The sequence below is a fragment of the Cryptomeria japonica genome, chromosome 1 (genome assembly GCF_030272615.1).
Source record: "Cryptomeria japonica chromosome 1, Sugi_1.0, whole genome shotgun sequence".
In the NCBI taxonomy this organism is placed as follows: Eukaryota; Viridiplantae; Streptophyta; class Pinopsida; order Cupressales; family Cupressaceae; genus Cryptomeria; species Cryptomeria japonica.
The window spans coordinates 208,580,341-208,641,288 of NC_081405.1; the positions used below are offsets into that span (position 1 = coordinate 208,580,341).

Sequence of the window (60,948 nt, forward strand, 5' to 3'; positions counted from 1 at the left end):
CATGAGCGGTTAAGAGCACGATTGCAGGGGGTGCTAAGCAATGGCGATTCCATGACGCCAGAAGAAAAGGCTGAGGGTAACGCGTATATGGATAGTCATGTCAAATTCGAAGATATGCTGAGAAGAGATCTAAAAGAATTAGATGATGAAAGACCCGTTGGAATGCCCTCTGTCTACAAGGAAGGAGAGGTAATAACCTTGGAGGATTTGCGAAAGGAGCTTGTCAGCGTCAAGGATTGGGCCTTGTCAGAAATTGATCGGAGTAAGGATATGGCCCCTACCGTCAACCAGATGATATTCAAGTACCTGACGCTAGGGGATGAATTAAAAAAGCAAACACTTCGAATCAAAACATTCAAAGATGATGATTACATTCATCATTTGGGACTTTTGAATCTCTTTTTGCTTAAGTTTAGAAACACTCGAGTTGATGACTAATATTTTGAAAAGACGTGTCTCTTCATGAAAAGCTTGCGTCCTCATATATATATGAGAATGTTTTTGTAATGTAAGGGAGAGACATTATTAGATAGGATTATGAGCGAAAAAACAACAGCCTGTAAGTCTTCGTGTATGAACTTCAATGGAATACAAATCTTGATCAATTGTTTCCCTGCATATGCGTTGTGGATTATTTCATTTTCTTTTGGCAATCATCTGTGATATTATCTGATAAAGATAGGGTTATTCATATTCTTAAGATCAAATCTATGCTTTATGTTATAATGTTGTAACAAAAGTTTTGCTTGCGGATTGTAATTGTTCCCTGCAAAGCTTAATTGACTGGTCCCTTAAGGGTAGGGTTAAATTCACTCAATCAGCACATAATGTAAGCATTCATTTGGTTTTGAAAGAAATAGTAACTGACAGGTTCATAAGGGATGAGTTAAAAAACTGTCTCACAGATTCGCACTATAAGCCCTGAAGAAAATTGTAATGACTCTGTAACCCATGCAATAAAGAAGGCACTGGCTTAAATCTCAAGTCATACTCATCGTTTATTTTCACAATTAGTTATTTTGATAGCTACAGGAGTAATTAAGAAACACAAAGCGAAATAACAACCTTGAACTCGTCTGCAATATCTCCATTCAAGGAATTCATGCCATTTCAAGATCAGGAGATATCAGAATAGGATAACATATCTGCTATAAAAAGCACTGTTTATTGGAGACATTCAGTGAATAGGTATACCCGCCTAGGTCCTGCAGAGCCTAAAGAGAGAGAGTTAGTAACTAATAGGTTCACTCTATAAGTTGGCCAAGTCAATTGGAGGGTTTGATCATAGGAGTTGGCATTGCCTTAGAACCCATCCAATCTGTTGATTTGAGACCCAACAGATTGGCGACTCTGCTGGGGAAATTGTAAGAACTCTGCTGTGGGAAAGAGCTCAGAAGAAATAAAAACAATTCATGTCCTCTAGACAAGAGGTGGCGACTCTAAAATAAGAATTTCAATGCACGGGACAAGATCGGTTGCGAAAGGACAATCTTTATCCCAATTAGATTTCCCTCAACGAAGGAACAAAAATAAAGAACCCATGAATGATTCCATGAGAGAAAGATACAACCAGTATAAACATGAAAGTAGCCAACACTCGCCCTCGAAGGAACAAGATAGAACAACAACTTCAAGCCCGATGAACGAAGATTTGGTTGCGGCATATAAAGCTCAAAAGGGGCGATGCCAAATTCCCCCTGGTTTTGAAAATCATGAAGCACAGTCCAGACAACATACACCACCTCCATCAAGATCAGGTATGGCAGATCCTGCAGATAGATTTACAGATTTAACCAGACAAATGATGGAGGCAGCTGCTGAAATGAGAGATTCAGGAAGGACGCAGGAATGTTTGGAACTGTGTGCCAAGTTGGGCATAAATGTTGGTGAGGATGACTTTAATAAAGATGTAAACAACTACAAGAAAACATATGCTCAGGGAGTGGGTAGAACAAAGAGCAATGATTTCAAAGCTTATGAGAACCCTCTGTTTGGTAACAAAAGGGATGATCATGTGCAATCAAGTGCACCACCAGTCCAGCAAAACTCACATGCAAGCTTTATCCCTCACAATCAGTATCCACCTCCTGGTCAATTTTATAACCAACATCCACCCCCTAATCAGTTTCAGTATCAACACCAGAATCAATACCCTCCTCCTTATCAAAACCAAATGCCCTTGTATGGTAATATGAACCAGAACTTCGTGAATCCTCATGGAGGGCATGGACTAATAAATATGGAACAAATGAGGCAGTTTGATTTTTCAGGAATGATGGTGTATCCATATCCCATCCCAAATGAGATCAGGACAGCAATACCAAGGTTCACAGGAAGTAATGCAGTTTCAGGTGAGGCTCATTGCAAAGCATTTGATGCAGTAATTGAGGATTTTGGTTTGCCATATGAGGATGTCAAAATCAGGTTGTTTATGCAGTCATTAATAGAAGATGCGAGAGACTGGTTTAGAACGTTGCCTGATGCGTCCATTAGAAATCTTGCAGAATTCAAAGAAATGTTCCTGGAACAATATGGAGACCATAATAGTCCTGAGTTTGCTTTACATGAAATCATCAGCATTAAGAAAGAGCAAAATGAATCAGTAATTGACTTTAACAAAAGATTCAATAGGGTTTTGAACAAAATCCCTAATAGGATGAAACCAGTACCTGAAGTGAGCATTCTGTACTATATCAATGCTTATGACAGCAAAACAAACTATGAGTTGAGAACCAGAAACCCAAGAGATCTCCGAGATGTTATGAAAGATGCCATTGTTATAGAGAACAATAGAAAGGCTGCTGGTAAGATTGGAAAAAGAGAGGATGCAAGATTGTACAATCCTAAAGCACCCAAGGCCAATAGGGAAGAAGATAAGCTTGACAAAGTTTTAAATGCCCTGAAAGATTTATCTGTAAGAGTAAACAAAACAGAGAAGCAGCAATACTACCGTCCTGAGAGACCTAGACTACATGACATGCCTTACAACACTACATGGAAGGATGGAAAACCGATAGAAAGGAACCATAGAGACAATCAACAAATTCCAGATCCTTTAAAAAGAGCAGTAAATTATACTCAAGACGATGACATGTGGTGCTATGCTTGCAATATGCCACACGCTTCCTCTTTGTGTGCAGTAGCAAAAGGGTTGCAAGAGGAGGAGGATAGCTATGAAAATCACGTGGATGATTCAACTATTAATATGATGTCATTTAGTCAGGAAGGAAGGTCGGACTCTATAAATATTGATCAGTACTCTGTTTTACCTGTGACCACCAGCAAAAATGAAAGTGTCAAACTCAGAGTCCCTACTGAAGAAGAGAAAAGAAAAATTACAGCTTATGCTGTTGCACAAGCAAAAAGGACTTATGACTTAAGAAACAGGATGGTGAACCCAGAACAAGGTAAACCTGCTAGTCTTTTCATGAAAGAAAACAATGAAGCATTTAAGCAAATGAATAAGGCAACTAAGACTAGGCAAGATGATAATCAGGGTCCTGATGTTCAAAGGAAAGAAACGGTAAAAACTCTTTCATCACAGCAATCTACCTCGTTTGATATCTCAGCTGCACTAACACAATTAAAAGTCTCTGTCCCATTGATGGAAATCATGAGGTTTCCTGAATATAGGGAAAAAACTTTGGAAATGATTTCAGGTGTCCAAGAAGGGAAGGTTAATGAAAAGAAACGAGAAGTCCCAACCGGTGGCAGTAATGAACAAATGGCTCCAATTATATACTTAGGGTCCACTATAACTAAAAATCCAACACAAGTAGACCCATTTTACCTCACTTTGGTGATAAACAACAAAAGGGTAAAAAATTGTATGATTGATTCAGGAGCAGCCATAAACGTCATGCCTGTTGGGGTGATGAAAGAATTAGGATTGGAAGTTGATACTACCTTTGGGAAATGCTATGCCATGGACAATAGATCAGTCCCAGTGGTTGGTATCATGAAGAATGTAGAGTTCAGATTAGCAGCCTGTCCAGAAGCATCGTATAAAACAGATATCACGGTGGTAGATGTTCCACCAAACTATGGAATGTTGTTGTCTAGACAATGGTCGAATATGATTGGTGGATATGTGCAGCTGGATTTATCTTATGCTACAATTCCAATAAATGGACAGGAAATAAAAATTGACAGGGAGCCTCGGTCCACATATATCATAGAAGACATGGAAGGAACAGTGAACCAAGTGTGTTTTTTACAAACTGACATGGACAACTTCCAGGTACAGTTGACAAAACCTAAATTTAAAGAGTGGATCCCCATTGAGTCATGTCTAACTGAAAATGATGGTCAAATATGGAAGATGTTCTTTGATGGGTCTTGTAGTAAAGAAGGGAGTGGGGCTGGAATCCTTTTTATTTCACCTACAGGAGAAACTTACAAGTATTCTTTCAAGTTGTTATTTGAATGTACAAACAACATTGCTGAATATGAAGCCCTACTCACTGGTCTTAACATAGCAGTCAAACATGGAATCAAGTTGATAAGTGTCTTTGGAGATTCAGAACTAATAGTCTCACAAGTAAAGGAGAGATATGCCTCGAAGCATTTAAGACTGAAACAATACAGAAATGCTGTATGGGATACCATGGAGCTTTTTGATGCTTTTCAGATAACCTGGATAGATAGATCAAAGAACATCATGGCAGATTTTCTAGCAAATGTTGCACTAAAAGGTAATGATATAACACTAACTGGGATATCTGAAGTGGAGATGAAAGTGAGACCATCTGTTCCTGACAACTTGTATAATTGGCAAGTGTTTCAAGATGATGCAGATCTGTTGAACTTCTTGCAGTGTGCTGATCATTATCAGGCTCAAGCTATAAATTTTAATGACTTTGTGGAACAAACTGAAGGTAAGGAGACCTTATTTGGACATGAAATTATACAACTGAAGACAAATAAATTACCAAGAGGCCTGGTAGCGTTAGAGAGAACTTTTAATGCTCAAGATGTAATTGAAACCAAAGGGTCAGCTGTTAAAGAAAGTGATGTTGAACAAATCAATCTAGGAAATGAAGAAGCCCCCAAGAATGTTTTTATTGGAAAAAAATTGACTCCTACTATGAGGCAACAACTGATAATCTTGTTAAAGAGATATAAACATGTGTTTGCATGGTCTTATGAGGATCTCAAAGCTTACAGGGAAGATCTCTTTCAACATGAGATACCACTTAAGCCAGAAGCTAAGCCATTTAGGCAAAAACAGAGACCAATTAATCCTACATTGCTACCAAAAATGAGAGAAGAAATTATAAAGATGAAAGATGCAGGAATAATAGAACCATGCAGATATTCCACTTGGGTTTCTAACTTGGTACCAGTCAGGAAGAAAAATGGGGATATTAGATTATGTGTAGATTTTAGGAATTTAAACATATCGTCTTTAAAGGATAACTATCCATTGCCAAACATGGATAATATGCTGCAGAAGGTAACAGGGTGTGAGTTGCTGTCCATGATGGATGGATTTTCGGGTTACAATCAGGTGAAAGTTAGAGAAACTGAAAAATATAAAACAGCCTTCACAACTCCATGGGGCACTTATGTCTATGCACGAATGCCATTTGGATTGACCAATGCTGGAGCTACTTTTCAAAGGGCAATGGATGTGGCTTTTTCAGAATTGATTGACATAATCATGGTAGTATACCAAGATGATCTAACTGCGTACTCAAAGAAAGCTGATGATCACTGTGAACACCTTGAGAAGATATTTAAAAGAGCCTTAGAATATGGAATTTCCTTGAATCCCAAGAAATGTCACTTTGGTGTTGAAGAGGGAAAACTACTTGGACACATAGTATCCAAGGAGGGGGTGAGAATTGACCCTGAAAGGGTAGCAGCTATTAACGAGGTTCCCATCCCCCGAACTATCAAAGCAATCCAGTCATTTTTGGGACAAATTAATTTTGTGAGAAGGTTCATTTTGAATTTCGCAGACATAGTGAAACCTATAGTAAGGATGTTGAAGAAAGAGGCAAAAATTGACTGGACTGAAGATGCAATTGATTCCTTTGTGGCTATTAAAAGAGCAATTTCTGAGGCACCAGTACTAATTTCCCCAGATTTTGGCAAACCATTTATGATATTTTCATTTGCCTCTTGTCATACTATAGCAGCAGTGTTGTTACAGAAAAATTCAGAGGGGTATGAGCAGCCCATTGCATACTTTAGCAAGTCTTTAAGCCCTTCAGAAGTAAAATATGAGATAAATGAAAAACAGGCCTATGCTCTGGTCAAAGCAGTAAAACAATTCAGGCCATACCTAGTAGGGGCCGAAGTTATTGCTTATGTTCCCAATGCAGCAGTAAAAGATATCTTCAGGCAAACTGAGGTCACGGGCAAAAGATGCAAATGGATCAATCAGATACAAGAATTTAACATTGAGCTTAAGATTTCACAGGTTATCAAAGGACAAGGACTGGCCAAACTCATGACAGGAACTGAAATTGAAGAGTCTGATGTGAATCAGGTTGGATGGGAAGAAGCTAATTTCAGTATTGAGAAAACATCATGGTACACTGATATCATGTATTACCTTAAGCACTTAAAGTGTCCAGATGCTATGACCGATAGTCAGAAGAGAGCTTTGAAGTTAAAATCAGCAAGGTATGTGATTATAAATGGGGACTTATACTGGAAAAATAGAGATGGGATATTGTTATTGTGTCTGGACAATTACCAGGCAGACAAGGTTCTTCATGAAATGCATGATGGGGTTTGTGGTGGCCATTTCTCAGCTAAGACTACAGCACATAAAATATTAAGAGCTGGATATTATTGGCCATGTGTCTTCAATGATTCCTATAGATATGTCAGAAAATGCGAAGCTTGTCAAAAGTTCTCAAGCAAAACAAAATATCAAGGATCACTCCCGTTGAGACCAATGGTGACTGAGGAACCATTCCAACAGTGGGGGATTGACTTTATAGGGGAAATATCAGAAAAATCTAGTGGAGGACACAGATGGATATTGGTTGCTACAGATTATTTTACCAAATGGGTGGAGGCAATACCTACCAGGCAGGCCACTAGCAAGGTGGTGATAAAATTCTTAATGGAGAACATTATTACTAGGTTTGGTGTTCCTGCAAGAATCATCTCGGATAATGGCATGTCTTTTAGATCAGAGGAATTCAACAATTTCTGTGATGAATATGGCATTAAGATATCACATTCTTCTCCTTATCACCCCCAGGGGAATGGGCAGGCCGAATCAAGCAACAAGAACATCCTGAAGATCATTAAAAAGATGCTGGGGCAGAACAAAAAAGCATGGGACTCAAAGTTGAATCTTGCATTATGGGCAGACAGGATAACTGTGAAAAGATCCACAGGAAAATCTCCATTTGAATTGGTTTATGGCAAAAGGGCCAGACTACCTTTGGATAATCTTCTACCTGTACATAGATTTATGATTCAAGAGGAAATAGATGTTGAAGATCCATCACAAGAAAGAATAATGCAGCTAGTAGAACTTGATGAAGTCAGGGCAGAAGCTCAAAGGCAAAATATCAGGATTCAGAATCAAATAAAGAGGTTGTATGACAAGAGGACATCTCACAGGAAATTTTGTGTAGGAGACTGGGTTTTAATGTGGAATGCCAGGAGTCAAGACAAAGGCAAGCATGGTAAATTTGAAGCCTTATGGATCGGCCCATATGTGATCATAGACAAAGGGGGGGAGGATTCTTATTTGCTCCAAAACGCGACAGGGGAGGTCCAGGAATTGCCAGTACATGGGCAGTTCTTAAAGAACTTCTTCTCCTGAAGCACTCTGCATCACCTGTACAGTAGGGTAGGATCCGTTTCCATTGTAAATACCATCATGTCTACGAAACCAGAGATTCTGGATTCTTGAAGGCATAGTTCAGAATGCCTCCATCCTCAGTCAGAGCCGCTGTTGAGCACTATTTTTTAAAAAAAGAAAAAAATATAATAAAAATAAAAAATAATACTATATGTTTCCATAAGCATGAAGACTAATGGATATTTCGGCCAGTAAGCTGTGTCGAGCACTGCAGGAGAGGTTTCATCGAAAGAGCGTTTTCATCGACACAGGGCATATAAAGCACTAAGCAAAGGTGTTTCGGTAAGAAGTTACCTTCGATGAACGCAAGAAACCGCTCATCGATACCCCATGTTTCATCGAAAAGGATAAAAGCAAAAAGACAAAAGGTGATTTCGAAGAAACATCGTTACCGAGGAAACTCAAGAGGCATTCATCGAAAAGCAAGTCTCATCGATGAACGTGGTGTCGAACAAAAGAAAGGTTGTTTCATCGATAAAAAGGGATATCGATGAAAAGGGGGATATCGATGAACACTCATAAGCCTTCATCGAAGAAAGAAACTCATCGAAAGTATGGCATCGATGAAACTCACGAGCAATTTGTCGAAAAGGGAGACCATCGATGAAAAAGTAATTTCGATGAGTCTTAAAAGCGGCTTCTCGACGTAAGTTTTTCACCGAAACAGTATTATCGAAGAAAGTGAGCTTTCGATGGAAGATTCGAACACTCGGCCGAAGGCAAGGGTTTCATCGATAATTCGAAACGCGCGCACTTTGAGCGGACTGTACTTCCCGCGAAGGAATTAAAAGCCCAGTTGAAAAGTGTCACATCTGCAATTAAATTTAAAACACTTGAGTAGCCGTTACAGATCCAGAACATTAACTATACGCAAGTTGCCCATTCAATTACAGTTAAGCTGAGTGAATTTTCGTAAGAATCAAATCGATGCCAAGAGATTGAAGGCTGTGAAGAACTTGCAGAGATTTGCAAACGATAACCAGAAGAGTTGAGCATTTTACCAAGTAAGTATTGTCTCTCTTATTTGCTGTAACTATGGAACCTTCGTCTTCTTCTTCTAAAAAGAGTAGGAAAGGAAAAGAGTTAAACCCTGAAGAGAAGCCCAAGAGACAGAAGAAAGAAGGGAGAGCTTTGACTCAGGACTTATTAGACCAGTGTCCATCGTCTAGTGTAAGGTCCAAAAAGATTAAAAGTGAAGAAGAAGGATTAGAGGATAAATTTGAAAATCTAGGAGACATCTGGACTGAGATACGAGGGCATGAGTTATTTTTGTTTGGTTACAAAAGAAGGGATGCACCCGAACCCATTAGTAATCTGTGGAAGAGGAACTTGGGCAAGTTAGCAGTTCCGAATGTATTTGTAGACGTAGAATTAATGAAAGCTCTGGTAAATTGCTACAACCCGAGAACTAAAACCATATGTGATTACAGAGGGAATACATTAGTAGTAATCAACAAGCAGACTATTGATATGGTCTTTGATCTAGACTGGGAAGTCGAGGAAAGCATTGATATGAAGAAACTCTCACAGGAATTCTTTAGTTTGGAGAATATCTACAGGACTTGGAGGCTACCTATTCATAGGCCAAAAGTGGGTGGGTCATTTGTTCAGTTTGGCAAAAGTGACAAAGTGCCATTTGATGTCAACCACTTCCATCCATATTTCAAATATACATATTACACTGCAGCCCAAGTACTAGGCATAGAGGCTCATCCACTCATGGATGTTGGGATTATGGTTCTGTGTGCTGATATTCAATCAAAAGACCCTAGGTCATTTGATTTTGCTACTTATGTTGCGGATACCTTGAATCATGGGCTGGAAAAGATGAAAGGAGACCTTGTGAATGTTCACTTTTCATTATACTCCATGTTAATGCATATTCTTCTTTATTGTGGACAAGAAATTAACTTCTGGCCAGATGAGTTCAGCATCAGGTCTTATGATAAGAATGGTCTAAAGAAGCCGGTTCAGCTGTGGGTATCAGCATGGGACCAGAGGTTTATAAACAACCAATATTGGCATTTTCAAGAATACTTTGTGAAACCTCTCAGTGCAGCTTTTGGACAACGCAGGGATTATACTTTGTCCCCTGAAATTAAGAAGTTCCTCAGGCCAAAGGATTTCTCTCCAGAATCACAGATTGAACACAATTGGGGTGATTGGTATTGCCATGATAATCACACGGAGATAAGGGTATTTGGATATGAAGGGCAACCACACATGCTTCCAATTACGGTGCCAGACAGAGTGGCTAGCTTGGAGATTATAAGGCAATTGTCTATTGCCAGTGCTAAACATTTAACTGATTTTGGTAAACAATCTATTGTTCCAGGTCTATTAGTTTTCTCTGATTTCATTATCAAAAGTTCAAAGAGTTATCATTTATTACAGAATAAATTAAATTACTATGGCATGACTCTGGGTGAGCCTAGGGAGAATTTTGATCCCGAAGGATATATAAAAACTGCCAGAGCCTCACAGAAACTCAAAGCTGGGATACATATGGCCAAAATGCCAGACGACTTAATTAAGAACCTTGAGCGAGAGGAGGCCAAAGTTTTGAAAGGAAAGAGTGAATTAGTCTGGGAGGCCTACAAATGGAAAAGGGCAAGGGGAATGATAGACGGAGACCTAATTGGAAATATCCAAGATCCTCTGGAGGTGGCTAAAAGGCTACTTCAACATGAGGCTGAAATTATGCACAGAGTTCCTTCACAATTCCTTCGCTTCATTAATACTGAAAGAGACAGTCAGCCCCTAGCTCACATGTCACCAAAATCAACCGCCAGTAGTATCCCACCTGATTCTCCTCGAGAGGATTATCCTCCAGGTTTCGAAACAGAAATGAACATGGACACAGGAGAAATCAACATCAAAGATGTTGTTGACATAAGGATGACTGAGCATGAGGACTTTATTGCTGATGATGGATTCGCCTCCTCTAGGGAATTTCTCTCATTTCTATATCAATACAAAGGGGCTCATGTCAAACGAAGCATGGCTGGAAAACCAGAGGAAGAACAGATGAAGAGATTACATGATGAAATTGATGTCCTCATGAAAGATATGACTCCTGAAAAGGGGAGGAAACTATTAAAAGAGGCCGGTGTGATCATCTTCTCTGGTTGGGATATCAATTCAGCACTCTTATTTGATGGTTTTTTGAAGAAGCAAGATTTGAATCAGCAGGTATTGCCCCAGGAGGTAGATAAACTGTTCCTAGGCTCTGGATATGATCCAGACAAGAAGGCTCTCCTACAGTGGGCACTATATCCAAAAGGGAAGAGGCCAATCATTGTGGATATAGAAGAAACCTTTGGGCACCTCATGGTTCATCAGGTTGGAAAGACCGACCCTAGGGTCACTGCGAAGCTCAATCTGGATGTTGCAAGATTGAACTTGGACCAGACAGAGTTTCTGGTCAGAGAAAACATTACATACAAGGGATTATATGAAAAGTCCAAGGAGGAAAACCAGAAGCTGCAAGCAAAGGTATTGCAATTAGAAACGGGGACTCCTATCAGCGAATACACCTCATACCCTGCAGGACGCAGCTTGGATGACGTCTCTGATGCCCTGTACTGGAAATATCAGGCGGAGAAGGCCAATAAACGCGCAGACAATATCCAGCAAAAAATGGACAAATTGGTCAATGACATCATAGGACATCGGTTTAACACCATGCTCTTACAGGTCGAACCATATTGGATAGTTTACAATGGAACCATGAAGGCGCTAACAGAGCATGAGCGGTTAAGAGCACGATTGCAGGGGGTGCTAAGCAATGGCGATTCCATGACGCCAGAAGAAAAGGCTGAGGGTAACGCGTATATGGATAGTCATGTCAAATTCGAAGATATGCTGAGAAGAGATCTAAAAGAATTAGATGATGAAAGACCCGTTGGAATGCCCTCTGTCTACAAGGAAGGAGAGGTAATAACCTTGGAGGATTTGCGAAAGGAGCTTGTCAGCGTCAAGGATTGGGCCTTGTCAGAAATTGATCGGAGTAAGGATATGGCCCCTACCGTCAACCAGATGATATTCAAGTACCTGACGCTAGGGGATGAATTAAAAAAGCAAACACTTCGAATCAAAACATTCAAAGATGATGATTACATTCATCATTTGGGACTTTTGAATCTCTTTTTGCTTAAGTTTAGAAACACTCGAGTTGATGACTAATATTTTGAAAAGACGTGTCTCTTCATGAAAAGCTTGCGTCCTCATATATATATGAGAATGTTTTTGTAATGTAAGGGAGAGACATTATTAGATAGGATTATGAGCGAAAAAACAACAGCCTGTAAGTCTTCGTGTATGAACTTCAATGGAATACAAATCTTGATCAATTGTTTCCCTGCATATGCGTTGTGGATTATTTCATTTTCTTTTGGCAATCATCTGTGATATTATCTGATAAAGATAGGGTTATTCATATTCTTAAGATCAAATCTATGCTTTATGTTATAATGTTGTAACAAAAGTTTTGCTTGCGGATTGTAATTGTTCCCTGCAAAGCTTAATTGACTGGTCCCTTAAGGGTAGGGTTAAATTCACTCAATCAGCACATAATGTAAGCATTCATTTGGTTTTGAAAGAAATAGTAACTGACAGGTTCATAAGGGATGAGTTAAAAAACTGTCTCACAGATTCGCACTATAAGCCCTGAAGAAAATTGTAATGACTCTGTAACCCATGCAATAAAGAAGGCACTGGCTTAAATCTCAAGTCATACTCATCGTTTATTTTCACAATTAGTTATTTTGATAGCTACAGGAGTAATTAAGAAACACAAAGCGAAATAACAACCTTGAACTCGTCTGCAATATCTCCATTCAAGGAATTCATGCCATTTCAAGATCAGGAGATATCAGAATAGGATAACATATCTGCTATAAAAAGCACTGTTTATTGGAGACATTCAGTGAATAGGTATACCCGCCTAGGTCCTGCAGAGCCTAAAGAGAGAGAGTTAGTAACTAATAGGTTCACTCTATAAGTTGGCCAAGTCAATTGGAGGGTTTGATCATAGGAGTTGGCATTGCCTTAGAACCCATCCAATCTGTTGATTTGAGACCCAACAGATTGGCGACTCTGCTGGGGAAATTGTAAGAACTCTGCTGTGGGAAAGAGCTCAGAAGAAATAAAAACAATTCATGTCCTCTAGACAAGAGGTGGCGACTCTAAAATAAGAATTTCAATGCACGGGACAAGATCGGTTGCGAAAGGACAATCTTTATCCCAATTAGATTTCCCTCAACGAAGGAACAAAAATAAAGAACCCATGAATGATTCCATGAGAGAAAGATACAACCAGTATAAACATGAAAGTAGCCAACACTCGCCCTCGAAGGAACAAGATAGAACAACAACTTCAAGCCCGATGAACGAAGATTTGGTTGCGGCATATAAAGCTCAAAAGGGGCGATGCCAAATTCCCCCTGGTTTTGAAAATCATGAAGCACAGTCCAGACAACATACACCACCTCCATCAAGATCAGGTATGGCAGATCCTGCAGATAGATTTACAGATTTAACCAGACAAATGATGGAGGCAGCTGCTGAAATGAGAGATTCAGGAAGGACGCAGGAATGTTTGGAACTGTGTGCCAAGTTGGGCATAAATGTTGGTGAGGATGACTTTAATAAAGATGTAAACAACTACAAGAAAACATATGCTCAGGGAGTGGGTAGAACAAAGAGCAATGATTTCAAAGCTTATGAGAACCCTCTGTTTGGTAACAAAAGGGATGATCATGTGCAATCAAGTGCACCACCAGTCCAGCAAAACTCACATGCAAGCTTTATCCCTCACAATCAGTATCCACCTCCTGGTCAATTTTATAACCAACATCCACCCCCTAATCAGTTTCAGTATCAACACCAGAATCAATACCCTCCTCCTTATCAAAACCAAATGCCCTTGTATGGTAATATGAACCAGAACTTCGTGAATCCTCATGGAGGGCATGGACTAATAAATATGGAACAAATGAGGCAGTTTGATTTTTCAGGAATGATGGTGTATCCATATCCCATCCCAAATGAGATCAGGACAGCAATACCAAGGTTCACAGGAAGTAATGCAGTTTCAGGTGAGGCTCATTGCAAAGCATTTGATGCAGTAATTGAGGATTTTGGTTTGCCATATGAGGATGTCAAAATCAGGTTGTTTATGCAGTCATTAATAGAAGATGCGAGAGACTGGTTTAGAACGTTGCCTGATGCGTCCATTAGAAATCTTGCAGAATTCAAAGAAATGTTCCTGGAACAATATGGAGACCATAATAGTCCTGAGTTTGCTTTACATGAAATCATCAGCATTAAGAAAGAGCAAAATGAATCAGTAATTGACTTTAACAAAAGATTCAATAGGGTTTTGAACAAAATCCCTAATAGGATGAAACCAGTACCTGAAGTGAGCATTCTGTACTATATCAATGCTTATGACAGCAAAACAAACTATGAGTTGAGAACCAGAAACCCAAGAGATCTCCGAGATGTTATGAAAGATGCCATTGTTATAGAGAACAATAGAAAGGCTGCTGGTAAGATTGGAAAAAGAGAGGATGCAAGATTGTACAATCCTAAAGCACCCAAGGCCAATAGGGAAGAAGATAAGCTTGACAAAGTTTTAAATGCCCTGAAAGATTTATCTGTAAGAGTAAACAAAACAGAGAAGCAGCAATACTACCGTCCTGAGAGACCTAGACTACATGACATGCCTTACAACACTACATGGAAGGATGGAAAACCGATAGAAAGGAACCATAGAGACAATCAACAAATTCCAGATCCTTTAAAAAGAGCAGTAAATTATACTCAAGACGATGACATGTGGTGCTATGCTTGCAATATGCCACACGCTTCCTCTTTGTGTGCAGTAGCAAAAGGGTTGCAAGAGGAGGAGGATAGCTATGAAAATCACGTGGATGATTCAACTATTAATATGATGTCATTTAGTCAGGAAGGAAGGTCGGACTCTATAAATATTGATCAGTACTCTGTTTTACCTGTGACCACCAGCAAAAATGAAAGTGTCAAACTCAGAGTCCCTACTGAAGAAGAGAAAAGAAAAATTACAGCTTATGCTGTTGCACAAGCAAAAAGGACTTATGACTTAAGAAACAGGATGGTGAACCCAGAACAAGGTAAACCTGCTAGTCTTTTCATGAAAGAAAACAATGAAGCATTTAAGCAAATGAATAAGGCAACTAAGACTAGGCAAGATGATAATCAGGGTCCTGATGTTCAAAGGAAAGAAACGGTAAAAACTCTTTCATCACAGCAATCTACCTCGTTTGATATCTCAGCTGCACTAACACAATTAAAAGTCTCTGTCCCATTGATGGAAATCATGAGGTTTCCTGAATATAGGGAAAAAACTTTGGAAATGATTTCAGGTGTCCAAGAAGGGAAGGTTAATGAAAAGAAACGAGAAGTCCCAACCGGTGGCAGTAATGAACAAATGGCTCCAATTATATACTTAGGGTCCACTATAACTAAAAATCCAACACAAGTAGACCCATTTTACCTCACTTTGGTGATAAACAACAAAAGGGTAAAAAATTGTATGATTGATTCAGGAGCAGCCATAAACGTCATGCCTGTTGGGGTGATGAAAGAATTAGGATTGGAAGTTGATACTACCTTTGGGAAATGCTATGCCATGGACAATAGATCAGTCCCAGTGGTTGGTATCATGAAGAATGTAGAGTTCAGATTAGCAGCCTGTCCAGAAGCATCGTATAAAACAGATATCACGGTGGTAGATGTTCCACCAAACTATGGAATGTTGTTGTCTAGACAATGGTCGAATATGATTGGTGGATATGTGCAGCTGGATTTATCTTATGCTACAATTCCAATAAATGGACAGGAAATAAAAATTGACAGGGAGCCTCGGTCCACATATATCATAGAAGACATGGAAGGAACAGTGAACCAAGTGTGTTTTTTACAAACTGACATGGACAACTTCCAGGTACAGTTGACAAAACCTAAATTTAAAGAGTGGATCCCCATTGAGTCATGTCTAACTGAAAATGATGGTCAAATATGGAAGATGTTCTTTGATGGGTCTTGTAGTAAAGAAGGGAGTGGGGCTGGAATCCTTTTTATTTCACCTACAGGAGAAACTTACAAGTATTCTTTCAAGTTGTTATTTGAATGTACAAACAACATTGCTGAATATGAAGCCCTACTCACTGGTCTTAACATAGCAGTCAAACATGGAATCAAGTTGATAAGTGTCTTTGGAGATTCAGAACTAATAGTCTCACAAGTAAAGGAGAGATATGCCTCGAAGCATTTAAGACTGAAACAATACAGAAATGCTGTATGGGATACCATGGAGCTTTTTGATGCTTTTCAGATAACCTGGATAGATAGATCAAAGAACATCATGGCAGATTTTCTAGCAAATGTTGCACTAAAAGGTAATGATATAACACTAACTGGGATATCTGAAGTGGAGATGAAAGTGAGACCATCTGTTCCTGACAACTTGTATAATTGGCAAGTGTTTCAAGATGATGCAGATCTGTTGAACTTCTTGCAGTGTGCTGATCATTATCAGGCTCAAGCTATAAATTTTAATGACTTTGTGGAACAAACTGAAGGTAAGGAGACCTTATTTGGACATGAAATTATACAACTGAAGACAAATAAATTACCAAGAGGCCTGGTAGCGTTAGAGAGAACTTTTAATGCTCAAGATGTAATTGAAACCAAAGGGTCAGCTGTTAAAGAAAGTGATGTTGAACAAATCAATCTAGGAAATGAAGAAGCCCCCAAGAATGTTTTTATTGGAAAAAAATTGACTCCTACTATGAGGCAACAACTGATAATCTTGTTAAAGAGATATAAACATGTGTTTGCATGGTCTTATGAGGATCTCAAAGCTTACAGGGAAGATCTCTTTCAACATGAGATACCACTTAAGCCAGAAGCTAAGCCATTTAGGCAAAAACAGAGACCAATTAATCCTACATTGCTACCAAAAATGAGAGAAGAAATTATAAAGATGAAAGATGCAGGAATAATAGAACCATGCAGATATTCCACTTGGGTTTCTAACTTGGTACCAGTCAGGAAGAAAAATGGGGATATTAGATTATGTGTAGATTTTAGGAATTTAAACATATCGTCTTTAAAGGATAACTATCCATTGCCAAACATGGATAATATGCTGCAGAAGGTAACAGGGTGTGAGTTGCTGTCCATGATGGATGGATTTTCGGGTTACAATCAGGTGAAAGTTAGAGAAACTGAAAAATATAAAACAGCCTTCACAACTCCATGGGGCACTTATGTCTATGCACGAATGCCATTTGGATTGACCAATGCTGGAGCTACTTTTCAAAGGGCAATGGATGTGGCTTTTTCAGAATTGATTGACATAATCATGGTAGTATACCAAGATGATCTAACTGCGTACTCAAAGAAAGCTGATGATCACTGTGAACACCTTGAGAAGATATTTAAAAGAGCCTTAGAATATGGAATTTCCTTGAATCCCAAGAAATGTCACTTTGGTGTTGAAGAGGGAAAACTACTTGGACACATAGTATCCAAGGAGGGGGTGAGAATTGACCCTGAAAGGGTAGCAGCTATTAACGAGGTTCCCATCCCCCGAACTATCAAAGCAATCCAGTCATTTTTGGGACAAATTAATTTTGTGAGAAGGTTCATTTTGAATTTCGCAGACATAGTGAAACCTATAGTAAGGATGTTGAAGAAAGAGGCAAAAATTGACTGGACTGAAGATGCAATTGATTCCTTTGTGGCTATTAAAAGAGCAATTTCTGAGGCACCAGTACTAATTTCCCCAGATTTTGGCAAACCATTTATGATATTTTCATTTGCCTCTTGTCATACTATAGCAGCAGTGTTGTTACAGAAAAATTCAGAGGGGTATGAGCAGCCCATTGCATACTTTAGCAAGTCTTTAAGCCCTTCAGAAGTAAAATATGAGATAAATGAAAAACAGGCCTATGCTCTGGTCAAAGCAGTAAAACAATTCAGGCCATACCTAGTAGGGGCCGAAGTTATTGCTTATGTTCCCAATGCAGCAGTAAAAGATATCTTCAGGCAAACTGAGGTCACGGGCAAAAGATTGCTTATGTCCTATTTTGAACTTGGGGGCTTGATTTCGGGGGTCAAAACATCTCGAAGTCACCTGTAACTTCGGGATTCTCTCTAAAATCATCATATCCGACGGCCCTGAAAATTTGGTGAAAATTTGTCGGGACCATGGCGCCCGGAGTGCACATGGTCCCAGACATTTTTCTCGAAATTTTAGGAGCGCGATCCAATCATAAAATAAAGCTTAACCCCAAGAAATTGGTGGGATATTCAATCTCTAGGTCGGCCAAAAGTTGGAATTAAGACCTAGGGTTTCATATATAAGAGCTCTCTTTCTTCATTTGAAAGGATCCAAATTTTGTTTTCAGGAACCTTCTATGCAACGAAAGAGCAGATCTTTGAGGACTTCAACAACATTCAACGTCCATCCATCAAGCATCCATCAATTTCATTCATCCATTTAGGGCTTTGAAAGCATTGAAGAGCAATAAGGGATCACCGACTGAAGATTGGCTTGTACCCCCCCCCTTGGGGTTGGGTATGATTTCATGTTGTTTTCATGTCTTTGCATAAGCTTCCTTACATCATTTGTATTCATGCTTTAGATCACTCTACATCTTGATTTGGAGCATTTACATTGTCATTTACAAGCAATTAGGGTTTACTTTCTAGGTTGCTCTAGTTTGCTTACTTGCATTTTAGATCTTGCACACACACAAGGTCTGCACACACACTACTTTTACAATACAACTTGGCTATTCATGGAGGTGGAAATCACTGAAGCAGGGGTTTGACTAAGGCAAAACCCTATATAGCTGCCCAAACACCTTTTCAGATATCAGTGCAGATTTCGGGATTCAGACGACGCCGCAAGTTGCAGATCTAAAAGAAGCAGACGGAGACTGAACCATACACCAAGTTTCAGAGAAGAAGACCACGACAGGGGCGTGGGGCGCCCTGGTCCCTGGGATAGGGGCGCTGGGCACCCTAGTCCTCCTGACAGACATCAATTTTTAGCATTTCCGACAGTTTTCCAGGTTGCAAAGTGGCAGTTTCAAGTGCAGTTTCAGGAACAGAATCAGGACAGTGGCGCCCACGCCCCCATCCCAAACATTCTCACTCAGGTTTTAACTCTGGGTACGCATCTGCATTCTTGTCTTGTCCTTGTGTTTGCAGCTTTCCATTGTTTAACTTCAATTCTGCAATCTTGTTATTAGTTGATACTTGCATTTTGGGGTTAGGAATTGAACTTGCATAATTTTACCTTTCAATTACAACAAAGGAATAGAAACCCTAATAGGTAGCCTGTGGCTCTCTCTTTCACCAAAAATAAGTAGCCAATTGTGTGATACCTCTAGGCTCTTTCGTATTCCGTAATGTGTGTCAAAAGGTAGGATTAGGACATGTTAGCCTAGTCTCGCTTTTTCCCCTACACATTTTGGTGAACTCGACGTGAATCAAATTATTTCTTTCTCTCACATTGCATTTTTTAGATCTAGATCTAGATTTAGTGTGTTTCATTTAAGTTTCATTTTCAAAAAAAAAAGAGTGTGTTTCTTTGTTTCTTTGCATTGTGTGTCTAAGTTTTATGCAACTTTTATTTCAAAATGTCGGATTTTTATTTGCAAGATGTTCATATTTATGATGATGTATGCAATTATGCCGATTATGAGTATAGCCAAGATGAATTAGATGAAGCTTTAGATGAGTTTTTGAATCCTAAAGAGGCCAAACCTTCATTTTACCAAAAACTCATAAACCTTGTTACTATGCCATTTCGTTGTGATGAGAAAGATAAGTTGAATGATTCCTCTCAAGGGTACATTCCTATCAACTCTTCCACTGAATCTAGTAACATGGTTGTTTTCAATAATCCCCTCTATGAGGAGATGTCTCCTTTTGAATCAAAAGATAAACCTTTTAATAGATATGATCATGCTTTGTTGGATGATGCTCTTGATGACTTTGTGGCTTTATCGAAATCTCTAAACAAGAACAAAACTTCTAAATTAGTTAACATGATAAACCTGAATGAGCATAATAGGCCTCTCTTTGAAGTCCAAGGTGCTTGTCCTTCTCCCACCTTTCAAGTTCCTAAATCACCTCTCCTTACTGTCCAAGGGGGGTATGATTCCTTTCTTACTCCAAATAAACCTATCATCACTGTGCAAGGAAGAAAGCCTATAAGTCCTTATAGTTATGCCAAGCAATTAACTAGAGAGAGTTATCATGCGGTTGCCCATACTTATCATACTAGAAATAATAGGCAGCCTAATCCTCCTCCTATTACTCCAGTTTCTCTTCCTAATCTTCAACCAATTCTTCCGCAAGCTCCACGTATTTCACAAGTTCTTAGTAAGGAATATGATCTCATAGAACAACTTAAAGCTACCCCTGCTAAGATATCCCTTTGGGATTTGATTCAAACTTCTTCTACTCATCACGGAATGTTACAAGATGCTTTGAAAGATTTGAATGTTCCTCCACTGAATACATCTAGTAATATAGTGTCTTTGGTTAACTCTGATAAATCCTAAAGCTCATATTGTGTTTACTCAAGATGAGTTGCCTACTAGTAAAATTCAACATCAATATGATCCCTTGATGATTGTGGTTATCATAAATGATACTGCTATAAGACGAACAGTAGTAGATAATGGCTCTGGTCTTAATGTGTGTAGCATTAATCTCTTGCATAAGATGAATGTGGATACATCCCTAATTGAGCCTGACTCTCGTCCTATTCGAGGCTTTGATAATGTGGCTAAAACTTCATTAGGTATTATCAACTTACCCATCACAGTGGGGCCTGTTACTTTGCCTACTCCTATCCATGTTATGTCGAGAAATCTAACATACAACTTGCTATTAGGGAGACCTTGGATTCATAGTATGCAAGCTGTCCCCTCTACATTGCATAGACAAGTTAAATTTATTTATAACAATAAGACATATACCTTGATAGGTGATACTAACTTCCAAGCTTGTTTACAAACATCTGCTTCCAAAGGGGGTTCTTCTAAGCCTTCCTCATCTAGTGATGACTCTTTAAACAAGATACCTATCGATGAATCCTCGCTCTCTGATGATCAAAATTCTTTGGATGAGTCTGGAGCTCCTGAAGAAGATTCTTCTCAACTTGAATCTACACATAAGAAGGATTTTGATCCTGAGAAGGTTCTCGCAGAAGACGATTGGGGATCTCTTGATTTTAATCCTACCTTTGTAGGTGAATATAAGGTTCCTTCTGGAGAGCTTAAAGTTGAAAAGAAGGAAGAAGCTAAAAATCAATCAACATTACCTGAGCCTATGAGCAATAACTTCATGGCCGCTTCTCAGACTTCTTCTCCTCACACTTCTAATTCTGAAGGGTTTGATTCTTTGTCTTATGAAAAACCACCTTCTCTTTCTGAAATGGCTGATCGTTATGGTCGTGGTTTTCGTATTCTAGCTAAGCATGGGTATAATGGAAATGGCTGTGGCGCTCACGAACAAGGATTAAAGGTTCCTCTAGAGAATAATCTTTATGATTATGCCTTTGGACTTGGTTATAATCCCTGCAAGTGCACTAAAGCTTCTAAAAGACCATGCATTAGTGTTAATGTTATTTCTACATCTCTACCAATGAGACACCCTGAGTATATTGATCCTTTGTGTGCCTGTGCTTTGGATGTTTTTCCTACAGATGATGCTTTAGCTGAGTTTTTAGGAGCATATGACACTCTTCCTCATTATCATCACAATAGGGGATTCCCTTATTGTTTGAACACTGAAGCCTATTTTGGAAAAGAGACTGATAACGATGAGATTGTGAAAGAATTTCCTCAGTTAAAGGATACTCCTCAACAAAGTAATCTTCTTATAAGCAACACCATTGATGTTAAGATGGATTCTGGCAATGAAGAAAAAGTTATTAAAATTGGAAAATGTCTGGACGAAGAGGAACAAAAACAATATGAAGATTTATTGTGTGAATTCCCTGAGATCTTTGCTTCGACATATTCTGACATGCTTGGTATAGATCCTAAGATTGTCACTCATAATATTGTCTTAGTTCCTGATGCTAAGCCTGTGAAACAAAAGATTCAAAAAATGAATCCTAAGGTAGCTTTGCTTGTTAAGGCTGAGATTGAAAAATTATTGGAGGCTGGATTTATCCGCCCTATTGATTATTCCCCATGGATTTCAAATATTGTCGCTGTGGCTAAATCAGATAATAAAATAAGAATGTGTACTGACTTTCGAGATTTAAATAAAGCTTCTTTGAAAGATGATTTTCCCCTCCCAAACATTGACATGATAGTTGATTCTACAGCAGGACATGCTTTGTTATCCTTCATGGATGGTTTTTCAGGATACAATCAAATTTTCATTAATCCTCAAGATCAATTCAAAACTACTTTCACCACTCCTTGGGGTACGTTTTGTTGGGTAATGATGCCTTTCGGACTTAAAAACGCCGGCGCAACTTATCAACGAGAGATGACCCTTATTTTTCATGATTACATGCATAAGATTTTAGAAGATTATGTTGATGATATTTTAGCCAAATCCATTCTCCGCATAGATCATATTAAGATCCTTCGTCAAATCTTTGAAAGGATTCGTAAATATCACATGCGCTTGAATCCCCGAAAATGTGTTTTTGGTGTGGATAGTGGAAAACTCTTAGGATTCATAGTTTCGAATCGTGGGATTGAGGTGGATACTAAGAAAATAGATGCTATTGTCAACATGCCACCTCCTAGAAATGTGTCTCAACTCAAAAGCTTACAAGGAAAGATTCAAGCTATTCGTAGGTTTGTATCTCAACTTGCGGATCGTACTTTTCCTTTTACTCAACTTCTCAAAAAGAATATCACCTTTCAATGGAACGAAGATTGTCAGCAAGCATTTGAAGATTTAAAAGTGTATTTGGCTAATCCTCCTATCCTTCAACCCACCGAACCTTCTAAACCCTTTCTTTTATATACAGCTGCTTCCTCTCATGCTCTCGCAGCATTATTGGCACAACATGATAAAGATGGTAAGGAGTGTCCAGTTTATTATATAAGTCGTACCTTACTCAATTATGAGACCCGATATTCTACAATAGAAAGACAATGCTTGGCCTTGGTGTTTGCGACTCAGAAATTGAGACATTATCTTTTAAATTCAGAAGTCCACGTCATGGTAAAGTTTGATCCGTTGAAGCATCTTTTCTCTAAAACTGATTTATCAGGACGCCTAGCTAAGTGGGTTATGATGTTAACTAAATTTGACCTTAAATTTGTTTCACAAAGAGCAATTAAAGGGCAAGCGTTGACCGATCACCTAGTTGAGGCCCCTTCACCTTTCTCCTTCCCTAACCCTGAGTCTTTTCCTGACAACTTCATTCTTTGTACAGAGAAAGATGAAACTTGGGAGTTATACTTTGATGGCTCTAAGTGTTGTACGGGATCGGGGGCAGGTGTTGTTCTGATTTCTCCTACAAAGAAGTCCATTCCCTTATCTTATCGTCTCAATTTCCTATGTACCAATAACATTGCTGAGTATGAGGCTCTTATAGCAGGTTTAAAGGCAGCCTTGGCTTTGAATGTAAAACACATACATATTTTTGGAGATTATCAACTGATTATAAGACAAGTAACAGGACTGTATCAAGCGATACAAGACAAATTATCACAATATAAAGACCTTGCTATCTCTTTGTTACAAAATTTGATTCTTACACCATGGAACCTGTTCCTCGAAAAGATAATCGACATGCAGACGCAATGGCATGTGTAGCTTCTCTGGTATCTTTAGAGGACCCTGTGGTTGATCTTAAATTTGTTATTCACAACCTTATTTCTCCAGCTATTGTAGATGATTCTAGCTTGGTGACATGTTGTGACTTTATAGACTCAGATGAATGGTATTCGCATATCGTAAGATACTTGACCGATGGTACCTTTCCTGATTCTGCCAATAGGAACACTAGGGCTAGAATTCGCAAGTTGTCCGCTAGATATATCATTCTTTCTAATGTTCTTTACCGAAGGGGTTATAACGGTCTTCTCCTTTGTTGTCTTAACAAATCGGAAATCCCTATTGCTCTTGAAGAGGCGCATTCAGGTGCCTGTGGGGGGCATTTTGGAGGCAAATCCTTGGTTCAAAGGTTGCTTCGTATGGGATATTATTGGCAAACTATGCAGCAGGATTCTTTTTCATTTGTTAAGAAATGTCATCAATGTCAACAACACAATAATTTGATTCATGCTCCTACCCAAGAACTTCGTTCTCATGTAGCTTCTTGGCCTTTCTCTGCATGGGGGATGGATCTTATCGGTAAAATCTCTCCTCCTTCATCTCAAGGACATACTTTCATTATAACCGCAACAAATTACTTTACAAAATGGGTAGAAGCTATTCCCCTTCGCTCTACTACTGCTGAAGTGATTTGTCGATTTCTTCTAGAAAACATTATTTCTCGATTTGGGATACCTTCCACTATAATCTCCGATAATGGGACATCATTTAAGAACAAGGACGTGAAGAAATTCCTCGAGAAGTATCATATCAAACATCGATTTTCTACACCATACTATCCTCAATCAAATGGTCAAGCCGAATCATCCAATAAGATAATTGAACAAATTCTTCGTAAAACTGTGAATAAGCATGGTAAGGATTGGAGTACTCAGCTAATCTATGCTCTTTGGGCCTATCGGATGAGTGTATGAATTGCTACAGGAACCACCCCTTATAATCTTGTTTATGGTGATGATGCTATTATGCCTTTAGAATTAGAGATTCCATCACTTAGAGTTTCTCTCAAAGGTATAGTAGATGATGACGCTTATAGAGAACAAAGACTTCAACAGCTTGAGATGCTTGATGAACAGCATATAAATGCTCTTGAGCATATTCAAGTGTATCACAAAACTCTACAACGAAGCTATAATGATAAGGTTATTCAACGTTCCTTCTCAGTGGGTGACTTAGTTCTCTATGAGAATCAGTGCAATGTGAATGCCTTACCTGAAGAAAAGGGAAAATTTAGTCCTAATTGGCTTGGACCGTATATCGTTATTGAAGATTATGGATCAGGTGCTTATAAAATAGCGGGTGTAGACGGTACGCCTCTTAAAGAACCTATAAATGCTATGCACTTGCGTAGATACTATGCTTAATTCCTCATTCCTTATCTTTTATTTCATGTATCTTCTTTGCACTTCTTCAAAATTGGATAATATGTTAGCATATCTGTGTTAGAGCAAATAGAATTAAATGATGTTTTGTTTAATCTATATTGCTTCGTTCCTGACAAGCATGTTTCTTTACTTTATGGTTTGTCTTGAATTCATTTATGTAAATTGCAAAAGATTTACATTTTCATTATGATGGCATATTATACAATGTCTTTATGTGTTAAGTAGAAATGTATCATGTTACTTATATGATTCTTAGGCTTAACACATATTTCTTCTCTATCATCAATGTACTACTTGATTAAATATTTTATTTTTATTAAGTCACACATGTATCAATTTAATCATGGAGCATTGAGAAATCAATCACATGGAAATTAAATTCAGAACATACATATACATCTACCAAATCTATTAACTTTAATCAAAATACACATTGTTTTAGGCATTAAAGATAACACGTTTGAGACAAAGAAGCATGTATATATATATATATATGTGGATCAATATATAAAGGTAGGTCACTATACATCCAAAATGTGAGCTACCCTACATCATAAGATCATCTCCTATCCCTAGGGCTGGTGGCTGGAGAGTGACGACTAGATGCTCCCTCCTGATCCAGTCGTGCAGGTGGACCCATAGGTGTATAGCGTGATATAGATCATGAGTGACTCCAAGAGGAACTCCTACAATCCATATCCATAAGGATCGCGCGATACGAGGTAGCCTCAGCCTGAACTACTACTAGATCACGCTGTGCCCGCTGAAGGTCCTCTGATAGAGCTCGCTCTCTCTCCCTCCATATCTCCACCTGTACTCGAAATGGGGAAAACAAGTCATCATGCTGACCCACGTTCCCTTGAGGTCTATAGGCAACCTGTGAAGAACTAGGGATCTATGCTGTCATGGAAATATCTGTCACTGCTTGCTAGATCAGAGAATGCCACTCCTACACATTAGCTGTAGTAGTAGAACAGATTGTGTATTAGTACCATTTTATATCATCAAAACATTAATCAATCAATATAAACCTACTATACCTGGATCTCCCTCATGCCAGTAGGGATCGTGATATGGTAGCATCTGTGACTGGGAACTACTAGGCTCCCCACGCTCGAATGATCTGTGCGCGATGGGTACAGGTCTCCGTATCACCTCGTGTTCCCCCTTTTGGGGAATAATGGGAGGATATAAGGCTATGGTATCATCTCCTGAATGATGGGGAGCTGCATCTGACTCCTCCTCATCATCTCTATCCTCCTCCTTGTCATCCTCGTCCTCATTCGCATCCTTATTCTCCTCATCATCATCTCTATCTGTGTCATCCTCCTCTCCTTCCTCCTCCTCGGCACTAGGCTGATCTCCTATGGGTGGATCAGGCCCTCCTGCCTCCTCATGACCCTCTCCCTCCTTTGGCTCCTCCGATCTAGATCCCTGATCCTCATCTCGGTCTCCCTATCTCCATAGACCTGGATGGCCTATCGGGTGATCTGGTGGAAAGATAGGCCCCGGATATGTCCTCACAAACCATGAGAGATACCTGCGCTGTGCCCCGGGATCTGTAGCATAATCAGTGAACACATCCTGGTCGGACCCCTCTATATCTGTGATCTTGATATCATCTATCGTAGGTCTCGCTACTGCTCTGGGTCTGGGAAGGACTCGTGAGTGTCGAGTGTAGATGGGTACATCGGCTGGAACACACTGCTCTAGCCCAAACTGCCTCCATACTCGATCAAAGTAGAATGGGACTATGATATGTGGATATCGTCCTCTCAGTAGGCGGTTCCTCTGTAAGCATGCTAACTGTCTCTCCATCCCATCCCATCTGTGCATCCGCAGATATGGTCTCCATACAGTCACCTCAGCTATCAATCTGTCAAATGTCACTCTCCAATACAGTAGATCCCCAAATCTCCACTCGCTAGTAAGTGGATAAGAAAATACCCTAGGTCGCTCGCTAGCTGCAATCATCGGATAGCCGACAGGCCTAGTGCATGTAAAGTGCTCAAATATCCACACCTGCAGAAGTGTGCATGTCATCAACCTGCAACCCTGTCCGAAAACATACTCCTCGAGGTCGTGATAGAGATGTGCAAGCATACGCCGACCCCAGGCGTATACTCTCCTATGTCTCTCCATAGCCCTGATGCACCATGTGAGACCCCCATGCATGTGTGTACCTCGCCCATTAGGGCAGACGGCTAGTGCAATGATGGCAATCATAAGACGTCTCATGAGGGGCACCTCTCCTGTAGGATGTAAGAGCCAGCTGACCATGATGCGACCTCTTGTCTCACTCGGCATGACTCTCCCTATGCAGTATACCTGCTCCCTCTGATGATCCTCTGCTGACCGATCGGTCACATATGTCACGGTAGCTCCTCTGATCGGTAGGCGAAGTATGCGGTACACATCCTCAAGTGTCACTGTCATCTCCCCTACTGGAAGCTGGAATGTACATGTGTCAGGATCCCATCACTCCATAAGAATCATATACCACAAACCTACTATAGATAATGTGTCTCTCTCTGCCTGAGTCAGCCAGGGAATCTGATCTCGCAAACTACGAAGAATCTGCCCCACCGTATGCTCTCTCATGTATGGGAGACCCTGCAATGCAGAAAACATCAGTGTAATCAGTAATCAATCATTACAATCATTTATGACAAAAGCAAAAATTGTCGAACATCGAAAGCTCACCCTCACCAAGTCCTGATTAGGACCATGGCACCCCGAGAGGACCATGGCGCCTTGAGGGGACCATGGCACCCTGAGAGGACCATGGCGCCCTTCAGGGACCATGGCGCCCCACAGGGACCATGGCGCCCTGAAAGGACCATGGCGCCCTGATGGGACCATGGCGCCCTGGGTGGGACCCAGGGTCAGATTCCAGGGCCCGCATTCGATCACAGAAAATCAGAGTCAATGGAAATGCAGAAAGTCAAAGTCAAAGTTCAGTCAACTCACCTCGTCCAGTGGCTCGTCGTCGATCACGGCCTATCGCATGATCTCAATCCTCGTGGGACGCTTCGGTCATCGTGAAGGCATGATGATGGCTATGTGGGCTCCGCTGCAATGAACAATACTCTGAATCAACAAAGTGACAAATGCAATAGTCACTTTCAAGGTATATACTTTCATTTCTTTACCTTTACTTTCAAAACCCTAATTTTTCCTCTATCACTCATTTCATCATAACTTGAGTTTGGCAGATGCGATTTTTGAACCGTTTGTTGCGTAGGAATCATATTTTCATTCCCTTACTCCCTTGATGTTCCAAAATGTGCTCTGATGAAGCCTTTGTAGTGAACATCTCATCAATAATCGCTCACACAATTTGTTGTAAGTAAACATGCTACCCTGTTTCACCTCCCTAATAAGCAAGCCGAAACAGGGGGGGGCATATAGCTACTCACAAATTTCATCACTTTCCTTAGTAAGCATTAGGTGATTTTGTGATCTAACGTGTGTTTTGTAGGGTGCGGTTCCTAACTATGTACTGCAGATACCGCTGGGGGCTTCGTTCGACGAACTTATGGATATATCCTTTTTCAAATAATGTTTACTTTCCTATACTTTAGCTTGCATATGCATGTAGTACTCATATGACCGCTAAAGTGGGGGCTAAATGTAGCGTCGTAAATTGTACGCACTTGCTAAAGCAGTATAATTTCACACCTAGTTTAGCACCCGCCTTGGCGCAGTTTGCATTTTGCATTGCATTTCTCCTTTAGCACTTAATTAATCAAATTAATTAGGTCTAAGGTCCTATTTCATCGTCCTCCACATCATAAAGGTGGGCCCTTTCATTAAAGTGTGCCCCTTTCATTTTATTCCTCCAATACATCATTTAATCAAAAACCCTAATTAGGTCCTATTTTGAACTTGGGGGCTTGATTTCAGGGGTCAAAACATCTCGAAATCACTTGTAACTTCGGGATTCTCTCTAAAATCATCATATCCGATGGCCTTGAAAATTTGGTGAAAAGTTGTCGGGACCATGGCGCCCGGAGTGCACACGGTCCCGGACATTTTTCCCAAAATTTTAGGAGCGCGATCCAATCATAAAATAAAGCTTAACCCCAAGAAATTGGTGGGATATTCAATCTCTAGGTTGGCCAAAAGTTGGAATTAAGACCTAGGGTTTCATATATAAGAGCTCTCTTTCTTCATTTGAAAGGATCCGAATTTTGTTTTCAGGAACCTTCTATGCAACGAAAGAGCAGATCTTTGAGGACTTCAACAACATTCAACATCCATCCATCAAGCATCCATCAATTTCATTCATCCATTTAGGGCTTTGAAGGCATTGAAGAGCAATAAGGGATCACCAACTGAAGATTGGCTTGTACCCCCCCCGTTGGGGTTGGGTATGATTTCATGTTGTTTTCATGTCTTTGCATAAGCTTCCTTACATCATTTGTATTCATGCTTTAGATCACTCTACATCTTGATTTGGAGCATTTACATTGTCATTTACAAGCAATTAGGGTTTACTTTCTAGGTTGCTCTAGTTTGCTTACTTGCATTTTAGATCTTGCACACACACAAGGTCTGCACACACACTACTTTTACAATACAACTTGGCTATTCGTGGAGGTGGAAATCACCGAAGCGGGGGTTTGACTAAGGCAAAACCCTATATAGCCGCCCAAACACCTTTTCAGATATCAGTGCAGATTTCGAGATTCAGACGATGCCGCAAGTTGCAGATCTGAAAGAAGTAGACGAAGACTGAACCATACACCAAGTTTCAGAGCAGAAGACCAGGACAGGGGTGTGGGGTGCCCTGGTCCTGCCAGGACAGGGGCGCTAGGCACCCTGGTCCCTGGGACAGGGGCGCTAGGCACCCTGGTCCCTGGGACAGGGGCGCTAGGCACCCTGGTCCCTGGGACAGGGGCGCTGGGCGCCCTGGTCCTCCTGACAGACAGCAGTTTTTAGCATTTTCGACAGTTTTCCAGGTTGCAAAGTGGCAGTTTCAGGTGCAGTTTCAGGAACAGAATTAGGACAGTGGTTCCCGTGCCCCCGTCCCGAACATTCTCACTTAGGTTTTAACTCCGGGTACGCATCTGCATTCTTGTCTTGTCCTTGTGTTTCCAGCTTTCCATTGTTTAACTTCAATTCTGCAATCTTGTTATTAGTTCATACTTGCATAATTTTACCTTTCAATTACAACAAAGGAATAGAAACCCTAATAAGTAGCCCATGGCTCTCTCTTTCACCAAAAAGAAGTAGCTAAGTGTGTGATACCTCTAGGCTCTTTCGTATTCCGTAATGTGTGTCAAAAGGTAGGATTAGGACATGTTAGCCTAGTCTCGCTTTTTCCCCTACACAAAGGGATCATATGGTGTTGTTAGGGGTCATATGGGGTCCTTAGGGGTCATACATGTGTGGCCCCTTAGGACCACATATGACCCCTAATGACACCATATGACCCGAACACATGTGCGGCCCCTTAGGACCCCATATGACCCCTTAGGACACCATATGACCCCATAGGATCATATAGTGTCCTAAGGGGTCATATGGGGTCCTTAGGAGCCACACATGTGTGACGCCTTAATACCCCATATGACCCCTTTTAAAGTATTAGTAGGTACAACATGGGTAAACGCACAAAGTTGGGTCGCAATCCCGAGGAAGTCCGCGAGTTGGGAAAAGAGCCCACTAGAAATGGGTGCCTGAGCCATTAAGAAACGGGCGCCTGTTTAGCAACAGGTGCCCGAAGCTAAACGGGTGCCCGTTTCTTTCAAATTGGGTGCCCGATTTGAAAAAAACAGTCGCCCATTTTTGAAATGTTTTTTTTTTTTTAAAACCATTTTCCATCATTTTCACTATTTGGAAAACGGGTAGACGTTTCTGAGGAGAACGGGTACCCGTTTTTTTCACCCCAGCTGACCCCCCAGACCATTTTTACCTCCTTCTAGGTATTTAGTTTTATTTTTTATATTTTGTTTTATTTATTTTATTATTTTTCATAAAAAAATGTTAATGTATTGTTATTTTTTAATTTTTATGTTTTAAAGTTTGAAAATCGTCTTTTATTTTATTTTATTTCATGTTTAAAATAGTTTTTAGTTTTTAAATATTGCAAAAAACATGAATAGTAAAAACCGTAGGAAAAAAATAAAAAACATGAATAGTATTTAAACCATAGGAAAAAAACAAAAAACAAAAATGTAAACGAACAATAAACATTAAACACAAAAAACAGAGAATAAACCCTGAACAGAAAAACGAACACTAAACCCTAAATAGAAAAAAATGAACAATAAACCATAGAAAATAAACAAACAACAACCTTAAAAAATTAACAAACAATAAACCCTAGATGAAAATCAACAATAAACCCCCCTTCTCTCACACACACACACGTACACGTTACCATCTTTGTCATTACGCTCTCTCTCTCTCTCAATCTCTCATCATCCCCTCTCTTTCTCACATACACAGATTACCCCCTCTCTCTCTCTCTCTCACACACACACACATTACCTCCCTCTCTTTCTTTCACATGTTACACTCTCTCTATCATTACCTACTCTCTATCTCTCAAATTATCTATTCTCTCTCTAACTCGTTGTATCTCAAATTACCTTCTCTCTCTCTCTCTCTCTCTCTCTCTCTCTCTCTCTCTCTCTCTCTCTCTCTCTCTCTCTCTCTCTCTCTCTCTCTCTCTATTTTAATCATGCATAAAAGTCTAAATGTTTAAATTTATATTTCTAAATGTTGTATTTAATTATAGGATTCTTTTGTAAAAGTTAGATGTCTAATTTATGTTTAAATTTAACTTTAAAATGATAATGAATATGAATATGTTTTTTTGTGTGTGTGAAAAATAGGGTTCTTGAATTTGATAATACTCTAACTATCACTATTAATCCTCACTACTTCCTAACTTAGCCCAATCATCAAAGAGGATATCAATATCCTCAAAATAATATTTACAATATGTAATTCTAAACTCCTCAAACAAGGATAATATATTCAAAAGATATGAATCCCAAGTGGTCATGTTTAGAAGGTGATTAATGCCATGTAGACTAAATCAATTGGTTTTATGGAATTGGTGATAATAATCTAAAATAATAAAAAACTTTTAAGATGGATATTAGGTCTTGATAGGATGAGTACTTGAAGAATGAGACAAGCCTCTAAATTGTCAAAACATGCAAGACCTATGATATAATAAATTTCCTCTTAAGTATCACCATCGAAGGGTATGTGATCTTCATCTACAAAGGGAATGAAACAATCTACAATAGGATCCTCTAGGAATGAAGAGATATGAAGGTCTCCATGGATCTCCTAAAGTCTATTCCAAAGTGTGTGGGGGAAATCAATATCCAATGCAATACACATAGAATCATGATCTTGATACTAGATCAAATCACTCCTACATGGTCAATGATGTTACACCAAGATTATATAATTTCTAGTGTTTCTAGTTTAGGTATGACTTCATACATAAAAGGAAAATGATTACACCACCTAAAACTTATCAAGATACCATTTTACAAAAGAATCATAGTTATCCCTTTCTAATTTTACCACAAAAGGATGAATAGAGAAACCTATGACACCTCCTCAAATAAAAACTTAAAAGATCAATAAAATCAATACATATCAAACATATCAAACAAATCCATCTCATGTAAGACGGTCATTTTGAAGTGCCAATATGTACAAGTAAATGACTAGAATGTGAAATCACAAAAAATAAAATATAAAATATGAGGGAATATTCTAGAAAATAATTGTGTGATCTATGTAGATTTATGAACCACCTTTTCAATGTCACATGAAGCATGAAAAAATATGCTCTCTATCAAAAGTTACGAGGCTTTAAATTTACATAGCTTGATTTAAGTTAAGAGGACAATAAATCACACTAGTGGCAGATTTAATAAAAATAAGAATCAAATATAGATCAATATTGGAATCACATTTTGTGGGTTGCGACTTTGAACAAGAAAATACCAATATAAAATTGAATATAAAAAAATACAGTTTTTTTGTTTTAACTCCTCCTAGAGTAGAGAACCTACTATTTATTCAAGCTTCAACTTAGTGTAGTACTACTAGTTGCGATCACTAAATCATCCAATGATTCTAGAAAAGAACACAACAAAGTAGTACATGTATTGACAAGTTCATAGATATAACTTATGACTTTAATGAATTTAGTTAATTTAACCAAAAGAGAGTAGTTGAATCAAATCCTATCAAGTTGAAAATATAAAATGGTAGCCTAATTGACGATAATGGTTAAATATTGCAAGGGTACTAAATTGTAATTCCATGGAAGTTACCTTCATTATCTAAATCAATGGAGTCATTTATTCTTTATCTATTCTCTCTCTCTCATGATTATTTTTATGATTTTGATGGAACTTATACTCATATTTAGATGTTAAAAAGTACTATTTGAGTTGCATGGGCATTATGATGTTTTATTTTGTAGAATATTTCTTATACTTTGATTTAAGTGGATAATATTTCTTAAATGATGCTTATTATTACCCACCTATTAATAATATTATAGATCTATGTGAGTTTCCTTTTTTTATATTTAAGTTGCTAAATTGTATTTAATTATAAGTTTTTTTGGAAGGTGAAATGTAAATTAAATAGTTTGTAACTGTAAATTTTCATGTTTGTATATATATGCAGATTATTTTCACATAATGGATGAGTTTGAGATAGATGAGCAATTAGGTCTAGCACCACCTCCACCTCCACCTCCACCTCCACCCGATTAGTTGAGATAGACAATTAGGATGAATATTGATTCTTTGATTAGAGATATTCATACTATTAGGCATGAGCCTCATCCACCTCCACAGTTGTTATGCCTTGCAAATAGTATGCAAGGAATTGTACAGTCTGTGCAGGCATTAGATAGCGAGCTAGATAGCTATCGTAGTTGATGTGAGGGATTGCGTGCATTTTACGCTGATGGCCTCACATACAAACAAGTTAATGAATTAAAAATAACAAAAATAGATTTGAAAAAATATTTTGTGAACCCTAAGACGGGTGAAGAGATAGATCCGAAGAAGCCACGAATCTCTATTCGATGGTGTAGGCACCTGGGCATTACTAGACACTTTTGGGAGTGGTGGTAGATGGTCAAGGGCATTACTAGACACTTTTGGGAGCGGTTTGACCATCCACCACACTCCAATCATGAGGTCTCAATGTATTTTTTGAAGTAATTCTGGGCTGAATTTGAATTGGGCAAAAAGTCCAATTACTTTGATATTAGATCATTTCAGGGGGTTGGGAGAGGCATGCCCCAGGATAGGCCAGGAGCAAAATTGAGCGACAGGGTTAGAAATCGTGTGCACAATGATCCATTGGTTCCTCTTCCATCACCAGTTGTTCTAGCACCTGCCCATCATCGAGCAATGGATTCTACTCTAGCTTCATTAAGTGCCTTGTCGGGCAATTTGGTACAGTAGTTGGGAGAGGTGAGGGCTGCCCCTAGCTTAGCCCATGTTTGCATGAGCTTTGGGGATGTATGTACGGGTCCACAGAGTGAGGTTTCCCCTGGAGGAGATGGTGATTTTGATGATGTTGATGCTGCCCATGGTGGTTATGATGATGTCGAGGAGGTTGCACATGCTGATGTCATCTCTTCATATGTTGATCTCCTGTGGGTAGACGATGATCAGCCTACAGAGGTACAAATTTATTTATATAATTTACAATGCAATAGTAAATTCCTTATATATACACATATGAACCATAACGTGAGTCATTTTTTTTTTAACAGAGGATGGATCATACCACGTCATTGAGGAACCGACATCATGTTACCTCAATACCTAGAGATGTTGGTGCCCCATTTACGGTATGCACTTTCATCTAGATACATTGTATTGATATGTACATTTAAAATAAACAATAAATTTTTTAATGTAATGATGTGTATGATATGTTTTTTCAATTTTGTAGGGTGCTTCATGTAGCACTAAGGTGGGTAGTTCTTCACATGACCCGTGGACCACTGAGGCTCAGCCTCATATACCACTAGTATGTTTTCCATCCATTAATTTGAAGTGTTTATATGCTTACTAATTTATGTACAACTTTGATTCATGTTCGTTATTTTTTGCAATTGTAGGCTTCTGGATTGTTTGATGGCACATCACATGTATGCTTTTCTATGATAATCTTGTACTATATATATATATATATATACTTTATAATTTGTGTATATATACAAGTTTGATTCATGGTTTATATATGTTGTTCAGGTCGATACCACTACCAGTATTGGTATGGCTATGGGATTGAGCTAGATGCAACCATCGACATTGTCATTTGAGGTGATGATTAGAAAAATAATTTCTAATTTGTTTATACTGTGTACCTTGCTTTTATAGGGATTAACAAAATTGATGTACAATGTTTTTTTTTGCAAGACTTGACTATGACCACTTTTCTTGTTCATGATAGTGGACCTCCACGTATCAATGAGGGCATTGTAGACCATGGTCGTATGGTAATTTATTTTAAATTTTTAGTATTTAATTACTTTATAAGTGAATTATGCAAGTAACTTCTTCTCATGTTAAATCTTCTTCTCATGTAAAATCTTTTAATAATGTACAAGAGGGTGTAGACACTGATACTGCACATGAGGGTGGAGTCACTGATACTGCACAGGAGGGTGGAGACACTGATACTGCACAGACACAGGATGGTGCATCTCAGGGCCACATGTAGCAGGATGATTCATCTCAGCCACCTTCACGTGGAGTGAAGAGGACTACAGATGAGATGCATGCGAGTTCTTAGATTGTATATTTTAGATCATGTCATGTTATTGTATTATGGAATTTTTATGATGACACTTGTTATGTTATCCTAGGACTTGTTATTATGTGATTATATATAAGACTTGTTGTTATGTGATTATATATAGTACTTTTTATTATGTCATTTCCTTGCTATTATGATATCAGGTTGTGTTATGTGATTTGGCGCACTCTAGTGCTTATATATGTGATACATTGTTTTGTTATTATGTTATTTAGACTTGTTTTAATGTCATTTCCTTATTATTATTTTTTCAAGACTTGCTATTATGTCATCAGGAATTTTTATGTGATTGTATATAGTCCAGTTTTTATTTATGACTTGTTATGTGATCTATTTATGACTTTATATTTTAACATTGTGATTGATCATCTTATAGTGCAACAGTTTATAATTCAATAAAATAATTATCCCAATTTACAATAACATCCTATTCTTAAAATAATAATAAAATCTTTTGAACTTACAATTAATCTATGAAGAGACTACAATAAAATAAATATATCATAAAAAAATAGAATTCAATTGTAACACAATTACAATGTGCACAAAATAACATTAAGAAGAAGATAACTAAAACAATGTTGTTTATGAAACCAAAATTGTATCAAATGTAGACAAATACAATGTTAAAGGGACAAAGAAAAACAATTATCATGATTAAATATAAAAGAGTTCACACAAGTAACATAAACTTACATGCATATAAATTTGATATGAAAATTATAAAAGGATTATTAATTATAAATTAATCTCATAGAGAAATCCAATAGATTGATGGAACTAGGGCTAACCAAATTATTAGGAAGGTTTGAAGAACATTATTCAGTGATTTGAAAGGAAGTAGACATAGATTCTTTCTTGTCAATTTCTTTTTGATATGCATAATTCTTTTGACATTTTGAAGGGTTGGAATAAGTAAAGGAAGCCTTGCTATATGGAATAATTACATTGACAGATGGTAGGTGAACATTGTGACCTCCTTTTCCATAATATAATTCATTTATATAGCTATAAAAAAGCCATTGGGCAAGGAGTGTGTAACAACCTCGAATGCAAAATGTGTAATAGAGTAAGAGCTACAAGCATAGTATCGACTTTCCTCTTAAGTTGACCACACTACTTTACTAGTGTATTGAAGGTTTATAAGTGTGGATAGTAGCGGTATGAAAATCATGGATAGAATGGTACTAAAATAAAAAAGCACACTATAAATATAGATTTGTCATACAATGATAAATATAGAGTTGTCATATTTAAGACATAATTCTATCTTTGAACTTACAATTAATCTATGAAGAGATTACGATAAATTAAATATATCATAAAAAATTAGAATTCAATTGTAACACAATTACAATGTGCACAAAATAACATTGCGAAGAAGATAAGTAATACAATGTTGTTTATGAAACCAAAATTGTATCAAATGTAGACAAATACAATGTTAAAGGGACAAAGAAAAACAATTATCATGATTAAATATAAAAGAGTTCACACAAGTAACACAAACTTACATGCATATAAATTTGATTCAACCTAATGTACCATCTACATCCTCTCTCTTCTGCAATGCGTCTATGATTGCCTCATGCTCTTCTACTAAAAGTATCCACAATAACTTATTAGTAGGTCTACCTTTGTATCTTTCTAATTTTATGTTTGTTGCCACCACCAAATGAGAATAGTGTATAATATTTTTTCTGATTGGTAGTCTTCATAAGCTGGTAAGCCATTCCTTCTTGTTAAGTATTTGTGTAGCCATGTACCAACTACCACAACAGACCCAACTGGATACTGAAAACCATCATCATCTACTTGATCACATATCAACTTTTTCTTAGGTTCTACACATCTAGCTAGTCAATACTCAACTTGCTCATCATTATCCTTAGGTGCAACAACAGCATACACATGTCCTACAAAACAAATTTAAGTACATGTAGAAATAAAACTTGATAGAACTTATAATTCAAATATGTAATCATAAATTATATGACAATACATAAAAATATATAATTTAAAGTTATAAACAATAAATTGAATTAAATTACCAGGTTGTATGAGGTCTGAAACACGATCATAATATTCTGATGCAAATGCATGATTGGGGTCTTCATTTCTTCTAACATCTTCACATTGTGTCTCAGTAGGTGTTAAGGATTTGTGTTGCCATTCTTCAACCCATTCCGTATTCTCGCATTCTTCACATTCACCTGCAACACAAAATTGACAAAAACATGCAAGCTCTCTAGTCCAAATAGTCCAAGTGTTAGAATTAGAACTCTTAAATGAATGCCATCTAGTTGAACCATTGATTGTATCACAATCATATCTTGGAAGGATATTCTCCTCTTTAACTAGCTAGAAGAAATGTCTAATTGTAGAGTTCGGACTTGATCCTGTGGATAAATTTGCACTACGCCAATCCACAATTGCACTTGCATTTTTAAATTTAGCCTTTTCCTCGAATTTGAGTTGCTCTCTGCAAAGGGCTCTCTTAACACATGCACTGGCACCATCATGTTCTCCTTTCCTGTGTCCAGCCTCAAAAAATCTCCACATGTGTTAGATATTAGTTTTCTTATGAATCCTACTCAACCAATAAAACATTCTAGCATTCTTGAATTTCCCTATGCAATTATCAGACCATATTAGATGTTGTGTCATCTACATTTCTCTCTCCCTCAAATTCTGAAAAAAGGTCTTGAAGAAAAACTGGACAAACTCAAATGAGTGTAATTTATTATCACTCATATAGAAATGGTACTCTCTCAAAATTTTACGATCCTCTTCTGTACTATTTGGTGCATGCCTATAGACAATACGGACAAAAATCGATACTTGCACTGAATTCTAGTATTGTGATTGGACCTCATCTTGTGGTGCAGGTGTGTAGTTCTCTGCAAAGTCAACAACTGAAAGTATACTACCAACAAGAAATGTATCCTTACATATTCGAAACTGACCATCGAGCCATCTAGCATTTTGAGTGTGTTTAACATATTTAGGTACGATGTTACTCTTGAATTCATTCATAAATGCATGAACACTAACTTTTTCAGTGATTAGATCGCATCGTTTTCCAACCTTTCCATCCTTTAGTGGATACTCAATAGTTTTAAATCTTTTAACATCAACTAATTGTTGTCCAAAATCATTTGAAATACTTTCATGCAAACATTCATCCAACAATGCAAGATTGCCACATATATCACATACACCAGAAACACCTGCATTGAAAAGAAAATTTTGTTCATTTAGTGGGTTGCAAAACAAACTTGAAATAAACTCCTTTATAGTTTCAGGTGGTATATTTATACCACATTCTTGGAACATTCCATTACTATGCATGGTAACACGTATATATCGAAATACATCATAATGGTAGCGAAATTGAACATAAGTTTTGCAACAACATGTGATTCTTTCCTTGTTAATTTGAACATACCAAGGTTTACACTTTTCAAAAGACCTTTGACAAATGCTAATAGTCAACACCTTATCATCCAAAAAAAATTTATACAATTCAGTTTGAGTCATGTCCAATAGTTGTTTTGGATGTGGATCACGAATTTTTGACCCAACTCTTAATTTAAGAACATCTCTAACATTAGGTGATACTCTCATATTATCGTGCCAGAATCTTTTGATCACATTTTTTACTTCACCAGTAAGTTTCATATCAGACCTTCGTAGTCTACCACTAAAGTCCACAATTTGTTTGCCGGATCACTTTCAAAATTAACTCTTCTTTTTACAGCTCTTGACAAAGTTTTGCGATGAATATTAAGATATCCACTTATGTTACTCATCATTCTTTTATTAGAAGTTTTTTGGCTTATTAAAGTTGTTGTTATTGCCCATCGTGCCGCATTTTTATCTTTAGAATGACTTTTCTTTCCAATTGTATCAAAGGCGCTAGCAACAGTCGATACAACTTGTTTTAAAGACTCGTCCTTCTTTTTGGGTTTGACATAAAAGCCTAACTTCTTCATCACTTTTTGCATTTTAGTCATTTTAATTAGTTGTACCATTAATTAACATTGAAACCCAAATTTCTTATTATAAAAAAAATGTCTAAACAATCTATTTGCATGTGTCATAATCTGTCTCCATGAAACCAAGCCAGGAAGGTTGTCTAGTACATCACTTTTAATTTCAAAATTTTCATTCATTTGATTATCATTCAAACATGTTTCATTTTCAATTGGTGTTTCCATGTCTACATACACATTATTGGTTTTAGTTGCAGGTGGATTTTCAATTTCATTTGGAGTTTCAAATTCAGTTTCAAGTTGAGATCTAGTTTCATTTGGGGTTTCAATTTGGATTTCAATTTCAGTTTCAACTTGAGTTCTAATTTCATTTGGGGTTTGATTTTCAATTAGAATTTCATTTAATAAGTAACCTACTTCTACTAAATCACCAATTTCTTCATGAGAAAAAACATAGGGCTGTGAAGACATACATGTATCCAATAATGGATTAGAAGATGCACCTGAATTAAATGGTTCTATTGTGTTTCCTTTGTCAGCATTTATGGTCTCATTGATGTTCTCCTCTTCTAAAACGATTGTGGAACTTGAAGCTCCTTGTCTCATTCTTGATCTTCTCTCTCGTTGACGCATTGCCTCCTTCTCCCTATTTGCTGCAATTTCCTCAGTTGTCAGAACCTTCCTTTGCCTCTTCCTACGTTGATTTGATCCCATGGCTACACCAAAATTTGAATTCGAATCGATCTCCTTACCAAATCGACAATAAGACAAACAAAGAGAATGATTAATCAAAACATTCTCTTTGCAGATCGTACCTGTCAGGCAATGATTGAAAAATCATTCAATCATTGGGATTTGTGCTTGTGGACTAGATTCTGACCCAACGGATCTTTTCAGAAATGGGCACCCATTATTGAATGAAACGGGTGCCTGTTTTTGAAAATGGGCGCCCGTTTGTTAAAATTAGGAGCGGGAAACAACCCTTAGCTTTGTTTTTTGCTTCGGGATAGGCTTGGTCCCACCAAGCCTATGCTTGGACCTCCAAAAAAATGACTAAGGTAAAACGACATCAGATTTCTACCTTGGCCTAATTTTTTGAGGGCCTTCCTGATTGAATTTTTTTATGAAACAAAAACCCATTAGAGTTTTCAGCGTCCTGATTTCAGAAATGTAAATTTCATAGTGATAAGATTACTTTTACTATTTTTGTATTATTTATTAATCAAAAGTGGAACCTAAACCTAAAATACCAAGGTTCACTAAAACTTTAATAACTTTTTGTTTTTAGGATTTTAGAAAAATAAATTATATGACATCAATCTACATACAATTATTTTGAATATTAAAAAAAAAAATTTGAAAAATATGAAATTTTCATCAAATTATGGTGGTCGTACACCCGATGTTTTGAAAATATACTTTATTGTCAATTAAAAATTAATAAAAAAAATATATATTCAATAAAAAAATAAGTAAAAATATTCTCATCAATATTTGGTGTCTTAGGTATCATTTCCCAGAAGGATTTGCAAAAATTCATTTATTTGCATCAAAAAAGGGTGGTCATACACGTGTGGTATGGTCCTGAAATAGGCATTTTGAAAAAATGGTTTTTAAACATGCCTACTAAAAAGGGATTTCTAGCTTGTGGGTATTAAAATAAATTACATATTTGAAAAGTAGACTCTGAGCACTACATTTTCTATTACTGAAGTTTTTTGAGATTCAATCTCTAAGTGCATCAAATTTTGACATCAATCGACAGAAAATTTGAAAAACAGAGAAAACAATTTCACTTTTTGCCCAAAAGTGGGACTCAACTTCTTGCAGCCACCCACATACCCCCTAGGACACCATATGACCCCATAGGATCATATAGCGTCCTAAGGGGTCATATGGGGTGCTAAGGGGCCACACATGTGTGACCCCTTAGAACCCTATATGACCCCTTTTAAAGTGCTAGTAAGTACAACATACCCCCTAGTACATCCTAGGAGTTATAAAGACCCGAACGACCCTTTAATTTCAATTATTAAAAAAGTACAAAAACTACAAATAATTACAAACCTCTTAAAAATAAGGTTTAATAAAATCTAAATAGTTTTTACTTTAATATAACATAAAAAAAATTGAAGCCTTCTAATATTAGATATTTATTTAATTGAAAAAAATAATTTAATATAACATACTGGAAAAAAATTGTAGCCTTCTACGAAAATCTTTAAAATAAATTGAAAATCTTCATCGCTTTATATAAAGAATGTCGCTTTTATTCGCAAAATCAATTGGTTTAATTTTAAAATAAATTATATTATTTCACACACCTTTATTTTCATATTTTAAAACAAATTAAAAAAAACATCATTTGTATGGGTTTGAAGAGGTATGGTCACTCAAATGACCGATCGTACCGGCCTCTAGCGATCTAGGGCCAGAACCCTTCCAACTAGAAGGTCCTAAGTGGTAGCCACATCACCGAATTTGGCAAATTTCTGAAACTTCTAACTTCAACAACAAAATTCTACAAGTAAATTCAATTTATAAAAAAAAAAAAAAAAAACCTTTTGTAGAGATTGAAGTCAATAATCTGCTCATATAATTTTTATGATGTTTTGATTAGATTTAATATATATTATTTTAAAAATACTACAAGTAGGTATTCTAATGTTCAATAAGAGATTGGTTTGAAAAACAAAAAAAATATTGAATCACCTCAAAAAAAATTGAAAAAAATATGGTTCACTAGAGGAGAGAGTTTTCTCCAAAAGGTTTTTTTTTTATTATCGAAAATTAAATAAACAAAATATGGTGGGAGATAAAAAATATTAAATTCAGGTATGTTCGACTTTATAATGTTATAACGAAAAAAGTATACATCAAAAATTAATTTATTTATTTTTATGCACTGTATATGTATGCCATCTATTAGGGATATCAAAATCAGAAAAAATAAGTTGATTTATTTTTATTTTTTTTGGTAGGAACTAAACCCCCTGATTTTCAACATTTTTCAGCAATAAAATATTTGACTTTAAAAGTAAAAAAAACATATCAATCCTTGAAAAAAAAAGATATAAAATAATAGACTCAAACTTCATCAAATTTTACACATTTCATCAGTTTACATCATCTTCAAATTCAAAATACAAATGCCACTTTTATGGCATCGAAATTGAATAGTTATTATTGTGTTAACCTTTTCCTTTATAAAAGTGTGACACAAGTTTGTACTTTTACCCCTATGGACAATATTAGTCCATTCATTCTCGCCATTGAAGCTCCTCCATAGTTTTTTAGCCAAAAGCACCATATTAAATTCATTAATATCCTGGATGGCCAATCCTCCTAAGTTTCTAGGAAGACACACTTGGTCCTAGGCAACCAGATGCATCTTGCTTTTGGAGTTTGAACTAGTCCACAAAAAAAAAATCTAAATCTACTCCATTTTAACCAAATATTTCTTGGGTACATTGAACAAACTCATACCATACACAAATAAATCCTGCAATGAATCTTTAATCATTAATAATTTACTTGCTTGGCTAAATAAAGCCCCTTTCCATCCATCAAGTTTCAACTGAAATCTTTTAATGATATTCTACCAAAAGGAATCTAGGACCATATTCAAACAAAGAGGAAGCCCCGGGTAGGTGGAGGGGAGCTCCGCAATCCAACAATCAAAGATTGCCACAATTCTATTTTGCCTTCTGACTAGGGTGTTCAAGAAAAATAATGAGCTCTTAGGTAAGCTAATCTTTTGAAAATACCTTTAAGAGTCTTAGCCTTCCAGATAAAGCCTTCCCCCATAAAGATGGTATCATCAACAAATTGCTAATGAGAACAAACATAACTATATAAAATACAAACTTTATAAATATCTATATGATCATAATAATTAATCTTGAATAATCATCCTATATAATTTATTTATTACTCTATATTATTTAATCTTCAATTATATGATTTAAATACAAAACATTTTCTATGTTCTACCATTTTCAAATAGAAGCAAAGGAAAACAAGATGTCTTGTTGGGGCTGATGCACTTTGAAGAGGCCTTTGTATTGAACACCCACCTATATCAAATTACTGTGCTTTCTTTACGAGCCAATGGACTTGGTATATATTCTTTCTAACATAGCTTGCTTTTCTACATATTTATGCAAGTCTTCAAATAAACTACAATAACCTGCTTCTCTTTCTATCTATGATATTATTATTTGTGGTTGATGCAGATTGAAGATCAAGCTTGAAATTAGAGAGTTGACCTTCACTGTCATAAAGCAAATGCCAACTCCTTCACTCAAATAAATATTTAGAAGAAAATCAAGTAGGCCAAGTCTTGGTAGACCAACACTGATAAAATCATTAATACATATTTCTCATTGATAGACAAACACTTATCGCTTGACCTCATACATAAGTGTGCAAAAGACATAGTATAATCTACAACACTTTATCTTATTAATGCTGCTCCGGTTACAACTATAAGAAGCTTGAAATTCTAGACATTCAAGATGATAGCATGCTGAGTATCTTTGATAGCTTTGAACAGTAGGTCCTGTATTTCTTGACTTTTCCATTTGAAAGATGGAGATAGTCTATTCCTTTCAAGTCTTTATTTGCATTAAAGGATATTAAACAGTCAACTTCAATGGAGTTCAAATAACTCACAAGTTGTCTTGGTAACTTTTGAAGCCGTGGACAATTACTGATGATCAATTGTGTATGCTTTCTTTGGTCCAATTTCCCTGATACACTTTTCAATCTTCTACAATTTTTGAACTTCAGACGATTCAATGGTTTTACCAGCCACAAATGCACTTTACTTAAATTTTTCAGGGAATCAAGGACAATACATTTAAGTCTGGGCCAATAGTCTAAGACCTCGGATGACAAATCTACATCATGAATGGCAACTCTTTTAAGCTTATTGCATATACCTGTCTTATACTCACTCTCTGCATATCCACTACTGCTCAGAGTCAGATCCCCATTTAATTCGCAATTTACTAAAACCAAGCTTTTAAGATTACCCAGTTTTCCAAGGGTTTCTGATAAGGACTTCCCATCAACGACGGGCATATTAGTGAAGCTTCCTTGTAGGACTAATTTTTCCAAATTATGCAGCTTTCTTAGTTCATTTGGAAACTCTGCAGATGAGGTTCGATAAAGCAGCAACTCTTTCAACTGGAAAGGGACCTGAAATTTATACAATGGTGCGAATTGTTAACAAAATGACCAATCTGGAATGCATTAACATAAACTTAATTTTCGATGAAGAAAAAATATATACCTGGTCATCTTTCTGCCACAATCTCTGAAGATGTCCTCCGATGATTCTTAAACACTGCAAGTTTTCCAGAGGAATCCATGAAGGGATGCTTGTCCATTCAAGTCCATTCACTTGAAGCTCAATCCATAGCAAATCAGTTAACGCAAGATCACGATCATCTGAGTTTCCCAAGATATATGTGATTTGGCATTTCATGGACAAATCAAAATTTGAATTGAAACACCTAATTTTTTTGTCTTTGGTTTCGGCGAGGATATTTTTTAATCCCTTCTTTTCCTGCATTTAAAGATCCAGGTCAAAATGGTGCTGAAGATTCAAATTCTTCTAAAAGTTAGATCAAGCTAAGGAAAAAAAATGTTTCAGTGGTTTTCATAGTTTCCAATTGTAGAAGATGAAGAGAGAAAGAAAGCAACCATAAATTTAAGGTCTCGAGGACGCCAGAGTCGAAGGGGAGAAGTTTCTCTTGCCATTTCTCTGCCTAGATCTCGAAGAAGATCATGCATTTGAAAAACAGAGGGGCCATCATACTGAAATTCACACATACCGTTCCCAATACCCACCATGGGTCTAGCCTGCCCAAACTAATGCCAAGCTTCGTTTTTATTTCCAGATTCAGAGTACTCTTAAATTTTTGCAACTCTGACCGCCAAATATTCACATCAGCGATGCCTAAAAGAGTCGCAGCGGACACTTGTATAGCCAGAGGTAAACCTCCACAGAATTGTACGAAGCTATCAACTAACTTCTCATATCCAGTGGGCGCTTTTGCCAGCCCTAATGCATGCCTACAGAAGAGCTCTTTTGCATGACCTCTTTTCATTTCTTTCAATATATAATGACGGGTAATTCCGGCTCTTGTTAGCACACTCTCATCACGAGTTGTGACAATGACCAGACTACCAGAATTGAGTGCATCTCATAACAAGAGAGCATCTAGCTGCTGGTGGTCATCAACATCATCCAAAACAATAAGGAATCGATTGCTAGATCTCCGCATTCGCTGCTTCAGAAAGGATTTCCCTTCACTTTTACTCATAAATTTCCGCTCTTCGAGGAAGAGGTCTCTGAGGAGCTGACTTTGCAAACAAGTTAATTCATCTCTAGCAGATGCTTCTCTCACATCAAAAAAAAACTTGATCCATGGTAACTCCACCTTTTGCGGTTAAACAATTCTTTGGCTAGGGTTGTTTTTCCAGAACCCCCCATCGCAAAGATCCCAACAAGATTCCCTTTCCTTGCAGTCTGCCTTTCAAAATCCTCCACCAGATCATCAAGTCCTACCGGATATTTTGCAACTTCCATACATCTTGTGTTTTCAACCTCTTGCTTCACAGCCAAGGCAATCTTTCTACACAGGGTCTTGACATTACTGACAATTTAAAGGGAAACGAGAAATCGATCACAAACGTGTACAAATAAATATGGAGATGATAAAAATAAATGAAAAACTGAATCACAATGGATTGAAAATAAACAACGCAAACAGAAAGGGAATAACTCAGTGGCAAAAATAGGCTTAGCTTACCCATTAGACGTGCTGAAAATGTAGCCGCATAAGAATGACGAAGATTTGAGGGCTTCTTTCCACTGTTGAAGCCTCTCATTGCTGAACCTCCCCTTTTCTTCATGCTCACCCAATGCACGCCCATAAACTCCCTTGTGAGGGTAGCGAAGGTCAGAAGGCTTTACATCACAAAATACAGGAATAAACCGAGCCTTAGTTTTCAACATGAGAAGCAGCTCATCCAGACACCACGGGGACTCTGTATATCGTGGTGAGAAGATGGAGATTTGAACTGTGGAAGTGTTTACGGCATTTTGTATGGTAGAGGGAATTGGATCTCCCAATTGCAACTCTGGCTGATCAAGAAATGGCCGATATCCCATAACCTGCACACAATTGTAAATTTCTGAAGCACCAGACTCTTTGATGTCAGGACCCCGGTGGTTAATGAATGCATCATATCCTTTTGTACATACAACACTGAACCCTTCCCTTTGAAATTCACTGAAAGGGTCAGATTCCATACTTTGTTGATGAGATAATGAGGAAGACGCCATGAGGATGGAGAGTGTAACTCAGAGTGGGCTGGGCAGAAACTTAATTACACTTTCCCTGTCAACAAGGAAGTAAAATCCTATGAGCTCCCAACGCCAGACCAGGGTTTGGGGAGTATATATAATGTAAATTATATGTTGGTGGAGAGGTTACTAATCTATCTCTACAAAGGATGTTTAAAGATAGCCATTAAACTTATGTAGCTGTTTTCCCATTTCATTCACATCATTTCATTTACATCTTTATCGCAAGTCCTCAATGGTAGTGTCATCCATACACCTCTTGCATTCATTCTTTATTGAGTGTTTCTTTTTCCTTTAACTTGTAAGTGATTTTACATTCACACATTTATTTTACTTTGATTCAATACAAATTTAGATTTTTTATTCATACTTACAAAGACCTCACAGAAAGGTAGGCCTATGTCTTGGCATCCAAACTAAACTAAACTATTCTGATCTTTAATCATTCTTTACTTAATGACTATCCTTTTCTCATCTCGTACACTTTTAATAAGTTATCTTGCTTCCAGTTAGGTAACGAGGAACCTTTCATTCTTGCTTGTCAGTTGGCTTTTAAAGTGGGCATTGGACTGTACAACTAAAGCTTACTGGCAAACTCACTTTTCTCTGTCTGCAGGATATGCAGACTGATGGAAATGGAGTTTTTAACAGAAACCACTTGCTTAGATAGAAATCATTATTGATTGCAATACTTCTACACCTACTTTTATATGACCATCTCTGCTCTTATGTAAACGAAGAAGAGTGAAGGCAACACAATTAGTGTTTCAGGGAAACGCGTTTTCCCCCTCCAGACCCAAGTCCCCGTCTCTGAAACCCGTTCTCGAAACTGTTTCCCTTTGTTCCTCCGTCTCCTAAGCCCGTCCCCGCGTCCCCGGTCTCCCCCGTCTCCCCGTCCCCAACAGCAGTGGAACACTGCAATTTATAAAATATTTTTTTATATTTTTTTTATGATAAAAATTATCTGGTTTATACAGAATAAAATATTTTTTTAAATGATAACTGTGAGATATTTTATAGTAGGGAATAAATAATTTTGATTTTTATGTTTAAAATAATTTGGCAATATAGAATGAAGACAATAATATTAAAGAGTTTTTTTTCAATTAAAATAATCTGACCTACATAAAGTAAAAGTAATAGAATATTTGAAATGATATGTGACATACATATAAGAGAGCAAAATACAAAATTATTATTTTCATGATTAAAATAATCTGACCTACACATGATTAAAGAATTGGTCCAAGGTTTTTATTTTTATAATTAAAAATATCTAATTTAATGGAATTAAACAATCCAATTAAAGAATTTTTATCGTTATGGTTTAAATAATTTGACCTACAAAATATATTCAACAAAATTTAAAAAAATATTTTTCTTCCAAAATGATATTGCAAGTAGTAAAATAAGGTACAATTGTTAATTTTAAACAAGCAAATAAAACATATTAATTAAAAAAAAAAAAAAGAAAAGAAAAATTAAGACAAACACATATAACACAACAAAATTATGTGGTCCACCATTAAAGGCCCTACAATGTACATCCACTGGAAACTAGGGAAAATCTTGTATTAATTGATATTTGATACATGGCCTGCACTCATTTATTTATACAAAGATACAACTATCAAATGAAGAGACAAGAGAAGACGAAAGGTCAGGGATATAGCCATGAATAGTGACATCCCCTACATTTATGCTTTTTAAAGTCACATTGCAACCAAGCCTTAAGAATATTTTAACTTTTTCAAAGACTATTCAAAGACACTTTAGATAAGCCTTCTCTATCCCAAACTGAAGTAAAAAAATTGCTACAATCTAACTATCTCTTTTGCAATGTTCTAATACCTCATTAGTTGAACATCAAACACTTTTGTTATCCATTCTTCCCTCACCATAGACTAGAGACTATAACTATCTTGGGAGATTGATGCCTTTGTCATTGAGAGATGATTGGTTTGGAGCCTTCTTACTTAGCACACCAAAAACATCAACATCAGATTCCTCAATCATTTCTTAGTATAAATCATTGCCTTCTCGACTACATTCTCCAATATTTTCTGGGGGAGGGCGCTTAGCCACATCTTTGTCCAATCCACATCTTCTTCCATGTTGTTTAGCTTCCTCTCCGCACTGCCTGTATTTATTTCCTGACCAATTAGAGTGACCAATTCACTGCATTGTTTTGGTTATTTTGCAATTATTCAACTATGGAGACACGTTACGCAAGCATCCTTTGGAAGTGTTTTTGGTCTTAAAAATAGTGAAATCCTGGAGCACAAACGCGAGTGGATGAATCTCCATCTAGTTTGCAAATTCCATTCAGACCAGACTCTTTGAAATTTTCACAAAGATTCTGCACATCAGTCCCAATTCTCATAGATGCCTTGCTTTCCATATTGGAAGAACGAAGAGCAAGGAACAAAAATCCATTATCTAGCTCCCAAACATCACCTTCTTCCATCTTTGCTCCTTGGCTCTAACCATGACTATTGAGAGGAACAAATTTCTGAGTTTTCTCAAGGATGGCCATGTGACAAAGTTTATCTACAAGCTGAAGAACAACTATGAGTGGAGACGTATTACAAGAGACCATAACTCTTTTCTCAAAGCTCTTGAGACTCTTAATGAAGAAATCCGGAGAGCCAAGGATCCCTCGGTTAAGAACAATATGGATGGAAGGCCCCATGGGCTGGACGGCGTGGATGGAACTCTGTCATGGTCACCTCCATGATTGACTTCATATTTTTTTGCCTTTTTTTGTTAGTCAATTTGGTCATTTGGACAATATCTATATGTATAGTTTGTATTTTTTGGTGTAAGAAGAACTAATAGCATCTCATCTTAGGTCTGGACATGAGTATATAGGTACTGGTTGTTGACCTAGAACCATAGCCTCAATGGACTGTTGAAGATGTATTATCTGTTTACTCTCTATAATTAATATAAAAAAAATACGTGTAAGCCAAATTTATTTTAATCATAAAAAAAAATTATATATTTTGCTTTCTTCTATATGGATGACAAATCATTTTAAATATTTTATTACTTTTACTTTATGTGGATCAGATTATTTAGATTATTTTAATCATAAAGATAAAGATTCTTTCATTCTATGGTCTTCATTTTGTATTTTCAAATCATCTTAATCATAAAAATCAATATTATTTATTTAATTATTTTTATAATGTACATAAAATAGGCTACGCTAATCATAAAAATTAAAAAAAAAAAATTGTAACTTTTATTCTAAAAAAATAAAAAAAAATTCTATTACATTTATTTTTAAAAAACCCATATCATTTTCATAATAAAAATCTAAGTATTATTTTCACAAATCAATTGCTTACAATACAAGCATAAATTGTGTGTTGTCTTCACTCTTCTTTTTAATATAAAAGAAGAGATGCTAATATAAAAATCTGTGTAAAATTCAATAATGATTTATGTCTAACCAAATTATATCTCTTTAAAAATTACATTTCCATCATACTGCAACACAAAGAAAAGTGAGTTGTTCAATAAGCTTTAGTTGTACACTCCAAAGCCAACTAACAACTAAGAATAAAGGAAGTAAGATAAGAAAAGGATGGTCTTTTAAGTAAAGAATGAATAACAACTGTTGGTCTTCCACCACAAATCAACCTGAGCAATAGACACCTAGGTACTACGATTCCTTTTCTGCCTCACCATGAAGTGGCAAGACCCTTGAAGTAGTGATAGTCAGCACATTGTGAATCCCCTTTTGTAGCTCCCTGCAACTCCATTCAACATAGCAGTAGAGGCATCACCCCATAGCATTTCTATTCAGTCTCTCAAAAATTAATTATTATTATATAATATTTTATACTATTAATAAATTTTAATTTTTTTCATGTATTTAAGTGTCACAAATTTGTCAAATTAAGTATTTCTAGTTTTTATTGATGAACAGTTTTGCATCCATATGTGAATATGTCCACATCAAATTAAATGCTTCTAGTTTATATTGATGGATGTTTTTGCATCCACGTGTGAATATAATGCACCTTCAGCATAATAAATAATTACATATTAATTATGATGGATATTAAAACTAGCAATTGCACCTTGGTGTGCAATGGGTATGGCAAAGAGGTGTGGAAGGTCAATTAAGGAAAATTTGAGGTTTTTTTTTGCATAAATTTGTGTAGTATATGATATCAATTGGTAGGCCATTTGGAAAATGATAATGTTTATTGAATAAAGGTTTCAATGGAGAAGTGATAGCTTCAAATCCGCTTTGTGTCCACATATAAGGATCTAATCATAACTAAAACAAAACCTTTGAAGTAGGAAGATAACCAAGTTTCATTACCAATAGGCTCATGTTAAGTTTGCAATAGGGTAAGAGGGGGAGAGAGAGAGAGAGAGAGAGAGAGAGAGAGAGAGAGAGAGAGAGAGAGAGAGAGAGAGAGAGAGAGAGAGAGAGAGAGAGAGAGAGAGAGAGAGAGAGAGAGAGAGAGAGAGAGAGAGAGAGAGAGAGAGAGAGATGGAAATATGGATAGATAGAGGGGGGAAGAGAAAGAGAGAGGGGGGTAAAGAGATTAAAATAGAAAAGAATCTATAAAGATAGAGATGAGATATATATGGAGAAAGAGGAGAGGAAGATAAAGGAAAGAAGAAACATATGGAGAGAAAAAAAGAAAGAGGAGGGAGGATTACATAGATGTGGAAGAGAAAAATAAATATAAAGAGACAGAGGGAGAGATAAAAAGATAAGGATAAAGATAGGAAGTGATATATAGAGAGAATGAGAGATATAGTGGTAGAACGAGATAAATAGATAACTAGATAAAGATAGAGGGATAGGTAAAAAATGAAATATCGAGAGAGAAATAATGAAGAAAAGAGATGAATATAGAGTTATAAAAAGAGGGAGAGGAAGAGAGAGTGGGAGAGAGATGGATGGATAGAGCTAGATATCTCTAGAGATAGAGGAGGAGAGAGGAAGATAGAGTGAGAGAATAAGAGGGAAAAAATAGATAGAGAGACAGAGATACGTAGAGGGAGGGATAAAGATAATAGAGGGATATAGAGGAAGAGATAGAGAGAAAGAGATAGAAAGGTCTATTGAAGAAGAAGGAGAGATAGAGAGGTAGAGTGATAGAGAGATAGATATAAAAGGAGATATAGAGAGAGGGGGAGAGGGAGACAGAGATAAAGAGATAGACATATAGATATAACTAGAGATGGAGAGAGTGTGAGAGAAATAGGGGAGATAGAAGAAGAGTTAAATATATATTAGAAGAGAAAGATAGAGATAGAGATATACGAGAAGATAAAGGGAGAGATAGAGGTACCAATAACAAGATAGATAGGGTGATAGAGAGGGAATGAGGGAGGAAGAGTTGGGAGAAATAGAGAGAGTTCAATGTATAGAGAGGGAGAGAGATATATATAAATAGAGATTAATATAGAGACATAGAGAGGGATAGGGAAAGAGATAGAGATATAGGGAGATGGATAGAATGATAAGTGGATAGAGGTATATAAAGATATGGATAGAAAGAGATAGAGAGAGGAAAGCGATAAATTATAGAGAGAGAAAGAGCGATTGATATAGATAAAGGGAAATATACATAGACAAATAGGGAAAGGGAGAGAGATAGAGAGATATGTATAGAAGAGATATGGAGAGATATAAGAAATGGAGAGGAGATATTGTAATAGATAAATCTTTAGAGAGGGAGAAATAAAGAGATGGAGATAGAGATAGAGAAAGATAAATGTATAGGAAGCGATATAGAGAGAGAGAAAGTAGGAGAGATGATGATAAAGAAGTGTATAAGAGAGATACAAAGAGATAGAGATAGAGGTATAGATAGGGAGGGATAAATAGGGAGTGTATCTATGGAGTGAGAGACATATAGAGATAGAGAGGGAGAAAAAAGGAATGTGTGTGTGAGTGAGAGAGATACATAGATAGATGTATAAAAATAGATAGAGGGGGATAAATAGAGGCTTTAAAGAAGTAAAGAATATAAAAAGAGAAAGTGATAGGAGAGAGGGATAGAAAGAGGGAGAGATAGAGTTAGATACAATGGGAAGGATATATGAGGAAGAGAGGAGATATAAGGAGAGAGAAGAAAATATAGATAGGGGAGAGATATAGAGATGGAGATAATAATCAAATGACATGCTACCCTAAGCATAACTCCCCAAGGACACATGATATCCTTAAATTGTTGGCATGAAATGAGTAATCAAAAGTTAGTTTCTCTCTCTTGCTCTCTCACTCTAAACTTTTATTTTAGGTTTTAAGTGGAACTTTATTTTATTGTATAATTAAACATAAAAACTTATATATAATTATTCTATAATAAAATAGAATTTAATATGACAAAAAAATATAAATTAAATTGATTCTAATATCTTTTAGTTGTTATTTTTAACTTCATAAGAAAAATAAATAATTAAAATAATTTTAATGGAGCTTAATCCTCAAGAGAAGGGGAATATGACTAGAATTAATTAAAAGAAATATAGAATTTCCTAATAAAAGAATATAACATTAAAATATATTCCTATCAAAAAGAAGATAGTAATCTAAAACTATATTTTAGTTTACATGTTTTTGTTTATTATATTTTATTTTTTAAAGTAGATTTAAATCTAAAACTATTTCAATTATTTAACTTTATTTTGTGAAATTAAAAATTTATTCGGATTTCTTTAATTTATATTATTTTTTCTAGTAAAATTTTAATTATTAATGAAATAATTATGTTTAATTTTTTTATCTTAATAATTATAATTTTTAAAATATAATCATTATTAAAATTAAATCATAATTATTATTAAAACTATACTAAAACCAAGGCAAGTACTAGCCACTATGTGGCACTTGTTATTTTTAATTATGTGTAAGCCAGATTTATTTTAATCATAAAAAAAAAATTCTATATTTTGCTTTCTTCTATATGAATGATAGATCTTTTTAAATATTTTATTACTTTTACTTTATGTAGATCAGATTATTTAGATTATTTTATTACTTTTGCTTTATGTAGATCAGATTATTTAGATTATTTTATTGCTTTTACTTTATGTAGATCAGATTATTTTAATCATAAAGATGAAGATTCTTTCATTCTATAGTTTTCATTTTATACTGTCGAATCACTTTAATCATAAAAATCAATATTATTTATTTGATTGTTTTTATAGCATATAAAATAGATTACTCTAATTATAAAAACTATAAAAATATTCTGTAACTTTTATTTTGTGTTCATGATATCATTTTAATCACAAAAATAAAAAAAATATTATATTACATTTATTCTACAAAAACCAGATCATTTTAATGATAAAAATCTAAATATAATTATTTTCACTATTGCATACAATATAAGCATAAATTGTGTGTGACCTTCAGCTTCTTTTTTATATCAAAACAAAAATGCTAATATAAAAAAATATGTAAAACAGAGATGCTAATATAAAAAATTATGTAAAATTCAATAATGATTTCTGTCTAACCAGATTATATCTTTTTTAAAATTACATTTACATGAGACTGCAACACAAAGAAAAGCGAGTTGTTCGAGTTGTTCAATAAGCTGCTTTAGTTGTACGCTCCAAAGCCAGCTAACAAGTAAGAATAAAGGAACCAAGATAAGAAAAGGATGGTCTTAAAATGATTAAGAACAAAACATTTCACAGTTATGTAATATAAGAGAACAGTAATGAATGTTAATGCCAACAAACACCTATATGTGAGGTCATTATAAAAAAAAATTAAATTTCGTATTGAATCTTAAGAGTTAAGACAACATAAAAGTAAATCCAGTAAGATAGAAAGTGAAGCGCATTGTTTGTCCAAAGGGAAAGCCACCCCTCATGTGCTCCACCATAAAGAGCATCTTCCTTCTTTACTTTGATCAAAATCAAACTGCAGGTGGGACTTATAGTAAAGATGTAAATATATGCATCAAATGACATGAATTAATTAATAATAACAACAATACAATATAAATAAATAAATTATGATATTATAAAAAGCTTTAAATAGATAATTTGTAAAGATAACCAACATCTTGACATTCAATATACTCTCCTCAGTTCTGACCCTGCTGTGCCGTTGAAAACTGGTAGATTTTCAGCGAAAGCGTGACTAAGTTTCTGTCTAGTCCAATTATGATGGCGTCTTCCTCGTTATCTCACCAACAAAGTGTGGAATCTGAGCCTTTCAGTGAATTTGAAGGGGAGGGATTCGCTGTATGTAGAAAAGGATATGATGCATTCATCAACCATAGGGGCCCTGACGTCAAACAATCTGTGGCTTCAGAAATTTACAGTTTTTTGCAGCGTATGGGATATCGAGCATTTCTTGATGAGCCCGAGTTGAAACTGGGAGATCCCATTCCCTCTAACATACAAAATGCCATAACCACTTCCATTGTTCAACTCTGCATCTTCTCGCCAAGATACGCCGAGTCCCACTGGTGTTTAGATGAGCTGCTTCTCATGTTGAAAACCAAGGCTCGCTTTATTCCTGTATTTTGTGATGTAAGGCCTTCTGACCTTCGCCACCCTCACAAGGGAGTTTATGCACCTGCTTTCGCTGAATATGAGGAAAAGGGGAGATTCAGCAATGAGAGGCTTCAACAGTGGAAGGAAGCCCTTCACTCTTCGTCACTCTTCTGCGGCTACAATTTCAGCACCTCTAATGAGTAAGGCTAAGCCTATTTTTGCCTTTTCTGTTTCTCTTGTTTACATTCAATCCATTGTGATTTACTTTTTCATTTATTCTTTCTGATCATCTCCATATATATTTGAATAATGTTTTGATCGATTTCTCCTTTCCATTAAAATTGTTAGTAATGTCAAGACCCTGTGTAAAGACATTGCCTTGGCTGTGAAACAAGAGGTTGAAAACACAAGATGTATGGAAGTTGCAAAATATCCTGTAGGACTTGATGAACTGGTGGAGGATTTTGAAAGGCAGACTACAGAGAAAGGAAATATTGTTGGAATCTTTGCGATGGGGGGTTCTGGAAAAACAACCCTAGCCAAAGAATTGTTTAACCGCAAAAGACGGAGTTACCATGGATCAAGTTTTGTTTTTGATGTCAGAGAAGCATCTGCTAAAGATGAATTAACTTGTCTGCAAAGTCAGCTACTCAAAGACCTCTTCCTTGAAGATCACAAATTTATGAGTAAAAATGAAGGGTCATCCCATCTTAAGGGGCGAATGGGGAGATCTAGTAATCAATTCCTTATTGTTCTGGATGATGTTGATGACCGGCAGCAGCTAGATGCTCTCTTGTTCAGAGATGCACTCAATTCTGCTAGTCTGGTCATTGTCACAACTCGTGACGAGAGTGTGTTAACAAAAGCCGGAATTACTAGTCATTTTAAATTGAAAGAAATGAAGAAATGTCATGCAAAAGAGCTCTTCTGTAGGCATGCCTTAGGGCAGGCAAAACCGCCCGGTAGATATGAGAAGTTAGTTGATAGCTTTGTAGATTTCTGTGGAGGATTGCCTCTGGCCATAGAAGTATCTGCAGCCAATCTTTTTGGCACTGCTGATGTCAATACATGGCAGTCAGAATTGCAGAAATTTAAAAGTAGTCTGAATCTGGAAATAAAGGCTAAACTTGGAATAAGTTTGGGCAGGCTAGACCGAGAACAAAAACAAATTTTTATGGACATTGCATGTTTTTTCATTGGCAAACGGGTGAGCATGGGCATAAGGATATGGAAGGGATCAGGATGGAACGCAGAGCACACAATTCAGACTCTCAAAGATAAATGTCTTCTTGAAATAAGAAAGAAACCCACGTGGGTTGTTGGGAACCGTAGGTGTGAGTTTCAGTATGATGGTCCCTTTGTTTTTAAAATGCATGATCTCCTTCGAGATCTAGGCAGAGAAATGGCAAGAGAGATGGATGTGCAGACCTCTTCCCGTCGACTGTGGCGCCCTCAAGACCTTAAACTTTTGGTTGCCTTCTTTCCCCCTTCATCTTTTCCTATTCCAAATTATAAAATCTACCAAAACATTTTTTCCACAGTTAATTTGATCTTTCTTTTAAAAGAATTTCCATCATGAGAGCCATTTTGACCTGGATCTTTATATGCAGGAAGAGAAGGGATTAAAAAATATCCTCACTAAAAGCAAAGACAAGAAAATTAGGTGTTTCAATTCAGTTTTTGATTTGTCCATGAAATCCCAAATTACATATTTCTTGGGAAACTCAGATGAACGTGATCTGCCGATGACTGATTTGCTGTGGATTGAGCTTCGACTGAATGAGCATGAATGGACAAGCATCCCTTCATGGATTCCTCTTGAAAACTTGCAGTGTTTAAGAATCATCGGAGGACATCTCCAGAGATTGTGGCAGAAAGTTGGCCAGGTATATTTTTTTTCTAGACTGGTATTTCTTTTTTTCTAGACTGGTATACTGTTAACAGTTATCACCATACTATTCAACACACATTGTAAATTTCAGGGCCCTTCCCAGTTGAAAGAGCTTCTGCTATATCGAACCTCGTCCGCAGAGTTTCCATTTGAACTAAGAATGCTCAATAATTTGGAAAAAGTAGTCATACAAGGTAGCTTCACTAATATGCCCATCATCGATGGGAGATCCTTATCAGATTCGCTTGGAGAACTCGGTAATCTTAGAATATTGGTTTTAGGTAATTGCGAATTACATGCGGACCTGATTTTGAGCAATAGTGGGTATCCAGAGAGTGAGTGTACCAGTACAGCCATATGCACAAAGCTTAAAAGGGTAGGCATTCAAGATGGAAATTTGGCATCCAAGGTCTCAGTTAGTGGAGAATATTGGCCCAGCCTTAAATATCTTGTCCTTGATTCCGTGAAAAATTTAAGTGCAGTACATTTATGGCTAGCAAAACCATTGGATCGTCTAAAGTTAAAAAATTGTAAACAATTGAAAAGTGTATCAGGGGACTTGGACAAAGGAAAGCTCACACAATTGATCATAAGTAATTGCTCACGGCTTCAAGAGTTACCAACACAACTTGCGAGTGACTTGAGCTCCGTTGAAGTTGATTGTTTTATACCCTTCAATGGAAATAAAGATTTGAAAGGAATAGAATATCTCCATCTTTCAAATGGAAAAGTCAAGAAATACAAGACTTATTGTACAAAGCTATCAAAGATAATCAACATGCCATCCTCATGATGCCCACACTTTCAAGCTTATTATAGTAGTAATAGTTTTAGCATAAATAAGGAAGAGTGTTGGATAAACTGTTGTAGACTATTGAAGTCTTGTGCAGACATATCGATGAGGTTAAGTGATGTCTTCTTAATAGCAATCACCCATATCATATTTCTATGATCTATTAGTTTGGTTGGAGGTGTATATATATTTTTGTAGTGTATATATATAAAATCATGCATTTTGAACAATATCATTTTTCATTTTTATTTTGTAGAGTTTTTCTTTTATTTTATTTTTCTAAAAGAATAATTTAGATAACAATATATTAGATTTGATGAATTGTATCATTTTTTTATAATGTTAGAAGAATTGTATTTCGTATGCAAACTCTTTTCAAATATCATTAATTTATTTCTTTTCAAATATAAATTTTGTGGATGATGAGACAACTTTATTCACATTTTGTCCAAACAAAATTGTTAGTTATTATGTCACTTCTATATTAAGATTTATAAATAGATGAGTGGTGACTAATGTGCTTATTACCTTTCTATTATATTTGGTAACATGCCCTTTTTTAATTGCAAGCACAATAGAATGTTGTAATTGATATATCTCTTCAAATGTACACCTTTATTTTGACTTGACCCTCATAAGTTGCATTCATAATAGAAACATACTGTGTGGGAGAAAAAGTGACACTAAGCAAACATGCCCTAATCTCACTTTCAACCACACACTTGTGGAATACGAAAGAGCCTAGAGGTATCACACAATTGGCTACTTCTTCTTGTGGAAGAGAGAGCCACGGGCTACCTATTAGGATTTCTATTCCTTTGTTGCAATTGAAAGATGAAATGATGCAAGTTCAATCCCTAACCCCAAAGTGCAAGTATGAACTAATAACAAGATTGCAGAATTGAACTTAAAAAATGGAAAGCTGTAAACACAAGGACAAGACAAGAATGTAAATGCGTACCCGGAGTTAAAATCTGACTGAAAATGTTCTGGATGAGGGCGCGGGCGCCACTGTCCTAATTCTGCCCCTGAAACTGCTCCAAAAACTGTTGTTTTGCACTCTGAAAAAAGCTGTCAAAAATGTTGAAAATGCTGTCTGTCAGGAGGACCAGGGCGCCCAGGGCCCCTGTCCCAAGGACCAGGGTGCCCAGCGCCCCTGTCCTGGCAGGACCAGGGTGCCCCACGCCCCTATCCTGGTCTTTTGCTCTGCAATTTGGTGTGGAGTGCTATCTTGACCTACTTTTCCCGGATCTGTCACCTGCGGCGTCGTCCGAGTCCCGAAACCTGCACTTATATCTAAAAAGGGTATGGGCGGCTCTATAGGGTTTTGCCTTAGTCAAACCCCCGCTTCGGTGATTTCCACCTCCACGAATAGCCAAGTTTTATTGTAAAATGTATTGTGTGTGTAGACCTAGTGTGTGTGCAAGGTCCTTAAATGCAAGAAAGCAAACTAGAGCAACCTAGAAAGTAAACCCTAATTGCTTGTAAATGATAATGTAAATGCTCTAAATCAAGATGCAAAGTGATCTAAAGCATGAATAAAGGATATATTGAAGCTTATGCAAAGACATGAAAACAACATTAAATCATACCCAACCCTTAAGGGAGGAGTACAAGCCAATCTTCAGTCGGTAATCTCCTATTGTTCTTCAATGTCTCCCAAGCCCTAAATGAATGAAATTGATGAATGTTTGATGGATGGATGTTGAATGTTATTGAAGTCTTCAAAGATCTACTCTTTCGCTGCATAGAAGGTCCTCGAAAGCCAAAATTCCCGATCCTTTCAAATGAAGAAAGAGAGCTCTTATATATGAAACCCTAGGTCTTAATTTCAACTTTTGGCCGACCTAGAGATTGAATCTCCCGCCAATTTCTTGGGGTTAAGCTTTATTTTATGATTGGATCGCGCTCCTAAAATTTCGGGAAAAATGTCCGGGACCATGTGCACGCCGGGCGCCATGGTCCCGACAACTTTTCAGCAAATTTTCAGGGCCGTCGGATATGATGATTTTAAAGAGAATCCCAAAGTTACAGGTGATTTCAAGATGTTTTGACCCCCAAAACCAAGCCCCCAAGTTCAAAATAGGACCTAATTAGGGTTTTTGATTAAATGATGTATAGGAGGAATAAAATGAAAAGGGCACACTTTAATGAAAGGGCCCAACTTTATGGTGTGGGAGATGATAAAATAGAACCTTAGACCTAATTAATTTGATTAATTAAGTACTAAAGGGGAAATGCAATGCAAAATGCAAAATGACCAAGGCGGGTGCTAAACTAGGTGTGAAATTGTACCACCCTAGCAAGTGCATACAATTTACGACGCTACATTTAGCCCCCACTTTAGCGGTCATATGAACACTACGTGCATATGCAAGATAAAGTACAGAAAAGTAAACATTATTTGAAAAAGGATATATCCATAAGTCTGTCGAACGAAGCCCCCAGCGGTATCTGCAGT

At 36.8% G+C, this 60,948-nt stretch overlaps 3 protein-coding genes across 3 annotated transcripts; 1 reads left to right on the forward strand and 2 right to left on the reverse strand.

Moving 5' to 3' along the window:
- Nucleotides 1–44,368: 44,368 nt before the first annotated feature.
- Nucleotides 44,369–47,479, reverse strand: LOC131044421 (disease resistance protein RPV1-like). The gene is made up of 4 exons (XM_057977740.2): nt 46,748–47,479; nt 45,636–46,591; nt 45,223–45,498; nt 44,369–45,128 (listed from the first exon to the last, which is right to left on the reverse strand). The coding sequence occupies exons 2-4, from the start codon at nt 45,783–45,785 to the stop codon at nt 44,439–44,441; spliced, it is 1,116 nt and encodes a 371-aa protein (XP_057833723.2). The 5' UTR covers nt 45,786–46,591; nt 46,748–47,479; the 3' UTR covers nt 44,369–44,438.
- Nucleotides 46,139–47,283, reverse strand: LOC131857098 (probable 2' cyclic ADP-D-ribose synthase BdTIR). Its single transcript, XM_059209179.1, has 3 exons — nt 46,748–47,283; nt 46,444–46,591; nt 46,139–46,294 (listed from the first exon to the last, which is right to left on the reverse strand). The coding sequence occupies exons 1-3, from the start codon at nt 47,281–47,283 to the stop codon at nt 46,139–46,141; spliced, it is 840 nt and encodes a 279-aa protein (XP_059065162.1).
- Nucleotides 47,480–55,454: 7,975 nt separating the features above from the next.
- LOC131044424 (disease resistance protein Roq1) lies at nt 55,455–58,623 on the forward strand. Its single transcript, XM_057977746.2, has 4 exons — nt 55,455–56,003; nt 56,152–57,274; nt 57,414–57,689; nt 57,786–58,623. Exons 1-4 carry the CDS (start codon nt 55,468–55,470, stop codon nt 58,485–58,487), a joined length of 2,637 nt encoding a protein of 878 aa, XP_057833729.2. The 5' UTR covers nt 55,455–55,467; the 3' UTR covers nt 58,488–58,623.
- Nucleotides 58,624–60,948: the final 2,325 nt, after the last annotated feature.

Bases quoted from the DNA above. Each gene is read 5' to 3' on its own strand.
- LOC131044421 (XM_057977740.2), bottom strand. From the start codon at position 45,785: ATGGTGGGTATTGGGAACGGTATGTGTGAATTTCAGTATGATGGCCCC. The intron at 45,499-45,635 runs GTTGCTTTCTTT...CTTTAAATGCAG, and splicing joins CTCGAGACCTTAAATTTATG to GAAAAGAAGGGATTAAAAAA. The intron at 45,129-45,222 runs GTATATATTTTT...TATAAATTTCAG, and splicing joins TGTGGCAGAAAGATGACCAG to GTCCCTTTCCAGTTGAAAGA.
- LOC131857098 (XM_059209179.1), bottom strand. From the start codon at position 47,283: ATGGCGTCTTCCTCATTATCTCATCAACAAAGTATGGAATCTGACCCT. The intron at 46,592-46,747 runs GTAAGCTAAGCC...TTAAATTGTCAG, and splicing joins ATTTTCAGCACGTCTAATGG to TAATGTCAAGACCCTGTGTA. The intron at 46,295-46,443 runs GTTGGGATCTTT...TTGCAAAGTCAG, and splicing joins CTGCAAGGAAAGGGAATCTT to CTCCTCAGAGACCTCTTCCT.
- LOC131044424 (XM_057977746.2), top strand. From the start codon at position 55,468: ATGATGGCGTCTTCCTCGTTATCTCACCAACAAAGTGTGGAATCTGAG. The intron at 56,004-56,151 runs GTAAGGCTAAGC...TAAAATTGTTAG, and splicing joins AATTTCAGCACCTCTAATGA to TAATGTCAAGACCCTGTGTA. The intron at 57,275-57,413 runs GTTGCCTTCTTT...CTTTATATGCAG, and splicing joins CTCAAGACCTTAAACTTTTG to GAAGAGAAGGGATTAAAAAA.